Raw genomic sequence first — 68,188 nt, forward strand, 5'->3', positions numbered from 1 at the left:
TTAATTCAATACATAATGACTCAAAATCTATTTCATTCACACAGAGATCGTTAGGTACACTATAATTAATTGAGTTGTGGATAAAAATACTTACGCCCCCACCAATACCAAAACTACGTGGTTGGTGAACTGGTTTGTAATTAATTAGTTCAAATTCCGCATTTGTTTCACCACACTTACACCAAGTTTCCGTAAGACAAATAATTTTAAAGTCATGTTTTAATTCATCCAACAAAAACTTAAAGTTTTCAAAGTTTTTTTTTAAACTTTGAACATTAATGTTTAAAATTGAAAAAAAAGTTTCCTTTTTTCGTAGATATTGGAAAGATTCAAAAACTGTATAGTATTTACTTTCAAATATTTGGTTGATTAAAATTATCAGAGTCATTTTCGTCCGTGAGAATAATAATTTCATCAAAAAATTTAACTATTAGGTTTTCCTCCATTTTATTGTTTATTGGTTTTTTTTTGTTTTTTTAAAAAAATAATAATAATAGAAAATAAAAAGGACATTTGTGTAAACACAAAATTGCAAATAAAACAATAAAACTTGACTCTTGCTTTCTTGGCACGGTTTTTTTTATATCCAATCGCGTACAATTAGCTTATAATTAGTTTTAATTAGTTTTTAGAAAATCTTTCTTTCTCGATAGATTCAATATTATTTTTAATCTTTTTTTCAATGAGTTCTTCGTATTTTTAAGCTTTCTTTTATATCAAATACATCCTTTTTGAGTCTTTTGATTTTTTCCATACTGTCTATAATATTTAATTCTGCTTTTTGTTGTCTGTCACTCGTTATCTTTGCATTTCCACTAATGAGTTTAAAAACGTTTTCTTCTTGTTTTATTTGTAGCTCTATGTCTTTCTTATACTCTGCGAACATTTCCCTAAACATATTTCTTATTTCGCTAATGGTAACTGCCATATTTAACAATTAAATTGATAACAAATGTTAACTTTTAAAATTTTTTTTTAAATTTGTAAAAAAAAAAAATTCTTTGCAATAAAACACGTCTGTTCGCCCCACCATTTAACGATTGACTTTACAAATAAAATAGTTAGTCGTATGAAAAAAAATTATTGTAAAGGTTCCAGTCACAATCGGTTTACTATATACAGTCAGACTTTTTTTTCAAAGTTGCCGTTTTTCAGGATCTTTCGATTGTTTATTGAAAAAAAAGACTTTCGGGGTTAGTTAGCAAAATTTCACGGGGTAAGTTGGCTCATAGCATTTACTATGGAAAAAATATATTTTTATAAAATTAATATTTTTTTTTAATTTTTAACAATATCGAAAAAATTTATTCTTACCAAAAATATAAAAAAAAATTTTTTTTTTAGGTTTCTTTTTCAAAGATAAAAGTGGACTACTGTTTTGTCTGTACGTACGTTTGTACGTACGTACGTTTACGTTGTTACGTACGTTTACGTTGTTTGTACGTACTAATATTTAGTACCAGCTAAGAGTAATATTAAATTTTTGGCTTAAATTTTTTGCCAATATTAATAGTAAAAAAAATTCTTTTAATTTTGCACTTAATAGTACATCAATAATCATTTTTGAAGTTTGCGCCAACTTACCCCATGATGGGGTAAGTTAGCGTAAATTTTTTTTTTTTTGAGGACCCGGGAAGGCCCCAAGAACTTTTTTTTAAATGAATGCAAGTTTTATAAGTTATCCAAATTCATACTCTTTGAGACTACACTTTAATATTTTCAAAAAAATGTGCTGTTAGGACTACAGAGCTCATAGAGTAAAATTCGAGTCAACTAGCCCAGATCCCCCCTAAATATATATATATATATATATATATATATATATATATATATATATATATATATATATATATATATATATATATATATATATATATATATATATATATATATATATATATATACTCAAACATGTAATAATGTTTGGTAGTTTAATGTTAAAGGGCTTCTTTGCTCTAGAACGTGTCACTATTTTTTGACAGTTTATCATCAATGTTTGGGAACATGTTTAAACAAAATTTATTTAATTTATTCAGTTGTTAAATGATACATTTAGATAGTCATACATTTAGATCTGATTTTAAAAGGTATAAATAACTTTTGTATCAGATTAAATATTTACAAAGTGCAAAAGAAAAGTAGTACTAAATCAAATTTTGATCGATGTAGTTTCATCATATTAAAACACTAAAAGATACCAAAAGAAGTTCTTGGCAACAAATGTGCGATTGCTTGTGAAATCGTTTTTCAACTTACCAAAATAGATCAAACGATGACAAACCCTCAAGGTTTTGTTCTAAAGTCAAAGATTTTAGAAGAAGAAAAGAGTGTAATTAAATCTTGATAATACTCTTTTCTTCTTACAAATCGAGGTTGACGGTCATTGTACAACTACGTTGAACCAATTTGCTAGTAATGTATTGAAAGAATTTGCATTTGTGATTTCAAAATCAATCATCGGACTAATATTGAATATTACTTTTGCAACTAATTAATACTAACCAATATAAATTGGTTTTCGAAATACTTCCATTTGCTTTACAACATCACTAAAAGGGCATTCAACGGTAAACCTTTTACTGAGTATATTCAGGAACTAATTTTGAGACTCCGAATGTTTCGAAAATAATTTTTTTTAAGAGCAATATACGCTTCTTTAAAAGTTGAGCGTTTAATAAATAGATATGATTGGACATTTCAACTTGTTGTTATTATATATGGGCAATTTATTAAAATATATATGGGCAACTTGTTATTATTAAAGATGCACAATTAAACTTATGTTATTATGAATGGGCAACTCCACTTACTGTTATTATAGATAGGCAATTCAACTTACTGTTATTATAGATTGGCAATTCAACTTGTTTTTAATATGGATTAGTAATTCAACTTGTTACTGTTATGGATGGGCAAATAAACTTGTTATTATTATGGGTGGGCTATTCTACTTGTTGTTTTAATGAATGGGCAATTCAATTTGTAATTATTATGGATTCAACTTGTTATTATGGATGGGTAGTTTAACTTATTGTATTTACCACGGTACTTACTGTTCTTCAACCCTTTTGAAAAACTCTTGTTCATCAAATGGAAATAAAATAAAAAACAAAGAAATTTACGTAACGAGGTAATAAGAGCAAATGGAAAAATTTTCGACGGTTTAAATCTTGGATACTTTTGCAATATGTCACAATTTATTTAAAGATGTCTCAAGATGAAAATAAATTGGCCAAAAATTACAAAGAAATTTATGATTAGTTAAGCAACTCGATTAAAACAGTCAAAAGTCAATTAAAAATTGTCAAAAATCAATGACACTTTATTAAAATTTAATAACACATTGTCAATTTGAGCCGGAAACCCTCTATTGGCTTATTTCTTCCCACTCTCCACCCCTTCTTTCTAATTCCACTAAAACAAAAGTCGAACAAAAAAATCTCAAAATGAACGTAGAATTACAGAGATTTATGTTTTTGAAATTCTAAACAAAATTTTTAGATAGATTTCAAGTTTATTTCAAAGTTATGACTAGGGTTTCTGAAAAACAGTGGTTTTCAAAAAACAGCTGTTTGCTGTTCCTAATTTTTCAAAAAACAGCTGTTAACAACTGTTTTACTGTTTTTTTTAAAAATACAAAGAAAATAGTAAATTATGTACTTTTTATTTAAATACTATATTGTATGACTTTTCTTACATGATTTGTTATAAAAATATTTAAGGAACACAAGTGCATTTAGTGATTTGTCCGATAATTGTGATCGAATTTTTGTACAGTAATTTGCGCATACTGAAAAAACACGCTCAACGTCAGTCGATGTTGGTTTAATTGAAAGTAATGCATTGTAAAGCATTTGTAGATGCTCTGTTCGTTTGCCTGTATTTTTGAAAAGGACAAATTCACTTTTTAACCATTTGAATTTATCTTGCCCCAATATTTTTGATGACTTTTCTTTTTGAAGAAGCATGTTAAGTTCATCTTGAAGCGATAAACTTTCTTGCTCGGCATCGTTAGACTCTGTGACTGTCATTTCATCATCATTTTTCTCGTTATTGATTCCAAAGAGGCGAGATGCAAGTTTTCCAGCAAAAATCAAAGTGTTTTTTGACGGTGTCGTGGAAGGATCGTTCAAGCTTCGCAAGAGATTCATTATATCGCTTGTCCAGCGCTCATCAATTCGACGTTTTAAGTTCTCGTACAATGTTTTACTTATTTCGTTGTTCATCATTGAAAGCTTTTTTAACATAAATTCGATGATTGTACCAGCAGTCTCTAATGTTGCGTCTTCTCGACTTAAATTCTCCACTGCAAGTTTTACAGGATCTAAAGCTCTAAGCAAATTTTTAAGCGCACCAAAATCCAAGGAATCGATTAGATGAAGTGAGTTAAAGTCAAATAATGTTGCTCGAATAGAATTTTCTGTTTGTATAAGTGACTCAAGCATTGTTGGAATTGAGTTCCATCTAGTTTTAACGTCGAGACGAAGTTCTTTCTCATGCCCTAACTCATTTTTGACGTGAATTTGAAACGCATGGTTTTTGACAGATGATTTTTTTATAAATTTAACAAGTTCTCGTGATTTCTTAAGAAGGTCCTTGTAATCAGTTTCGACATCATAAAAATTTTCCTCGAGGAATTGAAGGTCACCATTCTCGTCAAATTCATCTGTTTCTGATACATCATCACTATCAATGTATTCCAAATCATCGACTAGATTATTTTTCTTATAGAGTGTATCGCAAACGGCAAGATGAATTCCGTGATTTAGACAAAATTGCCCCTCTATCTCAGCATGACGAATAAATTTTTTGTTTACAGAGGCACCATCCAAAGTAGCAGCAACAATATCGGTTTTCATTGATAAACCAAAACTTAAAAAATGCTTTTTCCTAATTTCTATCATATCCATAGCTGAGCATGAGCCTAATATGCGAACAAGTCCTGTCTTAAAAGTCAGCTTATTAACATTATTGTGAAGATTCACTCCGAAGTATCGCCGTCCTCGTATGCTTGTCCACTCGTCAACCGAGAAGCTAAACTTTGCATTCTTCTGCAGCAATTCTTTGATATTGCCGATCATTTTTTGTTTCTTATCATCATAATCATCGTGAATTAATTTCATGACGTCGCTCTCGTTTCTTGGCAACTTAAAATCGTCTCGTGATATGGATAAACGGATATATTTGCTGTTTGTGATGGCATGTATTGAAATATTGTCAGTGGCCAAGTCACTTACTATCTCCTTAAGTGTCATTTTTTTAGAAAAAATATCAGGGATCATCATTGTTCTCTTTTCTGTTACAGCTTGTTGACTGGATTCAGCTGTATCAGGTGGTTTATCAAACGTAATACCATGTGAAATCAAGTGCCTCTTTAATGTGGTCGTTGAATTACCAGAACACTTAATAACTTTGTTGCAACGTTTGCATTGACCTTCGAGATCTTTTGTTTTTGCATTCTTGCGTTTAATTGCAAAATCCCAAACAGAAGACATAGCTGAAATCTAAATAAGTATTAAATAGTGCAATATATTTAAACTTAATTCGTAATATAGCTTACTTTTTGTTAAATAATTATTTGTTATAACAAGTTATTATTTTAACTTAAATTGTGACAAAATCACTTTCTTCAAAGCGAAGGGAAAAACCCCGCGATTTTTTTTAAAAAAAGTAGTTACTTGTATGGAATTTTTTTTTTTCAAATCACTTTAACTTTAGAAAAGTAAAATGTAATCGCGGTAGCATATCAAAATTAAAAAAAAACACAGTAAAAAACAGTTACAAAAAAACAGCTGTTTGCTGTTCTTAGTTTTTGGCGAAAAAACGGCTGTTTTACTGTTACTGTTAAACAGCTGACAGAAACCCTACTTGGTAGTTACGTTATTTATTTTTTTTTCACATCATCAAATTAATCAAAGCTTTTACGTATTTATTTGTTATCCTTTTTATAAATATCAGTTTTTGCTTTCAACTTAAACAAAAATTTAACAAGTATGAATAATTAAAATAGAGTTGTAAAGTACTTGTATTAACCATTGCCCTAAACCAAGCCGGAGACAACTTTTATCAACCCTAATCTTAGCTCATAAATGTTTAATATAAAACCAGTGTACTGATTACTTATCATGTGTTGATAAGATAAGATAAGGGCTGTCCAAAAATGTAAAATAGTTTCGCAAACGTGATGAAGCTGTTAGATACCTTAAAAACTTGTTCGTTAGGAGAACGATGTAGAATAAAACCGGGTCAAACTGCACACTTATCAACAAAAATTAAATAACTTTTTTAGTTTTCATTTTTTATTTTTCTTCTTTTTTTTATTAGATAGGTAATAAAAAACTACATAAGATAATAGAAATATATGTTAAAAAAAGTAATAATAAAATTATGGAAAATATTTAATTTAAAGAAAAATATATTGTGCGGTTTTAGGCGACATTCTTATCAAACCGCACACTTGAGAAAACATTAAAATTTTTAATTTTTAACTTTCTTTTTATTCTGTTTCTTTAACACAACTTATGTTTAGGAAACTATATTAAAGTTTTTACATTTTATGCAACAAAAATTTATATCAACTACATATTTCTTTGGTAAACATGTTTCTTTGCACAACCGTTCCCGACACATCGAATTTTCGCATGGCAACATTTTTGTTTGTAACTGTACTCTACACTTTTTACGTTTTAAAATTTTTTAATTGTTTGGCTGCTGGTACTTGTTCTTCATTATTGTTTTGCTGAGGTTGCTCAGCATTGTTATGCTCAGGCATTTGAGTACTTGGCATAGAGAGTCTATGTTTTGCGTTAAGTTTAGCAACTTACACGGCGTCTTTGGTTGTAACGCTCAACACATGCTTAATTCCTATCAAAACTTGAAGCTGGTGTAGTTGGAAAAGATGGTAATTGGTGTGTAGTTGGAGTAGGTGCTGCTGCGACTGTTGAATATGATGAAGCTGTATCTAAGCAAGACAGTGTAGGTGCTGCGGATGTTTCTAAAGTTGATGAAGGTAGATTAAACGTTCGTGTGATTGCTAAAGCCTTATGATTTATGTTGTTTTTATTATGTGGGAATAAGTCAGTGTACTGGAAACCAGCGATTGCATGCAAGCGTGTAAAACATTTACCACTCTCGTACAGCAGTTTGAGCAACGGTGGAAAATTTTGTTTATTTAAATTCTAACATTTTGAGTCTTTGTAATACTTTGAAAGAATTTCTTTCCATGCATGTTTGACATGACAATAGACACCTGGTTGTAGAATATGTGAAGAATGCACTGGTAAACAAATCAAGATTATATTGTGTTATTTGCACAGCAATACCGCTTCCAAAGCTATGTGAGTTGAATGCCCATCTAATACTAAAATATGAATACCGCCAATTTGCTCAGTTTTGGGTATAAATACTTCTTTCAGTCATTCAATAATCGCATCATGCTCCATCCAACCTGATTTAAAAATTGAATATTTGGTGCTGGACCATCTTTTTCCCAATCAGGACAAAAGTTTGTTTTTGCTTTTTATATTACAAATGGTGGTGCAAAATGCCCATAGCATTGCAGCAATTGTTTACAATATAATGAATTTCTTCATTGTTGCCAGTAAGTTTAAATGAACGTCTTGTCCCTTTTCGACACACTACGGTTGCTTTGCCTTGATCACCCAAAAAATCCGTTTAATCACAATTCCAAATATGCGACCCAGAAGTTATACCAGTCTGTTGACATTGCTTGGCAACAAATTTATCAGAAAAAAGATTGTTTTTTTACTTTTTTGATTTTTATTTAAATTTTTGTTCTAGCTGCATAAAAATTATACTATCAGAATTAAAATTAAATTTTTAACAAGATTGTGCTAAAACTATTTTTATATCAGTTTCGGTTGAAGCACTAATTTGTTTGCAAAGATATAAAATATAAAAATTTTAAATCCCCGTTAAAGTTGTATTAAAAAAAGAACAAATGAAGTTGAATCGGCATATAATTGTATCAATTCGAATAGAAGAGAAAGTTCTTTATTTAAATCTATTTTTATTTTTTTCACAGCCATATCCGTTTAGTTTTTATTTGATAATTTCGATCAGTGTGCGGAATGATATGGTGAGCGATTTAACCCGGTTTTACTCTATATTTTTTAGCTGCTTTTAGAAGTTTAAAGTTCTTTAAAAGTTCTTAACTTCCGTTTATAAAGACCATACTCGACCACCGTCTATACGACAGGTGAAAATATAGATTTAGAAATACATGATTTAGAAATACATGTTAAACATAATAAATTAATATCAAAAAAAAAAAGTTAATAGTAAATTTCAAAATTTATTTTGAGTTGTAAAAAAACATTAAAAAAAAATAATAATAATCATTTATTTCAAATGCATAAATACAATTTTTAATTATTTTATTACCATTAAGAATAAATTTGTAAATATAATATTTAAAACATAAAAAAATTTAATAACACATTTTTATTTATGTATTGTGATGAGAATAAAGTATTAAAGTAATTTCAAGCAGTCTCGTGAGTATGTTTGTAACTGACAATAAAAAAGAACGAGTTTTACTCGACTAAAAATAACAAAAGTTAACTGAAATGATTTTATTAAAACGTTAAAAAAAATTATTCTAAGGAGACGTTATATAGTTTTAATCCTTAGTAACTCTATTCAACAGAATAGTTAAAACATTTACAAAATTCGGATGTTAAATAAAATTTTATTTCAAAAGCATATGTTAGTTTAGGCTTGTTTTTCTGCTTCGAATCATAACACTTCAATTTGATTAAAAAGCCAACTAAAACAATTTTTAAAAAATCAAAAAAAATTGTTTGCTAAATAACTATTACCTAAAGTTTCATTTAAGCATCGGCGGTAAAAAGAAATTCGGTAAAATGCGGTAAAACGGTAATATGCATTTTACCCTATGTGTATTACGCATTTTTACGCTTTCTTATATTACAGAAGACGGTAAAATTGCGTAAAAATGCGTAAAATCGCTAAAAATGCGTAAAAACGGTAAAATTGCATAAAAACTGTAAAACTGCGTAAAAGCAGTAAAAACCGGTAATTCCGGTAATTTGTGATAAAAGTTAGTAAAAGCGGTAAGTATTATGGTAAAATAGCGTAAATAATTACTTTGTTTTTATCAAGCCAGATAGTTGTTAAATAATCAATTACATCCTAAAATGAAACTATCCTCTTATATAAGCTTGACTAAAGTCAAGAAAGACTAACACTCTCGAAGTTCTTACTTCAGTGATCTGATGTCTCTTTGGAACTATTTTACCAAGCTTGACAGAGTAGAGGATAACATCTCTGGCTCTGGCAGAAAATAAGAGTTTGCTGAGTGCAATAAGTGCAAAAAAGTGTTTAAGCTGTATCAAGGTAGCACCTGTGGAATAAAAGCTCACTTAAAGTAAGTGTTTTACTCTTACTATAATTTAGTATATTTTAAACCACTGATCTCAAAATATAACTGGATAGCGTATTCTGTTGTTTTTTTGGAAAAAAAAACTGAAGCTAAAATTGGCCTCGCAAGATGGCAGCGATCAAAGCTTTTAGCGGTGAAAGATGTACATCATATAAGACTTAACAGTAATATGAAAGAATATAATTATCCAGAGTTTTGAAATAAAAACAAGACAATGAAATAAATTTTTAAAGAGTTTAAAGAATGATATGATTTAAAAAAAATTAGACAAATAAAGAAATTATTAATTTAAATATTAAAGTTCAAAATATTTTTAAAGTGCAACTTACGATTAAATTAATATTTATCTATAATTTATGTACCTTTTAGTTCTTAGTTACCCGATGCAGTGTGTTAGAAGGTTGATAACGTTTGTTTTTTTTTCGCTCTTTTATATTCAAGTAAAAATAAAAAATAATCGTAATGCATAGATCAAATATAAGAACACAGATACTCGTAAAGGGCCTAGTGGTCCTGGTGTCGAGAACCATTTACAATATTTAAAAATCGTCAAGAACCGTTTTTAAGAACAGTATTTAAAAATCGTTTACAAAATATATTAATTAACAAAGAACAAAAAACAAAAAACAATAAACAAAGAACAAAAAAACAAAAAAAAAACCGAGCTTAAAAATATACAAGTATGTTATCTAGTAAGATTATAATATTTTTTTCTTTACTTATAAAAGTAGCGTAACTCAAACCCTGAGAAAAATCAAAATTTTTAGAAACTATTTTGTTTCACAGAAAAGCGCCACGATATGAAATAAAGGATCTTCCAAAATTTGTGTGTAAATAAGGTTGGTAAATCAAATTATCATTTATTAAGTTATATATAGTTTTCTTTTTGATCAAATATAAATTATGGAATGATATCGGAGTCATACTTGTTTTACATTTAAACATAAAACAAAGAACATTAAATACATTTTGTTGGTATAAATTAAGAACATTCATTTCAGTTAAGAAAGGATTTGCATAAGTATAACGATCTTTAATATTAATTACTCGTGCAAGATGCTTCTATTGCCGATAGAGGCAACAGAAGCATCTTTATGCAAAAGGCAACAGAAGCATCTTTACGCATTTTTATGCAAATTTACTCAATTTTACGCAAATTTACGCTTTTTGACGCATTTTTAGCGAAGGTGCGGTAACGCCGATGCCTAGTTTCATTAGTGGTATTTCATAATTCCATTCATACTTCTTATACTCAAGTCATTTAATTTAAAGTTAAAAAAAATGTTGTTATTGCCGTTTTGTTGTCGCCATTTTTAATGTTTACACTTGAATATTATTGGCAAACCATCAAAATACTACATTTTTAAGTTATTGTAAATATATCTTTGAGTTATTATTTTCTTTTTGCTTACGAAACAAAAGGTTACAACATATCCTTTGATACCGAAATCTAACAAATTGTACTATTCGTTAAACAAATATTACTTTGTATATTCGTTAAGAGAATTATACTATCCAAGCAAACATTCTATAGCGGGATATCAGTAGATCTATATAAGCATTTTATGTGGTCCACTCTACCCAGCAAACATTCTATATTGGAATTTCAGTGGACCTATATAGGCATTTTGAGCGGACAGCTGTAGTTTTGCTCATCGGTTACTTAGTGGACCATTAGTGGCAGCCGCTATAAATGGCTAGACAATAACTTTCTAACATGCTAATTGTGGCTAGTCACTGGCTAGCCTCATTTGGCGGCTTTTACTAATGGTCCACTAAGTAACTGATGAGCAAAGCTAAAGTGGACCGTTCAAAACGCTTATATAGGTCCACCGAAAATCCGCTATAGAATGTTTCTTGAGAACGTAGTAACAAATCATTTTTCAAGGAACTGTGTTAGCAGTAACATAATTTACAATTAAATACCATGTATATATCATAATCTAAAGTTAACCAATCACATTCCTAATAAGTAATAAAAAAGATGAAATTTTAAAAAAATTTGCAAACAATGTTAGAAGTTAGTTTATTGTTGTTTTTCATATAGTACGTTTTGAACAACTAATAATAAATTTCTAGATTAGAATTAAATTAATTCATGTCTTAATGTGTAGAATTGATAGCATTTTTGCCGGATTAACAAAAAGGTATTTTATAACTCTATATTTAAAATATAGCAACTTGTTTTTAAATCTAGCAAAAATATTACAACGCAAAATAAAATCTTGGAGAAAAATGTACGTTTAATAAGAATATAACAAACCTATAGTTAAATGGGGAAGCAAAAGATAAGATTCAAGCAAAAAGTAGAAGTTGTCTAAAACTTTAGTATTTGTACCTAATATTGAGGTATTCAAAAATGATTACTTTACGTAGAATGTGATTTTTGTTGTGATTACTTCTTTATGGTTCGAACTGTTGTTTGACTTATTCGGTCAACTTTTAAGAAAGTAATTCACTTCGATTACATCTTTTATAGGTTATAAACTACATTTCAATATTTTCTCTTTTTAACACAAAGACGCCCTTATGACTTGTCGCTGGAATAATTATACAACTACCCAGCATGAATTGTTTTAGTGAATTTGCACTGGATCTGTATAGGCATTTTTAGCGGTTCATTGGAGTTTTGCTCCTCGGTTACTTAGTTGACCATTAATGGCAGCCGCAATCAATCGCAAACCGATAAACTTTTGAGATTTTATTTGTAGCTTGTCATCGACTAACCAGTTTTGTCGGATGCCAATTATGATCCACTAAGTAACCGGTGAGCAAAACTACACTGGCCCACTCAAAATGCTTATATATGCTCATTATGTTCCGCTATATAATATTTGCTTGGTAAGAACGTACCACAAATATGAAAGATTTTTGGCTTCATTCTCCCTTTAGCTAGTCTATTATACCTCCTTGATGTAGTTGAGAAAGGTTTTTATAAAAATTTTGTCTCAACAAAAACAACCAACCCAAATCAGACAAGAGTTTTTCATACAGGAACAAATAAAAGATTTCCAGAGTTAGAGAATGAAATCAGAAGTAAGGAAATGGTGAGCACAATAAAGAGAACCAATTGTAACGTTAGCACCTACTAAGTCGGTGCTAACGCTGCAATGAATTTTATGTATGGTTATATATAATGGTTATTTGCAATAGATTATAGAAAAAAGTGGGATGCGGGATAAGTGGGACAGCTGAATAATTCTAATTAGGAGCGTTCTCTAATTACTGTTATTTAATACAACCAGATTTTGTATCCTCTTTTTAGCTGACAATATTTTGTTTCCACGCGTGTGCCAGAAACCACTTTTTTGAAAGTATTTTTTGCTCGCACGCTTTTGTTGCTCGTCTTCCCTATTTTATACTAAAATGCTTTTGTTTTACTTTATTTATTTTAGTACAAAAAATATATATTTGAACTTTAGTTATATGGTTGTAATTTTAGTTTTATTTCGACTGTTGTACATAGGGATGAAGCAGGACAGAAAAAAAAGTTGTTAACCCACTTCTCCCTATCATTTTTGCGCAATTTTATTTTTGAAAAATCAAACAAATTTTGGTGGCGATTACATGGTTACAATTTTCAATAGATTTTAAAACATTCATTTTTTCAACAGTTTTTATTGTTAGTTTTAGTGGATTTTTAAACAGTTGACTTAAAATAAAATTGTGAAACTTTTAGTTTTATTTATTGAAGAGAATTTGGTTTATTTAAAAAGAATCGTGTTTTATTGTTGTTGTTTTGAGCAAGAAAACGACACTCAAAAGCTTAAAAATAGCTAATGTATACAAGTTTTTTTAGTTACTAAACATGGTAATAGTTTTATATTAGATCATACTTAGAGTTTATAAAAGAAAGAATGAAAATTTACATGTTGCAGAACACATTTATGAACTTGCTATCGTCGAAGTAAAAAAACAGATAAGGCCTCAATAAAGCAGCATACTCAGCTGGCATTTCAATAAATCTGGATAGATAAATGCTAAAATATTTATAAATGTCTTCAAGCATTTTATTAAGTTTTGCTTATCCAACGGTAAATCTCAACGTTTTAATGGTTATGGATAATCATGAAAGCCACTTTTCGCTACAGTCACTTGAATATGCAAAAGGCAACTATGTTTGTGTTATGACTTTGTTACCACATACTTCACATAAGACACAATCTTTAGATAGGTCTGTTTTTTGGTCCAGTGAAAGCATATTTTAATGCAGGTGCCATTTGCTGCATGCTTAGTAATCAAGGACAACACATCATAATGTATTAGATAACCAGTCTTAATTGACAAGCATGGGAAAAATCTTCCACACCATCAAATATTATGTCAGGATTTCGCGTTACAAGAATTTAGCCTTATAACAGACATGTATACAATGGTGGTATGTTTTTATAATCAGTTGATAGAGATGAGTCTCAAGAACCATGCAATGATATCTCATGTGATAAATTGATTTAAGGTGCTAATCTTCCAGGTACCAATTTTCCTATTCGTTCATCTATTTTGTAATAAAATACAAAATATCAAGTCGTTTAGTCATGTTTAAGCCTTGCCACCAGCTCCCTGAATTTTCTTATTAAAAGTTGTGTTAGTCCTTTTTCTAAACTTTTTCTAAATTTTTTTTTAACTTTTTTCATTAAATTAAAAATTTAATGAAAGAAGTTAAACAAGAATTACTCATCAGACAGAAGCAGACTGTATTGTTTGTTTGAAAAACATTTTGTTTATTTTAAAATTTTTCAACAAAATATATGACAAACAGATTTGATTAAAACATATTATGTGAAATTTTGTAGCGCTGTATAGTGTATATATTACACTATAATACGGAATCGTTAGTTTTAAAGAAACTGTTAAAAATGATCATGAATAGACCTGTCCTCAGGAAAGATATTGACATCTGGTTATTAGGAAAACCATTAACTGAATTACTACCAACAAGAATTCCTTCGAAGGGAGATGTGCTGCGTTTCTTTTTCTTTTTGAAGGACGGGCCGATGAAACAAATCAAACATGTCAGTTGTAATGATGCTATAGCAGAAAAAGTTGTAGTGGAAATTCAAAATCAATGGGATAAAACTGGAATTGCAATACAACGCAAAGACAAAGTTAAAGCTAAAATATTGGATCTCTATAATATTTATAGAACACTCCAGAAGAAAAAAGGATGTCAATCAAATAAAGCAAAAGATCTGTTTATTGAAGATATGAAAAAATACTTTTATATTGTTCACCAAGATGCTCAAAACAAAATAGAAACGGACCGGCTTCGTGATAATGAGCAAAAAAAAGATGTTGAATATCTTACAGCAGTTAAATCTCAAGAAAGAGTTATTTTGGGATCAGAAGACAAAAAGTACAAACGAAAAGTTTCTCAAAATATACAGAGAGCGAGAATTGAATTGGCAAGAAAAATGGCTGAAGAACTGAGAAGTATAAATAATCAGGCAACAACAATAAGCACCAATCCTGAAACAAGTGTTGACTCCCCGAGTCAGATATGGAATCAGAAGAGGATATTAGTGTTACATGTAGTTCAGACGAATGTGAAGATGAAGATTTTGAATGTCAGGAAGCTGATACTGTAACAAAGAAAACCAAACCTGACAGAGAAGACAAAATTACACTGGATCTTCTAAGAAATCCTTTCAAAAGTGACAAAATTTCAACGATGGCGGACCGCTTGAATTTATCAGCTGGTAAAAGAACGGCCTTCATGGTGGCTATACTCGCAGAGGGTGGAGCTGATTTGAAGTGTGTGACTTTATCGAAAATACGCAGTAGGACGGCTGCTAAAAAGCTTCGAATAGAGAATGCCAATGAGATTGAAATTACATTTGTTTCCCCAAAGTACGTAACATTACATTGGGATAGGAAAATTGTTCCTGAGGATGCTGAACGGCTAGGTGTTCTTGTGGCTGGGATGCCAAACTATAAAGAAGGTAAACTTCTTGGGGTTCCATTTATCTTGGATGGAACTGGTGCTACAATGGCTAATAGTAACTATTCTCTTGTAGTCAAGTGGAAAGTAGAACAGTCCATTGTTGGTCTTGTTTTCGATACTACTGCATCAAATTCAGGATGGAAAAATGGTGCATGTGTACAGTTGGAATTGATGCTAAACAAGAAAGTATTATATTTTGCTTGTCGTCATCATGTAATGGAGAAAATTTTGTGTTCTGCATGGCAACAGATTTTTGGTCCAACATCCAGTCCGGCACCCCTGAATTCATGGAATTTAAAAAATCTTGGGATACAATAAAACAACAAACGAATTTCAAAATTTTAAATATTACTGATCGACGTCTCAAGCAACAGAAGGAAAATGTTGTTAATTTCTTGCAACAAATCTTGGCCTCAGAAGGTAACAGCATGCCTCGTGATGACTACAGAGAATGTGCAGAACTTGTGCTCATACTTCAAGGAGAAACGCCTCCTCGTGGAGTGCACTGGCTCAAGCCTGGTGCACACCATCATGCACGCTGGATAGCAACTGTTATATACAGTGCTAAAATGTATGCTTTTGGTGATGTTGAATTACGATCTGAATTACGAGCTGAATTACGAGCTGAATTACGATCTTGAAAAAATGGAAAAGTTACGTCGTATTTGCACATTCAATGCCCTATTTTATGTGAAAGCGTGGTTAGCCGCCCCTTTTGCAGCCGATGCACCATCAAATGATCTTCAGTTATGGCATGATTTACATATGTTCAAGAAAATTGATCCCGAGGTAGCTGGAGCAACAATTTCAGCATTGAACAGACATATGTGGCATCTGGCAGAAGAAACGGTCACATTTTCGCTCTTTTCAAATTTGGTGTCAGATTCGGAAAAAAAACAAATTGCCGGACAACTTATCAAAGCAAAAAAAGACAAACCAATAGATAAAGGGGTTCCTGTCTTCCCACAGCTAGTATCCTCAATAAAATTTGTACATCTGATTGGCAAGAAACCTTGGTTCCTGTTCAATTTACTTCGAATTGAAACAGCCTGGTTGCACTTGCCTCTAAAGCAGTTGGAAACCGACAATAATTTTCAAGAAGCGGCAATGTTTATACGTCATGCAAAAGTTGTCAATGATTTAGCCGAGAGGGCAATGAAGCTCATCACAGACTTTGCAAATACTTTAACAAGAAACGAAGCACAAAAACAATATATGTTACAAGTGGTGGAACAACACCGGCACAATGTACCAGATTTCAGAAAAAAAACACTGAAAAATCTATGAAAAAACTTACATAATTGTTTTCCGAATACGGCTGGATCAGTATTTTTCTTAGGCCTAACATTATCATATTATGGTAGCTAGGCTAGATCATTGTTTACACTTAAATTTTGATTGCTTAAATTCAACTTTTAATAACTCTAGTTCACTTCGAACAATTTATGTTACTTTTTCAATGTTAAACAATGTGACAAACGTTTTTGTCATGGTGACAAGGCTTAGAGTTATTTTAAAATCTTGAAGTATGATTTTTTTAACTTTAAATACTGAAAGGAATGGGAAAACACCCGGGGAGCAAAATATTTTTGGAGCACCCTGGTACTACTCATTTAGATATCTCAAGTTTGGGTTTGCAACATGAAGCAGTGGAAGGAAATTCAACTGAGTTTTCTCCTGAGATTGTACAAGGTTATCAAAAAGAAATTGAAACTAAATAATTTTAGTTCGGACTTTTCATTAAATTTTATAAAGAGTATTATAAGTATAACACATAAATTCTAGAAAATAATATAGTGGATGCAAATAGGGTTCTTTTTGTAAAGCTAACAAAGTTTAATAAATATTTTACAGGTACCACTTTGTAAGATTGTATGAGCCGGATGTAGTTAAGGAAAGTATTTGATTAAAACCAGAGATTTTGAGAATAAAAGGTAAAGTAAAAAAAAAAAAAGATAAATTTTTTTTGCTTTTAAAATCAAAGTTTAAAAGTGAGAAAAAAATGTACTTTGCATATCACGCAGTGACTTTGATGTTTATGTCAACAAAACAACAAATGATATTATTACTAACTGTTATTGTAAAATTAAGGAAAAACTGGAAACCGTTTCTTTTGGCGCGATTAAAAACACCATTTCTTATTGTGAAGACATAGTACAAAAAGAAATAAAAGGATGAAGAATACTTAAAAAAGAAATAAAAGGATGAAGAATACTTTATAAAAGAATATTTTGTAGTAGAAAAAGAAATAAAAGATTTGATAAAGAAGTCAGCTTCTTAAAATATCAGAATAAAGAAATTTCTAAATTTGTCAATTTTGTACAAAATTATGGTATAAAAGCAGTCCTGCCTAAACCATAACTGTTCTGATTGAACAACATTGAGAACAAAAACTATTTTCCATTTTAACTTTGAAACTTTAAATGTGATAAAACTTTTTTTTTAAACAAACAAAATTTAAATCATTGATACTAAATGTGTAACTTTGAAATGAAAACTCATTGACTATTTTTGTTTTATTTAATCTAAACTAAAATTTTAAATCAAGAGTTAGCTTAAGTTATTATTTAACTTTTTATAGAGTAGTTTTTTTATAGTCCTACTCCCCTATATGTCCCACTTCTTGAGCTTGTTTTTATCACTTTTTTCCACGCTTGCCCCACTTAACCCCAATGGCACAGTTCCTATAAAATCAAGAAAATGTGTAATGTATTAAAACCGGCTGTCAATCTTAGGGAATGAAATCAGTGCCCAAAATGATGCTTTATTTGTTAAAACTTGTTTGGTTAAGTACATTTATTATATGAAAAAGATATCAAAATTGTCCCACTTCTCCCCACTATCCTATATGTATGGCCATGCTTAATGTAAATTTAAAAAAAGAAACGATATTTTAACAAACCAAAGCAGTAACATTAAAGCGATTTTGGATGACATAGTTATTGAATTTAGTAATTGTGTGGAATATTTAAGAATTCAATTTGATAACAAAATTAAATTTGTTGAACAATAAAAAATATATCAAGTAAACTTGCAATAAAAAAGTAAATATCTTCCTAGAATAAACAATTATTTAACTCAATCAAAAGATAAATCTTTCTAAACATTATTGCTCCCAACTACAAATACTGTATTCTGAAATGTGTTTGGTCAATTCAGAAAACAGAACTGTCAAAATTACTCAATTGGATCATTATAAAAAACTGAACAATTATTAAAACCAGGAGCAGATGAAGCATTTTTTTATGTTTGTGATCAAATGAAGCTGATCATTAAATTTGTAACCCTTCTTAATTTGAGGGGGTTTCAAACTTTATGAAGTTTAAAACTTAACGACGAAAGTAAATTTAGTTAGGCAAAAAAAGTATTTCATCAACTTGTTGCTTTCACGTTTAGGGCAGGTGGAGCTAAAATTTAAGGGTTTTTTTGTTTCCAGGCTCCAGCCACCTAAATTTTTTGGATAGTATCCTAAATTGACACAAGTGTAAGCATATAAATGTTTGAAGTTAGCTCCATGTCAAAAATTATTTGTATTCAATGTCAAAAAAATGCTGTATCCGCGCTTATAATAATTTATTCATGATATAATATAAACTGGAAATAAACTATTTAAGTCATTATATGCAAATATTTACGAAGTACATCTACAAAACACTATTAAAGTTAGTTACTTTCACAGAGGTTATCTATCAAATAGAGTAGGGCAGAAATTTTTGAAATGGTTTAAAACTATATTACAAAGTTGCTCAAAAATTAAATAAACTAAAATTTAAAAACTTCAAAAGCATCAAAAAAAAACTTAACCATTAAAATACTTTTTATGTAAATACATATAAAAGGTTTTCATAACTAACATTAGATTGATAAATAAATAAATTGATAAATAAACATTGATAAATAAATAAATTAATTGTAAATTATATAAGTTGGTTCTAAACTGTAAACAAAGAAAGCTTGCTTCAAAACTTTGCGGTTTATGATACTGCAACTTTTTACTGATAAGCGCTTGTATTATACTTTTATATATAATGGTAAGATGAGGAAGATGGGGGAAGACGATTATTATTTTTGGAAATTTTTCCCACCCATCCTAAACATATAAAGACTCCCCGTTTATAAACTTTTTAAATGTTATCAACAACAAAAAAAACCTTTTTATTTTCAAAGAATGCACTATTGTTTGTATTAAATAAGTTATAATATAACAAAAAATATTGTCAGTAATAGTACACCAATGAAAAGACTATTGTCACAAGAAAATGCTCAGAATTAGATCGTAGGTAAAGTTTCATAAATCGATTCTGATAAATGCATGCAGTAGTATTGCATACATTTGTTAGTATCAACTTTTGAAAACTTTGCCTTCGATCTGATTTTTCAAAAATCAGTGTCAAAAAGATATTTTTTTGAAAACAAAAAAAAAGTTCTCGCATTATAATGTGCAATATTAAAAAAGTTAGTTCTTGTAAGTTGTATGTAATACATTAAATAGGTTACTTTAAACAGTTTCACTGCTTGGTAATTATCAGATTCACGGATATAAATAAAACCTATCGACGAAAAATCGCCGTGTATTAATGTTTATGTAATGCAAATGTGATATTGTTTTATGACCAAGTATTCAAGGATCTTGTGAAACAGCTTGTATAGTTTTTAAAAAAAGTTTTTTTAACCACTTTAACATGTAAAGGTAATTGATCCCATTTTATTTTTAATGATGTATTTATTATCTAAAACAACTCGTTTGTGTATTTTTTTTTTTTTTTTTTTTTTTTTTTTTTTTTGGTATTAAGTTCACAAAATGATTTAACAAAAGGGTAACTGGCTGCGCTTAAACGACAATTGTAAATTCACATTTTATTGTTTCTGTTTGGTATGATAAAATTTTTTTTTTTTACCGCTTTCTTAATAAAACTAAAATAAGTTTAAAAAAAATAATAAAAATTTGTTAAGATGTATATCATTGCATACAGGGCCGGCTCAACAGCGTGGCCAAGCACCACTTGGCCACAGGCGCCGTTTCAAAGGGGGCACCAAAAAAATAGAAAATTCAAAAACAAAAAAAATTAAAAATAAATATAAATTAAGAATAAAATAGTTTTTAGATTAAGATTTCAGTTTTATAAAAAAATTTTTTGGAGAAAATTTTCCATAATTGTGGGAACTCTAAAGAACCAGTTTATACAGTACTACTGATATAATCTACATTGAACAAGTTTTTGCTTATGAAGCTGACCTAAAAATACTGTGTCATTGACATATCCACAGGTCAAAAATGGTCTAAATCAAATAGTGGATATTGACTTTCCTTTCACTAGTCAACAAGGAAGAAAACGAAGATTTAATATAAGTCATTATTTTCGGAAGCTATCAAATGGGGAAAAGTATAAACGTGAGTGGCTAGTTTATTCTAAAACAAAAGACTTTTGCTTCTGTTGCAAGCTCTTTTCTAAAAAGATTACTGAGAATTCTGGTGAAGGCGTATCAAAATGGAAAAACTTAAATAACTGATTGAATGCTCACGAGACTAGTTTAGATCATTTGAACTGTTATATGACCTGGCATGATCTTATTAAAAGGTTCAAATGATCATCTACAATTGATGCAGTTCAGCAGAGACAAATGGACGAAACTATAAAACACTGGCGGCATATCTTAGAGCGACTTTTTTCCATTATAAAAATTCATGGGTCCCAAAATGTAGCTTTGCAAGGGACTTCAGATAAACTTTATGATGAAAATAATGGTTGCTTTTTGAAAATAGTGGAACTGCTTGCCAAGTTTGATTCTGTGGTGAAAGAGCATATCAGGAGAATAAAACGCAAAGAAATTTACAGTCATTACTTGGGTAAAAATATTCAAAATAAAATTATTCAAATTTCATCTAAAGCATTCAAAAATAGTAGTTGATTTGAAAGCAAGCAAATACAACTCAATTATTTGTTGACTGTACTCCAGATATTTCCATACTGATTATAAAACTGATGAACAACTTCAAAAGATGTTAGAAACTGCAAGAAAATTGTCTGTTGAGCTAGATATTGAACCCGAATTTGAAAAAAGCGTGGTCGTACCAAAAAAAGAATGTTTGCTTATGAAAGTCAAGAGGAATCAATAACTGAAGAAGACAATTTTCAGTTCAACTTTTTAACAGTTTAAATGCCAAGGACATTACTGAAGGTGAATTATTAAAAAGATGCATTGATTTAGAAAAATTATTATCTCGCAATGAGTTGAAAGATGTTTCTGGAACTGACTTGTTTGAAGAAATGAAATATTTGCGAAATCATTATAAGAGAAACTACTCTTCGAGAAATATTTTAGACTTTATTAGTTCAAACAATTTGAATGCAGCTTTAGGAAACTTATTTGTCTCTCTCAGAATACTTTTATTTCTGCCTGTATCTGTTGCAACAGCAGAGAGAAGCTTTTCCAAGATGAAGTTAATCAAAAAGTATATTCGCTCAACAATAACACAGAATAGAATGGATGGTCTGGCAATGTTATCAATAGAACAAGCAATTGCAAAAGAATTGGACTTAGAAGGAATGATTAAATCATTTGCTATTGTAAAAGCAAGAAAGGTTAAATTGTAAATAAATATTGAAAGTTCACCACGAATGTCCATAATACGATTTTTTTTTTTTATACGGAGAGAAGGAATGGGGAGCGGTGGGGGACGGCGCCAATTGAAAAATGGCCACAGGCGCCATGTCCCTTGAGCCGGCCCTGATTGAATAATTGTATTGGCACCAAGTATAAATTTTTTGCCGTCTGAATGGGAAAAAGATTGGAGACGTATGTTGAGAAGATCGGAGACGTATGTTGAGATAAACGTACTTAAAATCGTTAAATTAAAACCTAATATGTTTAATATGTAAATAATTTAAAGATATTTCTATTATATTCAAACATCATATTAATTTAAATTGATATTTGAATCAATTCATTTTTAAAAATCCAAACGAGTAAACTGCCAAAAATCAACTTAAAAGGCAAATTTTATAAAAAATATAACAGTTGACAGTATAAAAAGTGCACACGATTGATGCGGAAAACAAGCATCACCACAAAACTCAGGTTGTTCTTCATAAATAAAATTTTCATTATAACAAACACTGGGAGAAGCTCGAAAGGTTTCTTCCTGAGCGCAAAAGGAAGCGGTTTGATCTTTTTCTTTTAACAACTCCAAAGTTTCTTTTCTACACTTAATATCAGACGGGACATCAACATTAATAAATATCAAATTGGTTTTCGGAATAACAGCCAATACAAAATAAATGTATTTAGAAGGTGCACATTCAAAACGCAGAGAAGTTTTATTTTGATTACTTATGTTGGAGTAAACTTCATTCCATTTCTCATTTTGAAATAAATAAAATGATACTATTTTAGAACAGCTGATAAACCCGGAGCGAACAAACGCCTGATTTTTAACTGTGGATTCTTGAAGTAGAGCAACAACGAAAACAAAAGCATAATTTAAAACACGCCATGACAAATAAAAAATCCATCCTAAAAAAGTAAATAACATCTTTGCGGGAGTAAATAGAATATTTGAAGTAGACGAGTATGTTTTCGGCTCTGGACACACGGCTTGAGTATCTTCAAGTTCAATCTTTTTGAATATTGAAACATTAGGTGTTGATAAATAAGACATTAGATTTCCTTGATATTTTCCAAAGAAAGTTCCTATTGAGTCATCACCTAGATTACTGATAAGAATATAACCGTTTTGGTCAATAATAGCACAGGTAGTTGTTGTGTTGGTTTTACAATTTATACCGATTGATTTTATGGCATTATCAAACATTTCTTTGAATAATTCAAAATTAATTTCGGTTCCTGTTACTGATTAAAAAAACAAATATAATAAGGCAAATAAACTAACAAAACATACAGCTAAAAGTACAGAAATTAAAAGTAAATCTTTTTCTTTTCACTTACAACACGGCAACATAGAAATAAAATTATATTCATAATAGCAAACATATTAAAATTAGACAATAATTAAAGTAGTATTTTCACACATACTTGCCATTAATACTTTTTCGTCGTTACGTTTTATCCAAGATGAAGCTTTAATATGAATAAATTTTTTAACGAGTCCATATTGAACTGGCGCTGACACTATTATGTCTAAGTTAGGAAAAGACATTGCATCTTCAAACGAAGATATTCGAAGTCTATTGAGATCCGGTTTCGTAACTGTTTTGTTAATAGTAATATATCTAAAAATATATTCTAAAAATATATTTAAAAAAAATGTTATTTAACTTATATAAGTAGTACATGTTTACTTTTTAACTTTTATAGCAAGAATGGTGGATTAAGTAGGATGTTTGGACCATTACCACCACCAACTTGACTCCAACTTCAATATATAAAATTTATATAATAGTATACAAACCTTTTAAATAAAGCTAATAATATATATATAAAATATATATAAGATATATATAAATATATATATATTATATATATATATATATATATATATATATATATATATATATATATGTATGTATGTATGTATGTATATATAGTAATGTGTAAAATGATCGGATACTTTATTATATATACTGATTAATTGTATAAATGGATTATATGCTTTATTATATTTACTGATTAATATTATAAAATGATACTTGATTATATACTTTATTATATAAACTGATCAAAAAAAACTAATATAAATTATAGGTGGAGACTAAAATCAAGGATATCAATTTTTACGTAGTATGTAGATCTTCATATTAGAATATTTGTATGAGAATAAAATATTAAAGTTTCAACTTTTTTATTGAAAAGTAAATTTAGGTTGGTAAGGTAAAGTGGTAATGGTGGTAAGGTGGTAATGGTGGTAAGGTGAATGCCAGAAAAAGGACATATTAGGTAAGGAAGTAGTTATAAGATAAATATCAAAAGTATGAAATGAAAGTATGAAATAAACAGCATGTTGGTAAAATGTGCTTTTGAACAGCATGTTGATAAAAGCTTGCAAAGGTTAAAAAAGAACAAGCGGCTACTTAATGTACATAAAGTAAAGTTGTTATTTTTTTAGAGCTTGTTTAGAAACACTTTTCTTCGAGCGTACACCAGAATTACTAGTTAAAAGAATTCATACCTTCCAATTGATAATATTTAATTTCATTTTTTTTATAAATCATAATAAAAATTATCATTTCCCCACACACATTCACGTACACTTGTACACGCATACACATACACGCTCACTTTTTTTTATACATTTACACATACACGCACAGTTTATTTTACACACATACATATACTCACAGTTATATTTGTTTTATATAATTTTAATTCTTTATCTATTTTCAACTATTTATCATTTTAATTTTTTTCACAAACATCTAAATTCTCAGCACGAAAATACTATGTTTAACTTGAAACTCAAAATTCAAGTTGAGCTGAATTTGTCAACTTGCATTTTAAACTACCAGTACATAAAATTTGAAAAAACCCCTACACTTTTTGTAATTTTCTGTTTCAAATAAAAAACTTACACGTTTTTTACTATAATGGTACACCATCCAATACAAGTTTTAAAAACTTGTACTAGACTATTCTAACTTTTTGCAACATATCTTGACTTATGTTACATACCTTGTTTTATATATTCTTATTTTATTAACCTTGTTCCAACATACCTTGTATAACCTCCTGCAGTCGATACGTAAAGTGATTCAAATAAAGTGTTTTTTTTTACACTTCCAGTTTGATGAAACTGACAACTTTCATTAACGTACTTGTGAACTATTGCAGCTGTCACTAGTAAATTGCTGATCAGTTCTTCGTTACATCGATCATTTATATCTTCAATTTTTTCATAAACGGATAAAAAAGAGTGAAGGTCGGCAACTGAAAGAAAGTTTTTTACGTTATCCTTTGTTTCATTATACATCCGTTTTGATTTGCTGATTATAAGTTGATCACAAAACAACCAATTTGGTATATCTACAAAAGTACTATAGAGAGAACTGTTTGTTGCACTTTCAGGTGGATCTACGTATAATGCATTTACTCCTAATTTGAACAACGGATTAACTGTTGAGCGGTTTACTTTGTAATAAGATACGTCCGTCTCACTAATTGCATATGATGCGCTAATTTCTGAATAATAGATTGGATTAAAATAATGTGTTACGTTAGTGATCATTATCTTGCGATCATCATCATACAACCAAAATATAGGAAACTGCATTGATTCGTTTTTTCCTTGTAACATTTTTTCTTTTAACAATATAGAGTCATTTTTATTTACACTATATTCTAAATTTTCTAGCAATACATTTATTGGAGATGGCAGATAACCATGTTGAGATCTAAATTTTGGGTGTTCAACTACAAATCCGTTTTCATTAATTATTACTAAATGACTAAACAACCCTAACTCATATTCAGGAACAGCTAACTTAAATATACTTAAAAGAATATCAATTCCAACTACACCACTTATTTTTTTATCGTTAAAAACACCTAAAGACATTGTCAACACCATGTTTTTTCCGGAAGAATCTAAATAAACTGGAGATAATGTTGGCTTTATTTCATCTTTATGACTTGCCAATGATCTACTAAGCACTTCTAAATACCCTACAACAGAATCCCAAATGTTTCCAAGAGTTTCTATTTTATAAAAATACCCTCGGTTATTACAAGACATTTCTTTTAATGCTCGGTCGTTAGCTGTAACTCGACCTACAAGATATGAAAACACACGAACATTTTTTTCAGAATTCATTCTTTCGAATACAACTTTACCAGCGTTATTGTAATTGCCTTCTAATCCATCGCTTATTACAATGATAAGTTTATTACAACTGACTCGATAAGTTCTATTATTTCCTCCTACAGCTGTTTAAAAATATATTTTAAAAAACGTTAAAAATTATTTAAAAAAAAAATACTACAAATAAAAAAATATATAAATATCGATTTATTGAATTATTATAATAACGTAAATTAAATATACGAGACAATTATTTTATATGTAACCTAGCAAATATTGTTTCAATGGAGTTGCAGTGGACCTCTATAAGCATTTTGAGCAGTTCATTGGAGTTTTGCTCATTTGTTATTTGGTGTACCATTAGTGGCAGCCGCTCTAAATGGCCAGCCGATAACTTTCCGACCTGTTAGTTGTGGCTAGTTATCAGCTATCCATTTGTTGCCTGCCGCTGATGGTTCACTAAGTAACCGATGAGCAAAACTAAAGTGGACTACTCAAAATGTCCATTGAAATTTGCTATAGAATGTTTGCAAGAAAGTGATTGGGACTTGTTGTAAATGAGATCTTTTTTTCCAAGCTTCAATCATAGTTTTTTTAAAGTTGGAACTACGGTTGATTTATATTTGGAATGCGGAATATATAATAAGAGAAACATTATGGCAGAAAACCTAACTTTTTGGATTTCTTATCGATTTAGGCCCTTTGTCTAAAACTTTCTCGTTTCCCCAAACATTTAAAATATTTTTTTATTTTTGAACACAAGTTTAAAAGCATTAATAAAAAGTATTCTAAAGCTTTTTTTCAACTTTACTTAGAGTTTGTGTCATAAAATTCACATTTATCTCATCAACCCTCGTTGCCTATATTTATCTTATTAAACCACATTACTTACATTTATCTCATTAACTCATTTTTACTTGTATATTAAATGCATGTTAAGATAATTCAAGTATTTTTAAACTTTTAATTATTAAAAAGTTATTGTTAAATAAAACTGCGCAAGCAGTATAACAATAAACAATAATAAAACTTTCAAATTGCTATACAATTGATGGTTCCAATTGTAATGTGCTACCTTAACGGAGAACTTAAGTTTTAGTCTTAGTTTTGTATCAGGTTGATATTTTTAAACATTGAGGGATACCCTCTAATAAAAATGCTTTTTTATTTCGCCCCGGCACATAGTGTATCACTTTATACATTCTAGGTGGAGAAATGCCAGTTCAACAAACCGACTAATTGATAATATTTTCACAATTACAGTCCCGCATTGGTAATAAATTGCGGTGTTAATTATGAAAAACATTCAAAAGCAATAAGTCATAATCAGTTGAAAAAACGTAAAAATGTAAATTTATTTTTAAAAAAATTTAGTTTCAAATTTACTGCGTTTGTAATACTATTTAACAAGAATTTAATGAAGAAATCATTTTATTAGAGTGATGATAATGAAGAAGCCATTTTATTAGAGCGATGATAGTGAAGAAATCATTTTATTAGAGCGATGATAATGAAGAAGTCATTTTATTAGAGTGATGATAATGAAGAAGTCATTTTATTAGGGCGATGATAATGAAGAAGTCATTTTATTAGAGTGATGATAATGAAGAAATCATTTTATTAGAGTGATGATAATGAAGAAGTCATTTTATTAGAGCGATGATAATGAAGAAATCATTTTATTAGAGCGATGATAATGAAGAAGTCATTTTATTAGAGTGATGATAATGAAGAAATCATTTTATTAGAGTGATGATAATGAATAAGTCATTTTATTAGAGCGATGATAATGAAGAAGTCATTTTATTAGAATGGTGATAATGAAGACGTTATTTTATTCGAGTGATGGATTTTACTTTAGAGAGTAAGCATATAACTACATTAAATTTTTTTTTAAAAGCGAAGCAGTTTGTATTAATTTTGTTTGAAAAATTGTGTTAAAATGGTAAAATCATTTTTTGTTTTTACTTTTTTAACTTTAATAACTTTCTGTGTCCACATGTATCCAAATTAATTTTTTACACTTTTTCTTATTTCACTGCGTTGTAAGTATGTCTGAATTACAACAACAAAAATAATTACAGATTCTGAGGCTTGTTTGAACACCTTCCACATAACGTAGAGACCTGAAATTTTTTTTTTCATAACATGATCCACCTAATATTTTTTATAAATGCACTTCATAAGTTGCAAGATCACTTGGATCACGAGAAACAATTATAAATTTTTTTTCTCGCTTTTTATAGGTTTAAAAAACTTATATATTAAAGTGTAATAACCGGTTAATTGTATATTAAGTACATTCTAACATCCAGTGTAATATTAATCCACTTTCTTTATGCTATCTTTCTAACTCAACTTTTTCTGACTTTCACTCTAAAAACTTCGTTTTACTAAAACTCACATACTCTTGGTCCGCCAAAGAGGGTTATGATGCTTTTTAGTGAGCAGATATTGTCTTCGCGGCCATGGTATGTGGCCTCTATATAGCAATTAGCCGGAGAAAGATAAACTACAATACCACTTCTATATTACTTTGCAACTAAAAAAATCATTTCAAGATTAAACTTGGCCATAAAAAAAATTCTCAATGATTAAGAAAACTACATTATACGAAACAATCGTGAATTAATTTGATAATAAAATTAGTAAAGTGGAAAAAGTAAATAGGGTAGAGTGGAGTATTGGCGAACAGCTGAGCGGGAATGCAAGTTCAAGACACCTGTTATTCGAAATTGATCATATTTTAATTCTTATCGTTTAGTCTAACTATTTATAAATCTTGATTTAAAATTAAAATTTGGGGCAAAAATAAAACCATAGGTGTTCGAAATTACTCTACGTACGCGGAGTAACTCCGAACGTAATACCGAGAGTACTTAAAAAACATGGATAGTTTAAGTAGAACTGAATTACAAATTGTTTTTCATAGTTCTTTTTAGATGCTCTTGCAAAATAATTGATTAAATCTGGCATTAGGACTAAAGCAGAGAAAGAAAAAAAAGTTTAGTCTGAAAAAATTGATACGAAGCGAATATTTAATCTCGACAAAACACCCCAGTTTGTCAGCTATTTTTAATTTTTTAATTATTCAGCGTTTGTCAATTTTTCCTTTCTTAAGCGTTTATTAATTTTTACCCCACGGGCACAAAAAATTAAAATACAATTAATGTATTGAGGTTATATTAACATACTTAAAATATAATAAGTGTTAAAAACTCCTTCATTTTCTTACTATGCAACAATATTTACAAAAGGAGTAGCTTTATTTCCATAGTATATACAACAGAAATGTTTATCAAGAAAAAAGTTGTGTGAAATTATTAGAAAATTTTTGTGAACAATAATCGCAGCTTCATTACACTGCTCCACGTCAAGAACTGAGGATGGGGCCTCGTCTCAGCAGTTGAGAAATGGTCAAATATCTTTTTTCTATTTTACTGTTTTAATCATGTTAGGAGTTACCCCACTTTACCCTACTCTCCCCTAAATTTAAATCATGTTAGGAGTTACCCCACATTACCCTACTCTCCCCTAAGTTTTAATCATGTTAGGAGTTACCCCACTTTACCCTACTCTCCCCTAAGTTTTAATCATGTTAGGAGTTACCCCACATTACCCTAATCTCCCCTAAGTTTAAGCTAGAGAAAGTAGAAAATAAAGCTTATTAAGGAATAATAATTATTTATAAAATATATTTTTTTAGTCCAATTAAATAAAATAAAACTTTATTCAATTGGACTAAAAGAAGAAATTGATTTTTCGTTTAGATATGACCCAATTAAGCTTAATTTTATAAAACTTTTGCTTGGAAGTTAAAAAATCTTTTATATCTTGTAAATTTATTGAAACACAAGAACACTGAAAAGTTTTTTTGCTATAAGAAGTTTTATCTTCATCGTCTTAGTTTGTTTGATTTTCTCCTCTTTCTTTCAGCTAACGTTTAAGCCCCACCATTTCAGTGTTCTTGTGTATCAATAAATTTATAAGAAAATTTAAAAGTTTTGTAAAATTAAGCTCAAATGGGTCAACTCTAAAGAAAAATTACTGATTTTATCCTTTTTAGTCCAATTGAAAATAGGGTGCATTTTTTAAATAATATTTCCGTGCTATGTACACGTATTTCTTACTGTGAACAAAAAACTTGTACATAGCACAGAAGTTATAAAAACATTTTCTAATTGGACAACTATTTCCTCGGAACTAATTCCGAAGATTCTCAAGAAGCTCGCAATAAAGATTTTTGTTAATTTTGCGAGAATCGTACAAAAAAAAAAACTCATGTATTTCTACAAATATAGATTTGTTCGGTATGCTTTTGGTAAAATCAGAGCCTGCCATTAACTCACACAGAGAATTGTCAAGTAAGAAGATAGGGTAAATTTTCGTTGGAAGTTTAGAAGTTGGAATTTGTCAAATTAATTTAATTATCCTACCTGTAATACCACCACAGCTGATTGGAATATAATTCTGTGTGATAATGAAGATTATTTAGGGTCCGATTCTTCGGATGAGGAAAATAGCAATGATTCATCCAATGATAATGTTAAGAAAATATTTTTTATTTAACGCTATCAGCTGAATTATAGTTTTTTTTTAACTTAATTTTAGTCAAAATTTTGTCATAATTTACGTGTTGAAATAAAGAATTTATTTTTATAACTTAAATAACGTTTTCAAAACTAAAACTCCCTAAAACTTAAAATTAATCAAAAAATGCGAAACTGATCATTAAAATACCAAAATATTATAAACTACATTCTTAGGAATCAAATTGGAGTACAAAATAATTTCGTCTACCTAGCTTGTATGAAGCGATACACTGTGCGGCATGTCATTCAAAACTTTATTTGTTATTTTTTGGGATAACATCAGTGGTGTCTACCGGGAAATGAGTCGGAGCTTTTTTTTTCCTCCTAACTCAAAAGTGTCTCTGCAAGCCAACTCAAATGTGTCTCTGCAACTCAACTCAAAAGTGTCTGCAAGCCAAAATAAAGTTTTTAATTATTTATGAATCATTAAAAAAGTAATTTTAGATAAATTTACCTGAGTTTAAGATATTGAATGCCAGAAGGATACCGTTTGTAAGATTAAGAACATTATTTGGTTTTTCAATTTTGTTAATAGCGATTTGCATTTTTTCCTTATTAAACTTTGTTGCTTGAATAAGATATGGAACGCATGGTTCTATAAGTTTTGCTCCGTTGCTAACAGTAATTACGTTGAAATAATCATTTTCTCCCAAAGCATCAATAATCATTCGAGCCGCTATCTTTGCTATAGCTAAAAAGTATATAGTCATTGTTTTTTTTAAACATAAACAAAAATTTGTCATCACTGTCTAGAATGTCAAAACACCAATGTTTTAATACTGTAATAGGAGAAAGGTTTCCGACTAAAATATTATAACTGCAATTATTAACAAATACTGCATTTTTTAAATACTTTTTTAACAAATAAAAGTGCATTTCAAAATTTCTGACATGTTCATGGTTATGTATATTACTATTATTTAACTATATCATTGTGATATAACTTGTTATAATTAAAATTATGATTTATTATTGATAATTTTTTATTTTGCTTAAAAATATGTAGTGACGGAGACGCTTAAAGTAAAATTGCAAAGAATGTGCGGTGTTAACTCCTTAGTTTTTGATGAAACAAGAACAATATTGTTCAAAAAAAGATTGCGTTTCTTCTTTTAAACCATTTTTGTTATTGTTTTAACAAATTAATTCAACTTGCTTTGTAAGCAATAAGTTCAAAGTTTAATCAACACTACGTCCCTCGTAGTTCTTAACTTTTTTTTCAAGGTTCTTGTTTTCAATGCTCGTGTATTCAAGTTTCGTGTTTTCAAGGTTCGCGTTTTCAAGGTTTGTGTTTTGGAGTTACGGATTATGAGAGAGTCGTTACAACAAGAAATAAGCAATAAACAAAATTTGAAGTTCATTCCAATAATAATAAACTTCATGATATCAGTAAATAGGAGATAATATTCCTTGGATTCGTACATATTGTTAATGAAAAAGTTCACTAGCACCATTATTATATTGAATCTTTATAATGACTGCGAACTAGTCGGTATAAAACCTCGATAACTTTCGAAAATTATAAATTCATTATTGCCAAAATTGAAACTAACAATAAACACCAAAAGTCAAAAAAATGACCATAACAAAACCATACCATTTGTATATTTAAAAAATAACCGTCCTATCCAAATCACAAAACTTACACCAAAAGTACTATATAAAACCTTGCATACCCAAAATTATGATAAAGTCACATTAAACCACTCGAAATGAAACATTGTTTTAAAAAAAGTATGAGCAATATCGCCGAAAAAAGAATGTATCAAACATTTCCTAACGACACACTAAAACAGAACATATAACAAAGCAGACAAAATACAATGCAAGTTATTAGGCTTCAAGCTACATATCAAATTTCCATAAAAAGAGGACATACAACCAGTTCTATTCCGAATGTGTGAAGGCATAAGAAACTTCCCACGCACGATATTCACCTCCAAAAAGTTCAGTCGATAATAAAATACTCTACTGAACTCATTAACATAATCTAACCACACTTTCCATACCTAAAAATCACATTCAAAACTTTTCTTTTTCGCATCATCACAAAGTTTGTATATATATAGAATATTGGTAAAATTATATTAAACAAGTGTTTATATAAAATATATTGTAATAAACAAAGGTTGTTCCACAAAAAGAAGAAGTTTTCAAGGATTGCGCTTTTGGTAGAATTCCAAAACAGAATTGAATGAGGAATACCAAAAAGCAAGAGAAACCGATAACTTAGAAGCATTTTTAAAAGAAATTAAAGAAAGCTGGTGCAATAGAAACAACGCTTCAAAAATTAAAATAGATATTAGTTGTTTTTTAAACTGAAATGCCCAGTAACCAGAAACGATTTAACGTGGGAAAGAGAGGTGGCGAGGGGGTGGGGGATGTTTCAACCCGCTCCATCCCCTAAAGAAGGTGATTTTCAGGTTATAGTCGGCTTTTTTACGAATTTAGTTGGCTAGTCGTGTATTTGACACAGTTAAGTTGGGCAAATTTTAGCTTTCAAGCCCTCTTTTTTTTTTTAAATTAGATGGTCGGTTTTTTTCATCCCCCCCCCCCTCTCCTCCTACATAGTAACTACTGATTAAATGATAAATTTTTGAAACTGACGAACATTTTTTTTATTTTCAATTACATTTTGAAATATTCTTTTTATTTCGGGTATTCCTTTTTTGTTTTTTCTTTACTTCGATATTTTATGTTTTTAAGTTCAAAGTTTTAAAAAATAATATAAAAAACAACTACTGTATTCATTATTATAATCTTTGCAAGACATTGGCCGGAGGAGAGAAATAAACTTCAATACGGTATATAGGCTAATATTATTTGCACTGTTTCAAAGTTTAATGCAATAATATTAGTTTAATTGCACATTTTAACATCTAGTGAGGATGTTGAATGAAGAATAAATGTTTGTTCGCCTTACTCTATTCTATTTTTCTAACTCGACTACTTCTGACTTTCACTCAAGTTGTATACATTAGAACAACGTTGATTTATGTACATTTAATCAAAGTTGGGCTAAAGATAAAGATGGTTTATATCGGATCAAAGTCAATCTATATACATTGAATCAACTTGTGATTATATACATTGGATCAACGTTGAGTTAAGTGAATAAAAACAATTAATTTTTGCCGTATGGCAGAATAGCGTCTCAAAATTTAGATTGTCGCAAATTTTTATTGTCACAAATTTGATATTCGAAGATGAGATAAAGGAATAGAGTTGTAAATTGTCGCTTTATTGATTGTCGAATAACAGAATAAGAAATAATGTCGCAAATGATTTTTATGAATAGTGTCGAAAATAAAAAAATGAATTATGTCGCAAAGGAGTTTAATGAATAGTGTTGAAAACAAAAAAAAGAAATAGTGTCGCAAATAGTAAAATCAGAATAGTGTGGAAAACAAAAAAGAAGGAGTAGTGTCGCAAAGGAATTTAGTGAATAGTGTCAAAAATAGAAAAAGGAAAAATGTTCTAAAAGAGTTTAATGAGTCGTAACAAAAATAAAAATATAATTATAACTATAAATGTGTGTTTAGATAACATATCTGATGTCATACTGAAATAGGGCTTCAGCCGGGGACTTCAGTACACATACCAAATATCTTACGGCCTGCTGCCGCAAAGGAGTGTCGCTACATCGACTAAAGGTTTGGGATTTGGTAGCAATCTTTTTTATTATTATTTGTTTTTTTCTTTTTCCATGCTTTATATAAGGTTACTTTCTATATATATATATATATATATATATATATATATATAAATATATATATATATATATATATATATATATATATATATATATATATATATATATATATATATATATATATATATATATATATATATATATATATATATATATATATGTTTGTGTGCCACAAAATTTGAAATCAATTTTTGAAAGCTTTTTTCTCAACCAATTTTGCTCAAATTTTGCTCACTTAATCATTTTCGATGACAATACAAGGAAATGGAAAAATTTGACCAAAAAAAGTTAATTAAGTTAACAAAAATTTAATTTGTATTTCCCCATACATTTTATTGATTTGATATGAATTGCGTATTACGTCACAAAAATCATTGATTTGCAAATTATTTGCAGTTTCGAAGACATTAAAGCGCAGCGATTCAAAACCTATTGTTTTAAGTTATTAAGTAATAAGTCTTAAGTTATTAAGTTAAAAACCTATTGTTTTAAGTTATTAAGTTAATAAGTCTTAAGTTATTAAGTTAAAAAAGAAAAATTTAGTAAAAACAGTAATTTTTAAATTAAAAGAAAAAAAAAGAGTAATTTTTCCTTCTACAAAAGATAACAAAAAAAGAATTTCTAGGCCCAATAGAATTCGGCTTGCATAAAGCATGGATTTGAAAAAATAATTTTTTTTTGATTAACTAGTTTCTGTAAAAGCCGCATGCTATAAAGATAAGCAAAACGAGGAAGCAATTGCTAAAATTCACTCTTTGCAAAACTATTTCGTTTTTATTACTTGCAACACTATTCCTTTTTTGTTTTGTTTTCGACACTATTCATTAAATTTATTTGCGACACTATTCCCTTTATTTTTGTTTTTGACACTGGTCCTTAAATTCATTTGCAATACGATTCCTTTTTTTTTTTTGTGACATTAGACCTTTTTAATATATTCGACACTATTCTAAAGTTCGTTTTTCGACACTACTCCTGTCATTCATTTTTGCCATAGGTTAACAACTTTGAACCAATGTAAATGAGCGATAAAGTAGAATGAAAAAGAAGAATGCAAAAATTTTACTAACTAGTGTTATAATGTACTAGATATTAATGTAGATGTAATTTAAATGTTACTTTGACTCTTTTCATCTTGCCACAAACCGAAGCAGAGAAATTGCTTTACCATCTCTACACAACGTTCTAAAGTTTGCATTCGAACAATAATCAGTTAGTTGAATGTGTTTAATTTAATTAGCTTCTTCAAGTTGCTCATCCGTCAGCTGCGTTGTTAGTGTTGGCTCCGTTTGTTGTGAATTACTACTATATGTCAACTCTCACGTATTTTAACAATAAAATTGAATAGGATTTTGAAACACTTTTTTGATTAGCTTTCATACTTTTTTCATTTTAGCTCTTTGAAGACGCTTAGCATAGAGTTTTTGGATTTGTGGCTTATTTGATAACATTTACAGAAGAATTTTTTTTTGATAACGGAAAAATGTATTTGTTTGATACGATACTGTAATTTGACAATTGTGCTGTGCAAACACTTGCTGCAATAGCAGATCAAAGACTCCTTTTAGATTATAAATTTAATTGAGGCATAAACACGCATAATGAATGTCGCTACAGTTACCATATTTGAAAAGAGATTGCTGTTAGAAGCATGCAATGTAAAGATCCAGTTGGTAGCGGTGAGCCACTTAGAATGAGACAGTTTTCTAAGGCTACACTTCTCCAGTTTACTATTTCGTTTTGAGCAAATGCCATTTAGTACTACTTAACAAATGTCAAAAAAAGTTATACTAATCTATACTGAGCACTTTTCTGTTCAGCTCCAGTATTTCTACATTGTAACTTTTATTCAATTTTTCTAGTAACTCCCAACTCAATAAGGTAATAAAATATAAATTAGAATTCATTTTTTTAATAATTGCGACAAAAAAGGCAATAGCAAAAAAAATATACAATAAAAAAGTTAAATTAAATTGTTTAACAAAAGGTTAACGATTAATAAAATGGTAACTTTTATGTGAAAAGTGATATTTTATAATAATTTAACTGTTTGTTTATATCTGGATTTTTCCATTCTTTGAACAAACTTTCCTTAACCTTAAGCTCAAATTTATTGGAGACATGGAGATGTTTGTATATGTTTGAGCTTTATCTCTTCTGTAATGTTTGATCATTCGTGTTTTAAGGTGGCGAGAGGTTTTGCCTGTATAACAGAAATTACATCCTGCGCCAACAAATTTATAAACAACGGATTATTTGAAATCTACAGGAACACACTAAAAAATAAAGGTAGAAATTTTTAGTTAAGGTAGGATATGTGATATACCCTTAGTAAGGTATAATTTTCTACCTTATAAGGTAGAAAATTATACCTTTAAGTTAGAAAATTGTATGACAAATAATTGTTTTTAATATAATTTTCTACCCTAAAAGGTAGAAAATTGTACCTTACTAAGGGTATATCACATATCCTACCCTAAGGTAGAATTTTCTACCTTTTTTTTTTAGTGGGAAGAGGATCCTTTGGTGAAAACATACTAGAAATTTTAAAAGAGGTAAAAATCAAATTAGAGTTTGTAGGTTTGTAATGTTTTTTAATGATAGAATTAAAACTCTTTTTTGTTTGATCAGATATGCTACCAACATAAGGTAAAGTAGTTTTTCATGATTTCTTGGTTTTCAGATTCTAGTTGATTAGTAGAGTTTTTTTTGGTAAGATAAGAATTATAAATTTTATTTATAATCCAAGTTGGATACATGTTGCTTTTGAGAATGTTAAAAGATTTTTAATGTCATAATAAAAACCAAGTTTAGTATTATTAACTTTAAAGGTTCTATCAATTAAGCATTTAATTAAATTTACCTTGTGTGAAAAAGAGATAAAACTGCAAAAGGAAGTATAAAAACCTGAATACGTCTCCTTATGAAAAAATGGAGATAAGGAATTATTTATTTTGTTTATATTAATGTCCAAGAAAGAGATATTAGTTTCCTTTTCTTTTTCCATAGTAAAAGATATTATATTACAATATCTTTACTAATCAACAAGAATCCAAAAACCAAGAAATCATGAAAAACTACTTTACACTTCCTTATGTTGGTAACATATCTGATCAAACAAAAAAGACTTTAAACTCTATCATTAAAAAACATTGTAAACCTATAAACTTTAATTTGATTTTTACCTCCTTTAAAATTTCTAATATGCTTTCACCAAAGGATACTCTTCCAGTAGAGTTTAAATCATCCGTTGTTTATAAACTTGTATGCGCAGGATGTAATTCCTGTTATACAGGTGAAACCTCTCGCCACCTTAAAACACGAATGATTGAACACTAGGAGAAACAAAAACTCACACATGTACAAACATCTCCATGCTAACAATAATTGCTTTAATAAACAATTATTGTTAGCATGGAGATAATTGTATATTTGTTGACTGAAGACTTGAAAAGTTGAAGGTTGTATAAGTTAGGAAAACTTGAATATGGGAGAGAGTTCCAAAGGGTTGAGGTATAGGTAAAAAACTAGACAAATTAAAGTTTTTAGAGTATGCAGGGACAGATACAGTAAAATAATGAGACATTGCTGGCTGACGAGTCAAGCGAGAATGATTTTTATGGAACAAGAGATAATAGCTCCTTTGAGCAGCGACCATGGTAGTATTTGTAAAAAAGAGAAACAGATGCAACTTTACGATAATGGGAAAGAGGCGCAAGCTTTACGACAAGAGGAAAGAAGCGCTAGCAGATATACCAGGTCCAACTGCGTTTACAATTCGTCTTTGGACCTTGTCTAGAAGAGAAAGAGCCTCATTAGAAGAACCAGCCCAAATATGGTAACAGTATTCTATACAGGGACGAATAAGAGATTTGTAGAGGTAGAGAATGGAATCAGTAGAGAGAAAATGGTAAGCACGATAAAGAAAAGCAACCTTAGCAGATGCTAATTTAGCAACTGTTGTTTATATGGTTTCCATGAAAGATTAGATATAGGATTGTCAACAGTACTGCAATAGTTGTTTACAATAAATAACTTAGTTTTGTTGGAGTTAAAATATACAAGCCACTGTGAGCTCCAATGTTACAGAATTAAGATCAGATTGGTTGCCTGTTCTAAGCAATTAAAAAGAAAAAACTTTTTGTCAAGACAGGAGAACAAAGTTGAGTCATCAGAAAAAAGAGCTACATTAGTTGTAATGTTGTTGGGAAGGTTGTTAATATAGATAAGAAACAAAATAGTACCAAGGATAGAATCTTGACATACCCTAGAATTTAATTGAAATAAGAAGAGTGCTGGAAACAAGCTTATGGAGAAGATCAGCATGTCAATCTTTGTCGAAAGCCTTTGATATGTTTACATCATTAGCCCTAGCTTCTGCGCCTTCATTTTATGCACAATAAAATCTTTCGGTCAGAGCAGTTAGCAAGTCAGCTGTAGAGCAAGAGAATTGAAAATTGTATAATATTGTCTGGCAGTAAGTTGTTTGACTCAAGATGAGATGTGAGAAATTTGTTTAGCAAAGACTCAAAAATCTTGCTAATAACAGAAAGTAGAGTGAACGGACGATAATTGGAGGGGTCAGAATGTTCACCGGAATTTTTAAAAATTGGAACAACGGATGCCATTTTCCAGCAGGCAAGAAAACAAGACTTAGTCAAGTACTTAATAAATATTTGAGAGAGTATTGAAGAGAGTTCTGGAAAACAACTTTATAAGACTATTTAAGCTGAAGTGATTTGAATGTCTAACAATTAGATAACCTGTTTAATTGGAGTGAAATAAATAGAATGGCTATAAGATTCGAGCGTTAAATTAGAAGAAAAGTTATTTTCAAATAGTTCTACCTTATCCTTGGGAGAGGTAATAAGATCAGTCCCGTGAATTGGAGATGGAATATTAGACCTAACATTATTAACGACACTATTGAAGATTTTCCAAAAGTCTCTAGACTTTTGAAAAATCCTAACTTCTGAGATAAGATTCGAAATTTAGTGAACTGAGAATATTGGAGCTTAGCATCTGACAGTAACTTTTTACATCGATTTCATGCAATAATAAATAGCTGTTTGTTCTCAAGAGAGTCGTTCTTTTGAAAACGATGAAAAAAATTATTACGATTAGATATAGCAGCTGCACAAGAGGGTGAAAACCATGGAGTAGAATGAAGCTTAACTTGGAACCCCCAAGAAGGAATAAAAGCTTCCATTCCTAGCTGAATTCAGGAGGTTACGTTGGAGGCGCGTTTTTCAGCAGAGAGGGAAAAAATATTGACCCAAGCACCGTTACAAAGAAAATCACAAAATAAATCCCAGTCAGCTTTAGGTTAGTAGTAAGTAGTGCAATGATAGGACGAGTCCGAAAAGGAAGTACCAGATGAGACATTTAACGAGATCATAGCATGGTCATAACTATCTAAAGGAGAAAAAGGAAAAACTAAACACAATCTAGGATCTGAGACCATATATAAATCAGGGAGTAAAGGTAAATGATTAGGGTTATCAGGAAAACGAGTCACAAAGTTAACTATCTGAGTAAGAGATTGAGAAATGCAGAAGGTATAGACTTTAGTGCCAGCTTGGTAAAGGTATAGACTTTAGTGCCAGTGGCATTAGAGCCAAAACCATTCAGTGTAATGAGCATTAAAGCCACCAATAACAACAATATTCGGAGAGGGCTAAAGATCGAAGGCATAGTCAATTTGATCAGAAATTGCATCTAAAAGAATGCAGTCTTGTGAAGAAGGAGAACGATAAAGAACAAAGAGAAAGGTGATAGAGTGAAGAGATGCTAAGCAAAAGCACATAAAATAATGGTCAAAGGATTCAAATCTTATTTCACGACAAATAGGTGAATTGATGCGTATGTATACCCCTAAGACAAGTATATGACTAATGGAGTCTTTGCGAATCAAAGGAAAGTACCCATCAACACTGAGATCTGAAGAAGGAATAGCAAAAATTAAATTAATCTCACTAAGAGCAAGCAAGTGAAATTTTTGTAAAATTAGCCATACTAAAATAACTGATAGTAAAAACATATATTCCTTATTTGTATTTTCCCCAATTTTGGTGTATTGTAGTCAAACTTGAAATTTTTGATATCCGGAAAGAAAATTCTTTGATTTTCCGGAATGTCTCTCCAAATGTTTCAATATAGTTTTTAATTTTTTAATATTTTTTATCCATCATGACTTGAAAAAGAGAATGTCTATAGAATTAATTATTTAAGTAGAAAAATTATTTAGTTCATTTGCTCTCGTGATGAGCCTTGCATATATGTTAAGAAGAGTACTCTTGATCAAAACAACAGATCAACCTTTATATGTTTTTGAATTCTTTATCGCAGGGTAAAAATTAATGACTCCTAATTAAAAAATAATGTGTGATGTTTGGAAAACCTTGTTGTTTGATTAACTCCTTCAAAATTTAATTTATGCTTTTTGCTCTGTTAGCCATATGAATCACCACACACGGAAAAGATTATTTACTTTTGGTTGCAATTTGTTCTTCATATAATTAAGCAATGGTGAACAAACCTTGTTTGGAGATTTTTTGTCTTTCTTTCATAATATATGTAGAACTTTGTTGATAAATAAAAAAACCATAGATGTCTTATGTAAGCTATTTCATGGACAATTTTCCATGAAATAGCTTTAAAAGTCAGTTCTGATTTTTCTTAATTAGAAAAAAGCAGGACTGACTTTTAAATGACACAGGTTAAAACATTTTTTTCATGCTCATAAACGCCACCTACTACCTCAGTGACAGCGACAAGGCTTCAATAAACATTAAATATTGCAAAAATTATGAACATAAGATTCTTATCTGGCTATCAGTTTCTGCAAAAAATGTTCCAGAATCATCATTTGTCCCCAGCATTCTTGCAGCCAATAAAGCATTTACAAAGATGGTAGTGACAACCCATCTTTACTTGCCCTCAGGACCAGTGTATTGCTTGGGAACACTTTTATTAACATAGTTTATAATGCGAATCCTATTATTTTTGCGTGTTTGATGTAGTTGCGTCTTTTCTCATTTTAGTGATATCATAAACACCACATTAAACCATCGTATTGTAAATCAATCTCATGTTTTGTGAATTCGCAAACAGTCAGTTTTACCTCCTTTTATAGTTATACAAATTATATGAAAAAGTATGTATTTAAAGGAATAGCTAGGTAATGAAATTATATTTATTTCTAACTGAGTGTGGAGTGATTGAATACAAAAACCTTGAATGTAAAAAAAGCAGGAAAAACAAAATTATGCTTTTATTAAACGAGAAATTATTTCGTATGAAAAATTAATCGTATGAATCATACGAAAGAAACATTAAAATAAAAAAGAAACAATGCGAAACAAAAAAAGAAACAATACGAAATGAAAAACAAAGTTTTTCATACGTCTTTAAACGCTCAAAGAAGCATTACTATTCGAAACAATTAATGAAACACAAAAATGATTCGAATAAAACATGGCAAAGTATAAAGGAGGTAAAAAATGCTTATACGGAAATTCACTTCCGAATAATCTTAGTTAATAACAATTGTATTGTAAATAAATCCTTAGTGGATGAAACACTTAATCAGTTTTTTTGTAAATAAAGATCCTATTTTATCATCAAATATAGCAACTTCTCGAATACACTTTAATTCTTACGTTACTTCAAACAACATTAGTGTTATGTCTAATCCTAAACTTACGGAAAAAGAATTATATGACGCAGTCTCTTTGTTAAAGCTAAATAAACGCATAAGTTTTGATGCTATAAGCAGTAATGTCGTAATTAAATCAATAAAACACATCACAATTCCATTATTACATGTTTTTAATTTATCTTTAAAACAGGCGTTTTTCCAGAAAACCTAAAAATTATAAAAATCATTCCAATTTTAACATCAGGCGATCCTTCTGAATATATGCAAATCATCGTCCTATCTCAGTTCTTACTTGTTTTTCTAAAATATTAGAGCGAGTTATGTGTAACAGGCTTTATTCTTTTTTAAATGTAAATAATATTCTTCACCATAAACAATTTGGATTCAAATCTGGCCATTTCACCGATCATGCAATCATTCACCGTGTTCAGGACATATTTAAATTGTTTGATGAAGGCAAGTATACCCTAGGCCTTTTTATTGATTTAAGTAAAGCTTTCAATACAACCAATCATCAAATTCTTTTTTCGAAACTCAGTAGTTATGGAATAAAAAATACTGACTTGTCCTGGTTTGAGAGCTATTTGACTAATAAAAAGCAGTATATAGTATATGACGAAGGAAAAACTAATTGTGACACAATTAAATATGGTGTTCCTCAAGTATCAATTTCAAGTATCAAGTATCAATCAACAGGACCACTTCTATTTCTCGTTTATATAAACAATTTAAATGATTTTTCTAACATTTTTAATACAATTTTGTCTGTAGATGATACCAGATTGTTTTATTCCATTAAAGATATCGATATATTATTTCAAACAGTAAACAAAGACTAGACAAACTAACCCAATGGTTTAAATCAAACTAAATCAAAATACACTTTATTCCATCGTCTACATAAAAATCAGTTATTCCCTTCTTTCCGGACCTTTTTATTGATAATAAATTAATAAAGAGAGAGGTATCAATAAAGTTTTATACCACCTAAATTATCAATTAATTCATTATCCAATCTCGAAGATTTTTGTTTTGGATCTAAAAAACTTTCTCCCTAGCGGGCATAGAACGTCCGCTAGATGTCACTGCCCGTTGGGTATCAAAACCTGAACTAGGTGATGCAATCAAAACCTGCGATCAAAACCTGAACTAGGTGAAGCAATAACTTAAGTAATGCTCACGTTTGCTATAGCTTTAGCTTTAACTTATAAATCAGTGTAATCCTATCCAAATAAAAAATAAAAATGATTTTGAATTAAAATTGCTAACAATGGTAAAAAAAAAAAAATGATAATCAATGCATCAAATATAACAAAAATATTAATCTTTCTCTGTTGGATAGCTTTTTTGGCTAGCAACGACTATCTTATTTAAGCCAACATAGACATTTTTTCACGGTCATACATATGCACCGCATTAAAACACTTTTATGCATAAATATTCTCAAACGTCTTGTTGCAAAACTTTTTTTGAACTGTCTCAAATAAATGTCTTTGTTTGATCTCATCCTTTATGTTTTCTATATATGATACTATTCTTATGTGTGTTTCCCTATTTATTTATTTTTTATGTGTACCTAAGCCAGTGACGGATCCAGGATTTTTTTTTAAATTGAGATAGCTAACTTCCAGACATGAAACTCCTAACATTTTTATATTTGTACTTATGTCAAGTAATGAAGCTGTGCAAAAAATTGCGATGATTAGAGGCTGGGAACAAAAAGCTCTCTGACTTCATCCCCGCTCCAACCCCAAACGTGAGGGGCAACAAGTTGATAAATTTTTCTTTTGTACTTTTCTCAATTAGACTTATATTCATCAATAAATTTTAAGTTACGTAGTATTATCTCTCAGCGTTAGAAAAAAAATTATGACCATAAAAAGTTTAAACCCCCCTCAATTGGGTTACAAACTTTATATGGTCATAATTTTTAAACGCTGAGAGATAATACTATGAAAATTGGAATTTATTAATGAATATAAGTCCATTTAAGAATAGTACAAAAAATATTTTATCAACTTGTTGCCCCTCACGTTTTAGGTAGGGGGGGGGGGGTTGGGGACATGAAGTCAAAGGCCTTTTTTGTTCGCACCCCCCAATTATCGCAATTTTTTGCACAGCCTCATTATTTGACATCAGAATAAACATAAAAATGTTTGGAGTTTGCTTCATGTCTGGAAATTTACTATCTCAATGATCACAATTTTTGGATTAGTTTGCAACATTCGATCTAGGTAACTAGACAGCGTTAAACTTTGTATGGTCCTATTGTTTTTATAATTCATATATATTTCGATATTTTTTATTTTTTCGATATTGCTTCATTATAAAAGTTTTTTCAATAGAAATGTTTTATATTTTTTTGTGGGCTTTCATTGCTCAGTCAAGTTCAAGTACCGCAGATTACCTGCATCAAATCAGCAATATATTACCCCAACCAATTAAAAAATAAAAATGATTTTGATTTAAAATTGTTAATTATGCTAAAAAAAAAAGATAGCTAACAAATAAAAATAATGAGTATAAATATAAAAATTATATATTATAATTTTAAAATAGTCTTTTTGTGCCGTAGTGTATGAAACATTTTATTTTAAAAATAAATATATTGTTTCTGAGCAGCACATTGCGTATTGTGCTGCTTGGTTTGGAACTTATTTAAAAGCATTCTCCTAACCTTAAAGCAAACTTTGGAAGATATAATAGCTTTTTTCAAAACATAATACATAAGAGTGCAGAAAATAGCACATGCTTGAAAAGTTAGAAAAAATCGCTATATCGTGTAAGCTGATTAAACTTCCAATTGTTTTACATACAGTTAAGAATGTCTTCAATTTTTCCATCCCTTTAGTTAATAGTTATTTTGTTATTATGCTAAAAAAATTTGCAAAAACAGACAAATAACAGAAATATATAAAAAGTTTTATTTAAAGCAGTTAACGCAATAAAAGCAAACCATCACTTATAAACCAGAATTTTAGTAATTGTGATTTCCTAATTGTAGTTACTTTTTGATAGATCTGAATTAGGGATGTCTAAATTCGGTTATTTATGTTGGAGAGCGCGTTATAAATCTTAATTAAAAATAAGTTTTGCAAAGCGCCCTCCTCCATAAATAACCGAACTTTGACAACCCTAATCTGAACTAGCAGTACCTTTTCATCACGGTAATTTTATTAAGCTGAAATTCCGGCGCTGAACAGTGGACCAGTGACTGGACAAAAATATAAAAACCAAAGTCAGAATTTTAATTTCATAATGGTTTTAAACCATTATATAGATCTTATAAAACAATTTAAAACAGTTTATTTACATTTAAAATTTTAATGAATATACTAATGATCTGGTTTAAGTAGACGCCGAGGAAAAAAAGTTTTACAGAATTTCTATAAACTTTTGGAACCTATGGTCAATAGAAATTCTATAGAATTCTATAGAATTTCTATAGAATCTTTGTTAATTTCTATAATAATTCCAATAGAACTTTTTTTTCTACTTTTTATTTTATAGAAAATAAAGTTTTATAGCAATTTCTATAAAATTAATAGACATTCTATAGAAATTTATAGAATTCTATAGAATTTTTATAGACCATATGTTCCAATAGTTTATAGAAATTCTATCGAACTTTTTTTACCGAGCGCTAACGTAAATTAGAAAATTATAAAGAGAAAAATGTTGTTTAAAAAATTGATTGAAATAAATAACATTTACATAAAATATTGCGCTTTTAAAATATTGTATTATAACTCTATATATTATCTGGATTTTTAAAATTGTTTAACTAAAATTAGTTAGTAATTCACATGTTTGCAGTAACTTTAAACACGCTTTTTATGCTATATTTAATTGTATAACTTTTACTTTTATTTGACAAAATACTTTTTTTATTGCTATATCTTGATTTTATACTTAGATATTTTGAAGCTTATATATGTTTTCTTTAACAATTTCATTTATATATATATATATATATATATATATATATATATATATATATATATATATATATATATATATATATATATATATATATATATATATTTATATATCAGGCGCAGAATTAGCTTTTTTTGATGTTTGAGATTTACAAGTATATTTTACAAGTTCGTAAAATATTTTTTGAACTATTCTTAAATAAATTTATATTCATGAATAAATTCTAAATTTCATATAATAATCTCTTATTGTTCTATAACTATGGCTTCACAAAGTTTGAACCCCCTCAATTTGAGGGGGTTACAAATTTTAGAAGGTCATAATTTTTGAACGCTAAAAGATTATTGTATGAAATTTAGAATTTATCGATGAATATAAATTTATTTAAGAATATTACAAAAAATATTTTACGAACTTATTGCTCTCATATTTGGGGTAGTTGTGGCCAAAATTTAGGGCTTTTTTGTTCCCAGACTCCAATCATCATTTTTGTTCCCAGGCTCCAATCATTTTTTTGCAAATCATTCTTATTTGACAAAAATATAAACATATACACTTTTAAAGTTTGTTCCATGTCACGAAGTTAGTTATCTTAAACATTAAAAATAGCTGAATATATATATATATATATATATATATATATATATATATATATATATATATATATATATATATATATATATATATATATATATATATATATATGCATACATATATATATAAACAATTTTATATATATATGTATGTATATATATATATATATAATTTATATATAAATTATATATAAATAACAATATAAACTGTTTATACACATTATATAAAACTCTAGGAATTAGAAAAAGCATGGTCAGCAAATATCGTTTATATATATATATATGTATATATATATATATATATATATATATATATATATATATATATATATATATATATATATATATATATATATACATATATATATATATATATATATATATATATATATATATATATATATATATATATATATATATACGTACAAATATATATATATATATATATATATATATATATATATATACGTACAAATATATATATATATATATATATATATATATATACGTACAAATATATATATATAAACGATATTTACTAACCTTACTTTTTCTAATTCCTAGAGTTTTATATAACGTGCATAAACAGTTTATATTGTTTATATAATTTACAGTGTAAAGATATGATTTATATTGTTCATTTCCGGAATGAAAATACTGTGGAGTTTGTTTCAAAGAAAAGGTTGAATGGAAACAACGAGTGTATGTGACCAAAATGTAGCATTACTTCATTGTGAAGAATGTGTCGCAAGAGACAGATTCCCAATCAAGATTGGGAAAGACACAAAATACAAATTTTATCAGCTGCAGACAAACATTTGCCTGCAGTTGATAAACGCGGAGTTATTTAGAGGAAATATTGCTGAATACCGGCGTTTTTTCGCGAAAATTAATTCTTTATATTAAAGTATTAAACATGTTTCTTGATAAAAATTTAAGTTAAAATATATTCTAATATTAATATTAGAAATAAAAATTTGAAAAATGACTAGAATGTTTTGAGAGAGACAACACCGAGGAAGTTCTAGTGAAAGCTTTATGTCATTACTAAATGATCCCGAAGAAATAAATTTACCTTCAGCAAGCTTTATTTGTTTGTTGTTAAGTAGTATAATTACAGTTAAAGATAATTAAATTATAAATATTCGTATAAATATAATAAACTAGAAAACTATATATTTTCTATAATTTTTTGTGTTAACTGTCATCTCAAGAGTTTATGCCACCCCTTACATTGCTCACACTAAAAATTATACTCACACCAATCACACAATTTATTGAATACAGATTGACCTCTATCGAAAACCAACTTAAAGGTAAGAAATCTTTTCAAATGCATTTATTAGTTTATCTCTCTTTTTAATACTTAGAATTATTTATATTTGATTAGATTTCGTTAAATCTGTAACTTCTACAAGAAAAGAAATAAAGCATCTAATAGAACGTATGCCAATTGGTCATACTGATGAAAGTTTGTTTAAGAAAGCGAGTAACGAAGAAGAGTTAGATGTCATGTTGTTGCAATGTCAGGAATATGAAAAGGCTTTACTGTTATTAAATTTTACTCAAATATTAATAAAATGTTAACAAAATGTTGTTGAAACTTTTAAAACTTCCGCTCTTTTTCATTGAAATTCAATGAAAATTTATCGAAAAATTTGGAAAAACTAAATTACAAATATTATATAATACTTATTGCATAAATAGTTACTAATAAATTATATAGTTGTATTTATTAGTAATTATATATATGTATGTATATATGTATGTATTTAAATAGTTTTGTGTTTTTAATATTGTTTATTTACTTTTGATTTATAATATAGTTTAAATGTATCTCAACTATTATAAATAGTTTAGTTTTCTGTATTTCGATTAACTTTCTAACAACAGCAAGTGGAAAATACATATCGGACTTAGTACGAAACATTTTGAATGTCTTCATGACTGATGAATTACAGATGAATTGTTGTCGCTCTGGGAAACGGTCGAAAAATATTCTATTGAGGGGTTTGTAAAGTTTGTTGCAAGTAAGTATAGTAGTTATTACATTAGAGTGCGTCATTTTTCAAAGTTCATACATTATTTTCATTAATAAAATTTACACTACCCCTTAATAAATGAACTTTTTCTTTGTATTAACTAAATGATAAATAATAATAAACTATTTTTAGTTGCTGTTCGAAGGCATTGCAAAACCGCTACAGACAAAGATCTTAACGAAGCCATCACCGCTTCACTGCATAACTTAGCAGATCGTGGTGGTAGACGTATGCATCGAGAGAAGAGTGAATAATTAAATTTAATAAAATTTTCTTGTACAATCATGTGTTGGTGAATAAAGTTTAAATGAAAGTATATAATTTTGCACTTAAAGCTCACACACAGTGAAACAAACACACTAAAAGAGAATGAAAGCCGCATTCTACTTTTACAGGAAAACTTAACGTGTATATATATATATATATATATATATATATATATATATATATATATATATATATACATATATATATATATATATACATATAAATTTGTAAAAAACACTTATCTAACTTTTATCTTCTGCTTTAAATTTCACCATTGCTGGATCATCAGGAAGAGTTCTATTATTAATATTATTAATATATATATATATATATATATATATATATATATATATATATATATATATATATATATATATATATATATATATATATATATATATATATATATTGTATATATCGTAATTCAAATTTTGTTCTTGATATTTTAGCGCTTGTCAATCCAAATGGATTTAATAATCTATTTCAATTGGTTTGGTTGGGGTTACTCATTTTAGATGTTAAACTGTTGTCTTTATTTAGCTTAATGAGTGTCATAAGAAACGAAAATCACCAGTTTATTAGACTCAACAGTCTGTCAATGCATAAAAAAAAGACAGTATATTTGTAAACGACTTTATTAAAAAACATGATTTGAAGTTTTAAGGCGAAAAGTTTGACTCAATTTCATTTTTTTTTTTTTTCTGATTATGGCAAAAGATGGACTCAAAGTAAATGAAACAATGCAAAGTTTATTAGAAAGAATTCAGCTTGGCTTGAAAATGATTTTAATACCACATAAATGAAGGAGAGTAAAAATAAACAACTCGGCAGACCTAAACTACCATTTGAAGATTCGTCTTCAAAAGCAAAGAAAAGAAAAGTTGCAGCTTTGTCAGCTTCAAATTCTTGTGAGCTGTTAATTGCTTGTGGCACACATCTGTGAAAAGAAGGTAAAAGAAAAGATGCTCAGATAGCAATAAAGTTGCCTGATAACAAAGATGCTGAACTAGATCATTCTGATAATACATCAGAAGAAGCGTTGGCTCTTTTGTTAGATAATGAGATGAGCAAATCTCAAAATCAGTTAAGAAACAATGCGAAAAGTAAAAAAAGTAATTTATACCCATCATACAATGACGTGAGGCAAAAGAGAGGTTTTTGCCTAGTTGTGAATCATGGACAGCAACAGATTTTTTTGCAGGCATCAATTTCCAAGCATTGGTATATCACACTGTGCTGCGGCTGTTGGAAGTACAACATAATGTTATCAACTCGTTTGTTTTTAATAGGCTAATTCTGCGCTCAAAGGTAGGTAATGATGGGTCAACTGGGCAAAATATTTATACACAAGTTACTGATGAGCTGGAAAACAGAAGCTTTGTCCAATAAGCAATTTTATTTCTGACCTGCTTTGTACCACTATAAATTGACAGGATTCACTGGTCGAGTGGAGAAGATTGTTTGGAGAAATCCACATCTGTCATCAATATTGTACTGGCGAGTTGTGTGGTTTAGGTTTGTTAAGGAGACAACTGATGTAATAATGCAGAGCATCAATTTCTTGAAAATGCTATTGGAAACTTGACTACAACTGCTGTGCCTAAATACGAAAATTTAGCTTTACTTCACATGGTTGATGTTACTATGATAGATGGAAAAGTAGCCACTGCATTATCTACCGTTACTAATTCAAGTCAGTGTTGCTCAGTTTGTGATTCAACACCAAGTCAAATGAACCAACCTAATATTGTTTGCAGTTTGCCATTAACTCCGACCAGATTGAAGTTTGACTTTTTAACACTTCATGCATGGATTCGTAGAATGGAGTGTTTTTTAAACGTCAGCAACAAAGCTGAAGTGAAGAAATGGGCATCAAGGTCAGATGCAGACAAAGAAAAAATTCAAGCTAAAAAGAATTTAATTCAATCTAGGTTTAAAAATGATGCTGAGCTGGTGATTGATATCCCGAGGTCTGGTGGTTCTGGATCATCAAATAATGGCAATACTGCCCAACGTTTCTTCAGAAATGCTGAACAAACAGCAGCAATTATCAATGTTGATGTGCATTTAATTAAAAGGATATATGTTGTACTGTGTACTTTGTCATCTGGCTTTATGATTGATGCTGATAAATTAAAAGACTATTGCTTAAAACAGCACAGCACAACATTTTTTTAATTAAATGAAACTTTATCCCTGGTACTACAAGCCACAGAGCTAGCACAAAATCATGATACATAGGTGGCAGGTTGTTGATCAGATGGTGTTGCTAATAGGGATAATTAGTGAAGAAGCCTTAGAAGCACGAATTAAAGACTTAAAAATTTCGCGAATTTTATTCTTCGTTTTATGGATAAGCCCATAAAACGAAGACCTCTTGCGGCGTTTTATGGGCTCATCCGATCCAGTAATCAGTGCTTTAAGATCACCTAAGCATCCTAAAAAAAGAAAATTTTCCAGATTGTGCAACTCTTAAAAGAAAGCCATTCTTTTATTTTGTAATTTCGCCTGAATTATATTGTACATAAGTATTTTGTATTTTTAAATATATAGACCAACCACTTTCTAAGCTTGTACTACTTGTAGCATACACTGTCAAAGATTTTCGAAGATTGTGAATGCATGGGTACAATAAAAGCCATACAAATTTGAAAAATTTTGTAGACTTATGTAAAATCTGCGAATTAAAAAAACTAATTAACCAAGCTCGAATGTAATTTTTTTTACAGGAAACCAAGTTTATCTAGTAACGTGTAAAAGCACGTGTAATAACACTAGTTAATCATATTAAACTGAAAAAAGTTTTGCATTCCACGAACGACGATCAAAGCGAGGATTTCATAATAAAACACGTGCTAAATAGTTAAATAAAACAAATAAAACATATGCAACTAATAAAATTTAGCTGTTGCTAAGCAAAATTAGGTATCCATAACAACTAAATAAAAAATAGATTTACTTTTTTAAAAAGCGCAACCTCATAATGGTGCTGATGTACAATGTGGTGAACATAGCACTCATAAAAATATCTGAAAAAAACGTTTTGGATTTTGGAACTTATCCAAATTAATGTTGGTACTATAACTTTTATTACTATTTAAAACACTATTTAAATTTTAAATATTTTAGCTTTAAAAACGTAGAAATAATTCATAAAAGCTAATAAATTAAAAATAAAAAGCTTCAAGCGTTTCAAAATCTGATGTATCTTTTTGCTGTAAATATAAACTCTGCATTAAATGGTAACCTAATATTATAAACCTTATAAAATTTACTTTCAATACTAATAAACTTCCCATAGTCAGTTAACACTTTATAAAAAAAAAAATTGTAACACGTAAACATTTTAGTGGTTCTCGATTACAAGATCTTACGGTCTTCTACCAGTCCCCGCGTTCTTTTGTTTCTTAATATTGATTATTATATACTTTAAAACTGTTTTTCTATTTTTATATTTTATATCGAATTGCTTTTTTTTAAATGTAATAAAAAGAACAAAAATTGACAAAACAACTAGTAAAGGATTTCTAAAATAAAAGTTTTCGTTAGTATAATATGATAACAGTTAACTTTTTTTACTTTAAAAATTTAAACAAATTTTAGTTTGCTCAAGAAAAGTTTTATTGGGAAAAAACGAGCAATAAAATCCTTATAATTAAAAAAAATTCCAAAAGTCTCTATAAAAAAAACTTACAAAAACTAATTCCAGTCATCGATCCAGATCTATCAATAACAATAACAACATCTTTTGAACTAGAGACGCTTTGTTGATACCAAACACGACGTCTGCAGTCATACAAGTCGGATCTGTTTTGTTTCATAAAACTTATTTCTCCAGGAAATATTCGAAAAAGACCTAAATTACAAAATTGCAAAAAATAAAGCGCACCGATATATTCCATAAAATCTTCTCTCCGCCTCTTTATAAAATATATAAAAATTCAATAGAAACTTCCTAATTTGGTAAGGAATGTTTAAAACTTAAATTGGTAAAAAAAATTGATGAACAGAGTACTCTTCACCTCGCTAACCTCAATCCACACACCCTAAAACACACAACGAAAACCGCGTTCCCACGCCCACAACTTCAAAAAGTTAAAAAAAAAATGATATTTATAAAATAAAAAAGGTTTCAAAAATAAAAAAGATTTTCTAACATTTGTAATTAATAAATAGCAGTTATTTTATAAAAAACACGATTTATCTAAAAACTTCATTTTGACAGTGCTGTTTCTTAAACAACCTTATCTTAATAATTACGCAAAGAAAACTTTTTTTTTAAAAGTGTTTTCCATCACCCAATCTTTTTTTTTTGTTAGATAAATATATGTAGCTCACAACGCTTAGTTACAAAAATAAATGAAGCTCACAACGCTCAGATAATGCTCTTTTGTCACTACAAGTTGGCCATTTATAACTACAAATTGGCCACTAAAAATTTTTAATTATAACTTAAGTGTAAGTAATATAATACTAAAAAATATAATTATAATTTTATGAAGTAACAATTCTTGCTTACCTGAAACATCGCAATAATATTGAAAGTAAAGAGAGCTGTCAATGTTCATATTGTATTTAAATATTTTATCTAGGTTTTGAGTCCATTTTACGGCGTTTAGTATTTCTTTACTTCTTTCATCAACACTCATGGGAACATGAACATAGCTTAATGTGTCATTGATGAGATCATCAGTTGGAAACTTATTTACTACTTGTTGGAAAGATACGTTTAATTGAGATTCAACCTCGATTATTGCTCGTACGTTTGGATAATTAAACTCCGCTATATGCGAATCGTATTTATAAGTCTTTTTTATCTCTGTTATATTTTTGTGTAGATTTTTTAAAATTTTTTCTTTTCCAGAAAAAAAGCTTTTTATACGAGCGTTGAACTTGTCGCTTATTTCCTTTCCATTTCTTTTTCTAAATTCTACGTTTTTGGCAAACATGTTTAACTCTTCGTTTAATGCTTTGTAATTTGTAACTTTGTTTAAGTATTCATCCAATGTTTTTGAAAAAGTTTTTGCTGCTTCAGTTAATAATGAAAAGGTTGTGGAACTTTGGTTACAAGCAATACCCATCATAGAGATAACGCCAACGCATAGGTGTATACACTTCATTACGGCCAAGACTTACCTTTAGTTATCATTTAGTTTGCTTTATAATCATTTAGTTAGTTTATGAATTTGTTAATGAAAAATCTACTTTCGCTAACAAAGTTGTTCGGTTTCCATAAAGTCTTAATATTATATTGTATAACTTTTTAAAACCAATGAAAACAACAAACTTTAAATAAAGCAACTTTTAATAAACTTAAACAGAAAACTAAATTAAAACTGCAATTGATGTATAAGTGTAAATTTTTCTGAGAACCAACTGAATGTAAATCTCATAATTTACGAGTAATAGAGTTTTGTAACATTGAATAAAATGTTTGCCATTCGGCAAACTTGTTCTTAAGCAAAACTGACAAGCAGTTTAAATTTTTAATAAAAAATTACAAAACCATTAATTAATTTTTCATCGATTTATCTAAATATTTAAAACACCTTCTGCTAAAAACTTTTAAAATATTTAATGTATTGACGTGCATATATATGCATTCGCGTGCAGTTAATGTGAGTAGGTTGTTGAATTGCCAACATGCATTAGCTTAATTTATTTGACGCAGTCAACACATTTCTCTTTACGACGTAGAAAAATAAATAAAAATAGTAGCTTATTAGTTTTATAAAATATCATCAAATATTCAGAATATGGAAAGATCAAAAAGTATATACAAAGTTGTTTAAAATATGGGATGAATTGCGAAAAGGAGGCATGTGGAGCTTATTGGAGAAAAAAGGAGAAAATACTATCGATAAACCCGACATTGTTATTTAAGCTGACCAATATAAAAAAATAATAAAAAGGAACATTCATAAACAAAAGCTTGAAAATCCCAATACAAAAACCCAAGTGTACTGAAATAAAGAAACATCAGCAAATCAGTAAAGAGGAAATTATAACTATAAAAATTACAAAATATTATATTCAATACTTTTTTACTTTTTTTCATATTATAAAAAACATTAGGAGCAAGAGGGGTATTTTTTTTTACCGTTTTCTCAACCATATACGATAGTCGTTCTAATACAAAAAGATGAAAAAACTATAAGAAGTACGACATCCCAGAGCGCCCTATATATTTTAAGGTTTTCCATGTTTGTAAAAATTTCCCGGCCCAAGACTCAGAACTCATTACGTGTAAAAATCTAACTTTTTGTCTTTTTTCCTCGAATAAATTAGGACGGCGTTGTAGAAAACGGGTAGTTGAGAAAACGGTAAAAAAAATAGCTCTCTTGCTTGTAATGTGTTATTTGAGCAATTTAATAAAACAAACATTATAAACGTAAAAATGTAATGATTGTATTGAGTCATCGTATTTTTTTTTTTTGATTTTTTTTAGAACTTTAGGTAAATTCAATTTTTTTTCAATTGAGGTAAATTCAATTTTTTTTTTAGAACTAGGTAAATTCAATAAAAAACACTGGGTAAATTGCGCATGCTCATATTACACAAAAATGTTATCTTTAAATAAATTTTTTTTTTTTTTTTGTAATTATTTTGCCGCTTAAAAATGTTTACATTGCAAATACATTTATATAAACTATTGGCTGGAGCAAGAAGAAGACGTATTCAGCCTTTTCGCCGAGCCCCATTTAAAAAAAAATAATAGCACAAAATTCTACATTACCGTAACGTAAAAATATATATAAAATAACAAATAGAAATGAAAACCGAAAATAACTAATATAATTAGAAATAAAAAATAGTTTTTTTTTTTTGTTAAGAAGTGTTGAAAACAATTGCTAAAATGTTTAATAAAAAATAAAAAAGTCAAAAAAATAAAAATCACTTAAGGATAAAAGACAACAAAAAATGAAATTTCATAATTAATATAATCACTAGATAAATTATTAACATCATCAGTGATATTTTATATATATTTTTTTTATTTTAAATATTTCGTATTAAATATCCATGAATAATAATAATCGTTTTGATTCGTCCTTAAATGTAGTCTTAATGTAAGCCTTAAATGTAGCCTTAAATGCTCTAATGTAGTCTGTTTATTGTTAACAATATCTGGAAACTTTTTCCACAGATTAGGTCCGCGGTATTTAATTGAATAGGAAGTTAATTTTAATTTATATTTTGGAACAATAAATTTGTTATCTGAAAACATTGTTGAGTATTTATGGTTAATTTTATTAAAATAAGATTGAAATATTTTTGGAGATAATCCATTTTTTGTTTTAAACATAAATAATAAAACTTGGTGTAAATTAAGTTTATACACATTTAAAACACCGAGCACACGTAGAAGTAGTTCGCAAGGAACACTTCTGTCGGCTCCAAATACTATTCTGCACGCATGTTTTTGTTTGTTGTAGAGTTTCTTTAGCTTTGTATAGTTAGTACTACCCCACACAATATTACAATAAGAAAAATAACTATGGATAAAGGCAAAATACAATTTTTTCAGGGATGATATATTTAGAAAAGGTTTCGCCCTAAACATCATTGCAATATTTTTTGAGATTTTTTTTTCAATACTATTTATATGTGAATACCACTGTAAATTTTCATCCAATTTTACTCCTAAAAAACTTATTAATGATTCTCTTTTAATAAAAGTGTTATTAATTTTAAGATCTGGTAACTTAAGAGGAATATTTTCAGATTTACTTACTTTATGAAAAAGTATATATTTTGTTTTCTCTGCATTTAGTGAAGGTTTATAACTTTCAAACCACTCACTAACTTTACATAGCTGTTCGTAAACTATTTTAAAAAGTGATTTAACATCTCTGCAAGAAAAAAAAGATTAGAATCATCAGCAAACAAAATTAGGTGTCAAAATCAAAACCAAATTAGTTAAAGAGCAGCTGTGGTGCAGTGATTGCGCTCTTGCCTCAGAAATAAAGGATCCGTGGTTCAAACCCCACCTCTTGCAAGTTTTACGACATCGGTGAAGGAAGGAGGGGGGAACTTTTAATTAAATGCTCATCCGCGGTGCTCTGTGATAAGACCGTAAGGACTTCTTGGAGCTCCTCAAAAAAAAATTTTTTATTTTTTTTAAAATTTATTTATTTGACCGTAAAGACTTCTTGAGGCACCTAAATAATTTTTTTTTTTTTAAATGCATCGGTTTTCAAAAAAACGGTATTCTAGCTAACATATTTTTATTTATGGAAAAAGTTAGATGTCATTATTTTAACATCGAAATTTTGCGCCACAGATTCTTTCATGCGTAATAATAATATTTTAACAACGCAAAAATTGAATAACGTTTCAATTAGATGAGAGACACTATTTATATGCTATTACTTCACATAAATTTACTCTAGTTGTACTGATCACCACATATAGTCGATTCAAAAAATTCAAAGCAACTTGAACTTTACTCCTTACATCTTAATAATCTTTTAGTATGCTCATATTATTTAGATGCTCATATAGCCTGAATCTAACCTATGTATATATATCGCCGTTTAAATAATACTACAATACCAAAATGTATAAAGAACCTGAATCTGACCTATGTATATATATCGCCGTTTAATTAATACTACAGTACCAAAATGTATAAATAAGTATTGATAAAAATTATACATGTTTGCTTTTGCCTTCTGTTCGTTTGATGCCGTCAACACATAAGTATTTTGTTTTACAGTTCTTTTAAATTTCATAAGGAAATTGTCCTACCTTTTACCTTTACATTTTACCATTACATAAACCTTTATTAGGACTTATTATATTTTTAGTCATGATAAATTAAAAAAATAATAGTGGTTGTAAAATTAATGTTGTGCTGATGTATTTAATACAAAGCTGCCATCTTTATCTTTTTCCTCTACATCGCATTAATTTTGTATTCGGTCCTCTGAAATGATTTCGGCTAATAAACAAACATTTGCACTCATCAATGTTGACGAATACAACAACCTTGAAAATTTTTCAGTTCAGTCGCGAACAAAAAACGTTCACGAATCAACATTAAAGCACCATGTTTAAAAATATAAGCATTACCAAGAGCACAAAAAAAAAAAGCATTATCGACACTGGGTCAACGTAATATCGAATTAATAAACTTCAAATAAACTTTAAATAAATTGATCACATCGATCTTTCGTATATTTTTTCCTATTAACCGTGGATCTGCAAATTACAAAACAGTGAAACATTTTTATATTTTATTTATTCAAAATGTTATATACAATGCAAACTCACTTTTTTAAGGTGGCTACCCACTAAAAAAAGTCTAAAAAAAAAAAATTTTCTTTCTATTTTTCGGAAGTTTTAACCTTTGTAAACAATAAAATATATAACAATGGAAAAATAATTTATAAGTTTGCTCTAATTTTGTTCCTTAAAAAGGGGTAAACATCCAAAAGTTCCTTAGCAACGGCCTTAGTGACCGTTGGAACTTTCTCCAGAACTAATATGCACTTTTTTTCCATATTTTTACTGTACCTTAACCAAGTTCTTATCTACACTGTTAAGTTATTCCCTAGCTAAATGACATTGGTCAAAAGTACTAAAATCCATATTTGAATTTGTTAGCTTTTTATTTTTGAATTTTTTTTTTCCACTGCGTTTTACACCATTTAAAGATTTTGTACCTTCTAACAAAGATATCTTTGGTTTTGTTTAATATTTTTCTTTGAAATTTTTTACAGAGATAAAACTTAGATGAATGTGCTGAGTCAAAAATATATATATACTATGGTATCTCATTCAAATTAAAATTTGGGTCAATGGGGTTATTTTTTAGGTATTTATACTAAATTGTAAATTTCAGAGAATTAAATAAAAATATCAGATTTATTTTTGACTCAGCACACAGTTCATATAAGAAACAAGGTTTTTGAAAAGATTCACTTAATTTGGAAAACTCTGCAACTAGTTATCCTTGTTCGAAAATATGCTATTTTTGAGTTACTTATGCGCATAATTAATGACGTAATATTAAAACTATAAACTTTTTGTATTGTTTTGTCTTATTTGATTCCAATGCAATTGAAATATTTAAATATGGGGGGATAAAAAGGTTCATTTAAAGATTTTATGTAAATAGTGGGTAGCAACATTAAAAAAAATTTGCGCATTTTGCAGTCAAGATGTTGTTCTTTTATTTTCAAAAGAAACATTGATGTTTGGTCAAACCTTGCAAATAAAATTTATTTTGAGATTATCGACGCTCGAGGCAGATTATTGACATTGGTGGACGAATCAGCAAAGTTCGAAGGCAGATTATCGACGTTTGGTGGCATTTAAAAATACACACAAACGATCAAAGAGCTTTCAATTTTTTTTAATTAGAAAAAAAGCGAATGAGTTATATGTTTCTTGTTCCCCAAATCTATTTAATTTTGACAAATCCATATTTTGTTTAATTAAATAGCGAAAAAATAAATGTAATTAAAGATATAATGAGATTAAGGGAGAGTGGGGTTTTGGCGAAAAGCAGGAAAATGAATTAAAAACACTAGTTATTCGAAACTGATCATGTTCATTGCCTTAAATTTAAATTTGAACCCCTCAATTTGATGGGTTTCCCATTTTTATAAAGCTATAACTTATGAACGCTAAGAGATTACTTTTTAACTTAAAATTTACAGAAGAATATAAAATTAGTAGAGAATAATAAAAAAATATTTTATCAACTTGTTGCTCACACGTTTGGGGTGTATGTCGCAAAAATTTTAAGGCTTTTTGTTCCCAAGCTCCAATCATCGCATTTTTTAGTAAAGCATTCTTATTTGACATAAGTCTAAACATATAAAAAATGTTTGTAGTTTGCATTATGTCTTGAAATTCAAACATCAAAAAAAGCTTCATCCACCCCTGCCCTTCCACGCATCCACCCCTGATTATATAAGTTAAGATTTTGCTAAGAAGAGTTTTTTTAGGTGCTAATATTTTATTTCAATGTTTTCATTAATCAAAAAAATGTTTTTTTTTAGTTTGTTTTGTAAATAATAAATACAAAAGAAACGCAAATAATAAATACCGCAAGTTGCGCGTCTTATATATTTTTTGTTTGGTTCGTCTTTTTTTTGTTTTATGGTTTTTTGTTGCCTAAAATTGTTCTAAAAAAAAAACTGCAGTACAACTTTGAACGAAAACGGGAAACTTTTGTGAATTAGTTGTAACGTAATCGGTAATTTTATAACTTTGTTTATTTATGTCTGTGTGTGTGCTTCAATGTTGTAGATGTAAACTTTATTATATTTATTAAGATACATTCCTTGCAGAGGGAATTGTAAAATTTGCGAGTAATTTGGTTTTAAATATTGGATAATTTTTTGAACTATGTAAATTGATATTATGGCTGATGTTAAGAAAACAACTATAACTGACTTTAAGTTTCAATTGAAGATTTTGTATAAGTTATGTATTTTTGGAGAAAAAAAGTTGAATTGATTTTAGTTAATACTTCTTGCGATATTTGTTCTCACATTTAATTCTACAACTACTATCTCATTTTACAGAAACTTTTCTGATTCCATGCCTAGTGTTGCTACTGAAAGGAGATTAGTAGTTACATTAAGCTCTGGGGATGCAGAAGAAGGACAATCTGGAAGTTTTACCCTAATAGGACATGCTTTCTTTTACGCGTAGATTTCACTTGTGAAATCAATTAGCTATTGCTTAGATTTAACTTGTGAAATTATAGCTTAACTTAAAAAATTTATTTAAAATCACTAAAAATTAAAAAAATTTAATTTAATTTTTTATAAAAAAATAATTTTTTAGCTCATAGTTTATAGTTTTGATGTAACCATAAAATATTAAATATGTTATGGTTGTTAAACTACCATTATTTTATTTTTATATTTTTTTATTTTGGCTTAGAAACTATAGATAGGTTTATGGTTGAAATGACTGATGAGAATATGGAAAGGTTTATGGTTGAAATAAGTTAAGAAATTATGGTTAGTGTGATGGCTAAAATATGATATGAGAATATGGTTAGCATAATGGTTTTAAAATGATATGAGAATATGGATAAGTTTATGGTTGAAATGAGTTAAGAAATGTATATATAAAATATCAGTTACGCATAGCAGTTTTTTGATGACAAGACCTAGTTTTCTGCGTTCTACAGTATTATCTTATACAATTTTTGTATAACACAATATTGTGGATTTTTATCATTTTATTATACTCTGTAAATGATTTTCATTATATATTACGAAGTTGTAATAATTAAAGAACAAAAAATTCTTTTTTTTTAATTATTTTTTATGTTTCTGTAAAAGATTAACTCTAAACTGTGAAACTTATAAATCTTATAATCGTTATAAATCAATGATACAAAGACGTTTATGAAATAATAATTTATTTTATTTCATTATTTTAAGTTTTATAAACATAAAATAATGAAATAAAATAAAATTTTATTTTATTTTATTAAATTCAGTTGTATTCGAATCATTATACGGAACATCAATTACAGCTAAATGTATCGCATGTGCAAAGCACAACTGCTGATTACATGGCAAAAGCATCATTTTGCCATTTAATCAGCAAAATCTGGACCTCCATCTTGCATGACATCCCGTTTTAATACATTAATATTGTGTATTGTTCTTAAATTCGTGTGCTGCGGTGCTGTCGTTAAACCAGCGGTTTTACTATTTCATAACATATTGACATTTTGCTGTTAGTTTTTTTGATCCTCTTAAAAACTGAATCCAAACAGTATTTTGATTTTTGTGTATTCCGAATAACTTTCCTTTGAATACATTTTAGGATATACTGTTGATAATAGTTTAACTTGTTAAACAAAACAAAATTAAAATTAAGTAGCTATCAAATAATGTTGTTAAATTAAAACTATTATTCCTGCTATTATTTGCTTACCTATTTAAAAAATATTGATCCAAATAATTCATTACACACCGCACTCCAATAAGCAAATCTCAACACTGTTGAAAATCGTTAAGTATAAGACACGAACACGAGGTTATACCAAATATAAAAATTATTACATATGGATATGAAATGAAGACATGAAATCGTTAACTGCAATAACGTAATAACGCAATTAGCAAATCTCAACAAATAATTACAAGTGGGTATGAAATAAAGACATGAAACCATTAACTGCAATATAGGAATGTTTTCTCTATGTCTACTTGTATTATGCATTTTACGACTGTTTTCTTTATTTCTTCTCATAGAATTAGAATATCGAATATTTATATGTACAAAAACACAATTTAAAAGTTGGAGAGAGCACGAAAAAGTAAATTTTAATTTCGGAATTCGCTAAAAAAGTTTTCGGAATTCAAAACTATATTTTGAAAACCAATTCCGGAATTCTCGAATTTCGAGATGCAATCCCTAATTATGATTAAGAAAACTTGCCAATAATTAATCAGATAAGATCATATTATTAAACTATGATGTTCATTTCACCTTAAAAATATATTTATTTAAAATCTTATTCAAACTTGGACATGCGATTGTGATTTTAAGATTTTTAAAAAAAAAAAAAGAATCCTCGGTCTGGGTTTTTTTGCTGCAAACATTTATATTTTATAATACTGCAAAATTTATCATTTTAATTTATTTCGACTTTTCATAATTCACCTGATAATTTAACGGAAATATGTGGCACTGGCATAGCTTTTTTCTAAAAGATTAACGGATGAATGTCAAAGAAATGAATGGATTGACTGTTGTTTTGGTAAGACTACAGGATATGCATGTTGTGTTGACTTATGTTTTTTATAAAAGTAAATAAAATTAAATAAAATTAATAAAATAAAATAAATTAAATAAAATTAAATACTTTTAATGCAAAAGAACCAGAACTTTATAGAGATTTCAAAACCCATAATCATTTTTATTGAAAACTTTTAGAATAAAGTTATGCTAAGAAATTAAAAACTAAATGATCTAATCGGTTTTTGTTAGAAATTTTTTTTTTATTATTATTTATTTTGACCCACATTGAAATACTTTCATTTTTTATTAATTTCAAAAATTAGGAAAACCCGATGATCAATTCTTTTTTTTTTTTGACTGATTCGAGATTCCAAAAAGTTATAATCCTAATACATGCACACAATTAAATAAGTTCAAAAACATAATTTTTTTTTTAACTAATAAATAAAGATTGTTGAAATTTTATCTTACGCAACATATGAAAAATTACTAAGTAATATACTTTTGTTTAGAATTTGATGCTTACCTCACTGCAACATCAAAAATGGTTGTTAAAAAGGAAATATACAACAATTGGATTTTTATTTCAAAGCCTAGTTCTTGGAATGGAGTATAGCCTCACGTTTCTTACACTATGGTTATATATAAAAGAAATGGTTAAAACCAATAATCCGAAATTGTACTACGCAGTCGTATCAATATCTTATTTAGTTTCGTCAACCGCTATTTCTCCGATAATTGGAAAATTGGTAGATGAAACGCGTCGAGTTCGTTTAACTTTCATTTTTTGTAATGCCCTACTTCTTGTTGGAAATGTCGTATACTCATTTTATTACTCCCCGTGGTTATTGGTAGGTGGAAGATTTTTATCAGGATGTGGAGCAGGTTTGAAATCTGTTATATGTAGTGAAATAATTCGGAGTTACCCATCAAGTGAAACCAAAGTTAAATTATCGCTTGTGTCAATGATGTTTACTTGTGGTTTTATAATTGGTCCTGGTGTGAATTTTTTTTTCAAAAACGTTAACTTTTTTATTGGAAAATGGCATTTGAAGAACGTAAACTTTGTCAGTATTTTTGTGGGCATGTTATGTATCATTATGGAGATTTTAAGCTTAACTATTATACACGATCTATCTAAGGAATACAACTTAAAGGGTGAGGAGGAAACTCAGAAGTTGATAAATGAAAACTTAAAAAATGTTACAGTAGACAAAGAAAATGAACGAACGCCCTTAATTATTGGTATGCAGCAAAATAGTGGCATTTCAACGTACACATCCATTTCTGTACTTGAAACGTTTAAGATTTTATTTACAACTTATAATTCTGGATTATTATTGGCCACCAGCTTTTTTATCACATTTTTACTTGTAACGTTTGATATGTGGTTACCCTTGTTGGTTGTAGAGTCATTGCATTTAAGTATTTTGGAACTTAACATATGCGTGTTTGGTTCTGGATTTTTCTGTGCTGCAATGTTGTTGTTATACATATGGAAGCCTTTTTCAGATTATAATATGTTTAGTCTTGTGTTAATTGCACTTTTCGGTACAAGTGTAGTTAATATCAGCTTTATTATCTTAATGTATTTTCACAACAAAATTCTTATAATAGTATTGTCAATTATATTTATGATGAGCTTTGCATGTGCAGGTATTGTTCCCGATGTTTTTATAACAAATCATTTATCTAAAATGATAAATTCTCGTCACCAGACGTTTGTCGACAGTATTCGAACTTCAATGAATGCTTCTGCATCGTTATTAGCTTTAGCTACTGCAACATACATATTTCAATATCTGGAAATATTCGCTTCTGTATACATTGTTATAACCTGTATATTAGGATGCATGTTTATGGCGCGACGGAAAGTTCTTATGACGCCAAAAGTTATAATTTAACTTTCATCATTGTAAAACTGTTATCTAGCAGTTAATATAAAACTAATTAGACTAATTATTATGACTGTATATAATGCGAAAAAAAAAGGATAAATAAAGTTTATGAAAACATGTTTTATAAAATATAAGATGCTTAATAAATCGTTAAACAAAACTCAAGATTTGTTGTAAAAATACTTCAAAGTTTTTTTGACGTCATTTTAGCCACACAAAAAAATGACAATATCTACAATCTTCATTTTGTTTGTCCAACGGTCAAATGTAACAAGGCCACATGTTGAATGTTCAAAATAAGGGATAAATGTTGCAAGGTTAGGGGTAAATTCAAGAATAAAGGCACGTATTACCAAGTAAAGATCACATGGTGCAACATCAAATCTAAGACCATATGTTGTAAAAGCGAAAGAGTAGTCTTTATTAAACCAATGGTAAGCTTTCAAAAAAATAGTTATATATAAAAATAAAGGAGAATGGGAATTTTAATGATTTAACCAACGTTGAGGGGAAGGGGGGGCAAGGGTTATAAAAGGTGGGGGGGGGGGTTCTAAAATCTAATAAACGAGGGTTGTATTGGTAGTTTATAACTTATAAATCAAAACTAATATTTTTTACAAAACAAACGTAAAACTATTTTTTTTATTTTTTTTTTACTTTTTTTATTTTAGGTACCCCAAGAAGTCCTAACGGTCTTGTCACAGAGCACCGCGGAAGTGCATTTAACCAGGAAGTTCACGCCTCCTTCCTTACCGTGACGCGAAAATATGTTCAGAGCTCGTTTCGAACCTGGATCTCCTGCTTATTAAGCAAGCGTTCTAACCAATGCGCCACGGCCGCACATATTTAATTCTACCCAGTAAACATTCTATGGCATTTTAAGCGGACCTCAGTAGTTTTGCTCATCGGTTACTTAGTGGACCATTAGTGGCAGCCGCCAAAAGTAGCTAGCTGACGACTACCCACGATTAACTTTTACCGGTGACTAAAATAATTATTTTCTAATTTTTAAGGCCGATTTTCAGTAATTTTTTTTTTAGTTTTGAGATATAAATTTTTTGTCGATAACAAGTAAAAATTAATAAACAGGGTATGTGCGAAAGTTTTCTTAGGAACAAATAAGCCTAGGGTGGGATCAAAAATTTTCCAAAAAATAATAAATGACCCCCTCCCCCTCTCTCTTGTTTGAGGGACTTGTGAGTAGTTTGTTAAACTTAATAAAAAACTTAATAATATTTCTAAACTGTTAACCAGAGGCGCAACCAGGATATTTTTAGAGGTGGCGTCCAGATTAAGAAAATTTCATTAAATTATGCAAAACGATTTTGAGACAAATAATTATAAAAAATTATATTTAAATCACTTCGTACATAAAATTGAATAGAAAATCAACCAAATAACATACTTTAAATAGAGCAGAGAGATTCATTTAATAATGTCAGGAATGTCAATTTCTCTTTCTTTGTATATATTCATTATACATATGCCAGTAAAATGTGTTTGATGCTCAGAAAATGATCTTTCTACTTCAGCAGATGTCACTGGAAGAATATACAAATGGAATAAAAGTTTGCGAATATTTGGGAAGTCGTCTATGTCTGCACAAATGAGAATCTTAATTCTTGTGGTAGCTCATTTTATGTTTGAAAAAATCTTTTTCCACATTTTTAATTCACTTTTTAACTCCATATCAGATGATATCTCGTCCATCCAGTAATCAAGATTCATTAGCATAGGAATCAGTAGCTTCATCAGCAATGACGCTGTAAGATAGTGCTTCTGCGAATTGAACGTTTTTAATAATTTAGAATCTTTAAGAGTCTTTGTTATAAGTCTCTAACCATTGTGGTTGATTATCAAATAACTCTTTTTTATCTGATAATACTCTTGTCAATTTTGCTATGACAAAAATTTCAAGCTCTGACACAGCAGACAATTTCTCATCAATTGAAGATATATATGTATACATACATATATATATATATATATATATATATATATATATATATATATATATATATATATATATATATATATATATATATATATATATATATATGTATATATATATACATATGTATATATATATACATATGTATATATATATATACATATATATATATATACATATATATATATATATATATATATATACATATATATATATATGTATATATATATATATATATATATATATATATATATATATATATATATATATATATATATATATATATATATATATATATATATATATATATATATATATATATATATATATATATATATATATAGTATATATGTTACTGTTACCCGCAGTACCAGGAATTAGCTAAATACTAATGTTTATAATATAATTAAATATTGCAACTCTGAGTTTCATGTGTTATCACAATCATCAGGCAAGTAGTAAAAGTTTAATTTTGCTACGATTTGTTTAGTGGACGTTACGATTTATATTTGTATTTTGGATCGTTACGGGATGGAAATTGATTAGTAGTTAGGTTAATAATATTATTAATTTGTTTTTAGTTGGCTAATAATTGTGAAATAGTTATATGTTTAATGTTGTTTAAAATATTTTTTATGTGTTAATGTGTATTATTTGTGTATTAAAAAATAATAAAATAGGAATTAAAATTGATATAAAAATATATATATTATTATGAAATATATTACAAAAGTTGTGTATGTGAGCAATTTGTTAGTTAGCGTAGAGATATATGGAGCAGATTAGTATAGTTATTTTTATTTTTAGTTGTTAGTCATGTTTGTAGCGAGCTTTGTAATTTTTAATAAGAATTTATTTTCGTGGCGGCACTTTGATATAATTTCGGTTCTCTTATTTAACAGTTCTTCAGGTTTTGGATATGATATAATAGTAAATTTCTCATACAGACATAGTGGGCATCTTTTGAAAATATTCGAGTAGGGGGGTACTGACTTGAGAATAGACCATGTTAGCATAGGGGTTTCATCAAAATTGTTTTTTAAATCACAGACATAGTTTGATAGGGCGGTAGAATTTTTGTACTTAATATTGTTGAATGATGACTTGTGGTTGTTGTATCTGGTTTTCCACTCACCTTCTGTTAATCAAATATAAACTTTGCTGGGTTGGATTTTTGCTGCGATGGTGCATTTATATATAATATTTGTGGATTTGCACTTATCATTCAGGGGGCATTCTGCTTTGTTCGACAGTTGTATTTTGGATAATTATTTCCAATTCTTGGAAAGATAAATTTTTTGTTGTGGTTTTTTATAATTTTTTCTATATTTTCAGTGCAACTGTAGCTTACCTTTACAGTGTTTCTGTTTAAGATTTTGTGAAGTTTGTGTGTCTTAGGAAAGTTTTTTTCTAGTAAATACAAGAACATTTTTGCAACATTTGCAGAGACGTTTTTATTAAATGGGGGGTTGAACCATATGATATTGCGTTTACAATTTTTCTGGGGTGTTTTTTGTTTGATCTGATATATGAGGGAGTAGTTTTTGTATCCGCTATTTTTTAGTGCTTGTTTATATTCGTTTTTAGATTGATTAAATATAACTTCGCTGGAGGAATTTTGTGATTTAAGATTTTTTTTATGTCTATTTGAAATCCAACGTCTTTAAACTTTTGGATTATGTTTTTTCGCA

The 68,188-nt window shown here is 28.7% G+C and overlaps 2 protein-coding genes across 2 annotated transcripts; one reads left to right on the forward strand and one right to left on the reverse strand.

The window, feature by feature from the left end:
• The first annotated feature begins 16,924 nt into the window (after positions 1 to 16,924).
• LOC136079290 (uncharacterized) lies at positions 16,925 to 21,961 on the forward strand. Its single transcript, XM_065795024.1, has 3 exons — positions 16,925 to 17,057; positions 17,151 to 17,229; positions 21,520 to 21,961. Exons 1-3 carry the CDS (start codon positions 16,925 to 16,927, stop codon positions 21,959 to 21,961), a joined length of 654 nt encoding a protein of 217 aa, XP_065651096.1.
• A 289-nt stretch (positions 21,962 to 22,250) lies between these two features.
• On the reverse strand, positions 22,251 to 54,391 carry LOC101234655 (voltage-dependent calcium channel subunit alpha-2/delta-3). The gene is made up of 6 exons (XM_065795870.1): positions 53,443 to 54,391; positions 52,618 to 52,779; positions 31,165 to 31,401; positions 25,037 to 26,243; positions 23,400 to 23,596; positions 22,251 to 23,216 (listed from the first exon to the last, which is right to left on the reverse strand). Exons 1-6 carry the CDS (start codon positions 54,041 to 54,043, stop codon positions 22,354 to 22,356), a joined length of 3,267 nt encoding a protein of 1,088 aa, XP_065651942.1. The 5' UTR covers positions 54,044 to 54,391; the 3' UTR covers positions 22,251 to 22,353.
• Positions 54,392 to 68,188: the final 13,797 nt, after the last annotated feature.

This window comes from Hydra vulgaris, chromosome 04 (genome assembly GCF_038396675.1).
Source record: "Hydra vulgaris chromosome 04, alternate assembly HydraT2T_AEP".
Taxonomy (NCBI): Eukaryota; Metazoa; Cnidaria; class Hydrozoa; order Anthoathecata; family Hydridae; genus Hydra; species Hydra vulgaris.

Bases quoted from the DNA above. Each gene is read 5' to 3' on its own strand.
- LOC136079290 (XM_065795024.1), top strand. From the start codon at position 16,925: ATGGGAAAACACCCGGGGAGCAAAATATTTTTGGAGCACCCTGGTACT. The intron at 17,058-17,150 runs GTTATCAAAAAG...CATAAATTCTAG, and splicing joins TTCTCCTGAGATTGTACAAG to AAAATAATATAGTGGATGCA. The intron at 17,230-21,519 runs GTAAGATTGTAT...ACTTTTTAACAG, and splicing joins TATTTTACAGGTACCACTTT to TTTAAATGCCAAGGACATTA.
- LOC101234655 (XM_065795870.1), bottom strand. From the start codon at position 54,043: ATGAAGTGTATACACCTATGCGTTGGCGTTATCTCTATGATGGGTATT. The intron at 26,244-31,164 runs GTAAATTTATCT...ATTTTTAAACAG, and splicing joins ATTCAATATCTTAAACTCAG to CTGTAGGAGGAAATAATAGA. The intron at 23,597-25,036 runs GTATGTTGGAAC...ATATATTTTTAG, and splicing joins ACTGCAGGAGGTTATACAAG to ATATATTACTATTAACAAAA.